The sequence below is a fragment of the Lithobates pipiens genome, unplaced genomic scaffold, assembly GCF_037356315.1.
Source record: "Lithobates pipiens isolate NorthernLeopardFrog02 unplaced genomic scaffold, aLitPip1_a1.2 Scaffold_1, whole genome shotgun sequence".
NCBI classification, from domain to species: Eukaryota; Metazoa; Chordata; class Amphibia; order Anura; family Ranidae; genus Lithobates; species Lithobates pipiens.
In genome coordinates this window covers 88,779,538-88,851,626 of record NW_027507685.1, presented here as the reverse complement: position 1 = coordinate 88,851,626, position 72,089 = coordinate 88,779,538, and the positions used below count along the sequence as shown (strand labels likewise).

The window sequence follows — 72,089 nt, the reverse complement described above, 5'->3', positions numbered from 1 at the left end:
AATGTACAAAATATTAAGAGGAAAGGGAGACTCGGGGTTACCAGCATATCTAGGGAAATGGGAAGGGGAACTGGGGTCACTAAGAAATGAGGAGCACAGGATAAAAATACTTAAAATGACACATTCACTCCCAAGAGATTCCCGAACGAATGAAATGGCATATAAACTAATAGCGAGGTGGTATATGATGCCCCTAAGAATGCAGAGGCTCAGAGGGGAGGAGCAATCAACCTGCTGGAGGGAATGTAATGAACAAGGCTCTCTTAAACATATATGGTGGGATTGTCCGAAAATAACCCCTTACTGGGACAAAATAATCGAAATTGTATTTTTGGTGACGGGGAAGAGGATCAGTAAATGCCCATGGGCTTGTCTGTTTCATGATACAGACATGGGAATAAGGCAATATAAAGCTACGCTTGTCCCCCATCTATTGAATGCAGCCAAAGCCTTGATCCCATACCATTGGAGAGATCCACAGGTACTGACAATCCCTGAATGGGTGAGGAGGGTAGAGCAGATCAGGGTGATGGAAGAGTCGATCCACAAAATTCAGGATACAGAAAGGGAAATTCAAGGGAAATGGCAAAAATGGCTGACATTCCTGGAGAGAGGGGACTGGCGTGCTTGGTTGATATGAACGGGGGACAGAGAGGAAGGCGAGGGATGAAGGGGGAGATAGGGGGCATATCTCCCCCTTTTTTTTTTTGCCCCGGGGGAGGGGAAGAAGGTATAGAAAGGGTCGTTTTGTACTTTGTAAAAAAATTTGAGGTGTGAAGACTGTTTGATAAATTGTATTAACGTTTCTCTTTTATAAATGTACAAATGGATAGGTATAAATTGGTTAAAAATAAAAATAAAGAATATATAAAAAAAAAAGGTATCTGTTTTCGCAAGCCAAACAAGCCTGCGAGCAAATCTGTTACCGCATGAAGGTTTGCCCCCACCCGACTCTCTGGTGGGGGGTCGACTTCGGGAGTTTGCAGCCCGGTGGACCTCCCTACTTTCCAAACAGTGGGTCTGCAAACTGGTTTAATCAGGATACAAGATAGTTTCTTTCTTGTCCGCCAAAGATTTTTTTCATTCAAACTCAAAACTGGATTCAAACCAAAGTGCATACATAGAAATTATTCTCACCATACTGAATTGTTAATTAGCTGTCTGATGTATGCAGACACCCAATGAACCGTACAGAGCCACAGTGAAAAGCCTGCAAATAAACTAGATGGATGCAAGTATACTAGAAAATGTTCCGTGCCTACATTTACACTTATGTTTGATGAGAAGACCTGATCCAAAGGCCATGGGTATTGTACAAGAAAGGCTGCGCTAGGTTAAATAAGAAATACAAAATGCAAAAGCTGCTAGCACATGTATGCTGGAATAACAACATAAAAGAAAATAACATAACATAGGTTGGAGCCAAAAATCAGATTATAAAGTCCAATGTACATAATCATGATCAGTCCTTGTAAAAGCATCCCCAACTTCAAATTAAAATTGTAAAGCAGCGATTAATATGGTTAATAAGGCCATGGGTTTGAGGTCAGGTACTGATGTTTGATGAAAAGACCTGATCCAAAGGTGTTCAGTAGGGTTGAGGTCAGATAATGATGTTGGATGAAAAGACCTGACCCCAAAGTCAGAGTAGGGTTGAGGTCAGGTACTGATATTGAAAGAGAATACCTGATCCCAAAGGTGTTCAGTAGGATTGAGGTCAGGTACTGATAAAAAGACCTGATCCGAAGGTGATCAGTGGGGTTGAGGTCTGGTACTGATGTTTGATGAAAAGACCCGATCCAAAGGCCATGGGTTTTCAGTAGGATTGAGGTCAGGTACAGATGTTGGATGAAAAGACCTGGTCCCAAGGGTTTATAGTAGTGTTGAGGTCCGGTACTGATGTTGAAAGAGAAGACCTGATCCCAAAGGCGTTGAGTAGGGTAGAGGTCAGGTACTGATGTTGGTTGAGAAGACTGGATCCCAAAGGTGTTCAGTAGGGTTGAAGTCAGGTACTGATGTTGTGTGAGAAGACCTGGTCCCAAAAGGCATGTGGCTTTTTTACACAAATGTCTAAAATATCTTTGTGTGCTGTATTGTTAACAGTACCTTTCACTGGAAACATCTGAACTCAGTCGGTGGGTCCACCAACTTTGATAATATAGGGTCATACTTAATATAAAACATAATTCAGCCTTTTTATGAACATGACCATTCACCTTTTACATGCTCAGTAATGTGCCATTATAGCACTTCTAGGTATTCATTACATCTCACAGTGATCACAGGGCTCACCCCTGACAAAGACTTCATCTGGTTTTCCCTCCAGAAGGGAGGAGCCATTTATGTTCAGGCTTCATCATGAGTCCCCATCTACTTCCTGGACTGAGAAGCCAACACAATCATATAAATTCTGTTGCCTGTGCAGTTCTTACATGTGTTTATTAGACAGGTGCGCCATCAATAAATTTGTTTTGTTTCGTTCCATTTTGTAATTTCGTAATTCATGTCCGAAATTCAATTTGGATTCGTACGAAATACAAATTTTCGTTAGGTTTGTTAACTTTTCGTAACAATTACGAACGTTTGTTATGATGAATTTATCATTATCAGGGGCTCCCACCATCCCTGTGCTGTGCTGACTTCCTGGGTTTTTAACTTCATCATAACGAATGATCATAATTAACGAAAATTCTTATTTTTGTCCAATTCTGAATCTCCCATCGACTACCAGTACCAGTCTCCCACTCCCATATTAAAAAAGCTAATTTTCCCAGCCCTCACTCAGCAGCAGAAGAAAACCTTTGATTGGCCAACAAAACACCAGTCACGTTTCCGTTGTAACGGAATTTGGATCCAAAATTCGTAAAAGAAATTTCATATTTCGTACAAAATTTGGAAGCATAGCAATTCATATTTCAGATCCTCCCGAATGTAAAATTTACGGAAATTCGTACGAATTTTCGATTCGTACGAAACTAATCACACATGTCTAGTATTTATAAATGGCTGACAATGATCAGCCCCTGCCTCCCCACAACCCAATGCCCCTAGGCAGCTTTTTAAACCCTCAGGGGCCTCCAAAGTTTGCAATGGAGAGAAGCTAGGAGGTGTGTAATGTAAATGTCTGAAATAACAAGCCAACGTGTTTCAGAGTCTTAATCAAGTCTCAATGTCCTGAATGGAAGTTGATGGACTCTGTGTGCAAGGTCAGTGGACCACTAGTATGAATATCTTGTTTCTAAAGTTTCCCTCAGCAGGTGGTTTTAGCATCCTAGGTTCATCAACCTACTCCATTCATGATTTGAGCCCTGATGAAGGGGGGAACCTTCTAGCCTCCAAGACATGTTGGCTTGTTATCCTGGTCTTTTGAGCTACAATACAATATCTTTTGAACTTTTAGTAGGATGCACCTGCTTTTGTTATAAAAAGGCTACGGGCTGATGCAGGCCACCAGGCTCCACTTATAACTGGAAAAAAAGCATTTTGGGTGGACTGGCCCTGTAAAAAACAGAAAACAAAGGATATATGTGATGAATGCAGTTGCCTCATGCCGTTTAGGATTAAACACTTTGAGAAACACATTTTATCCCTGCTGATAGCATCATTTAATTAAGCTTGACTGCATCCACATATACATTAGAAGGAACAGAGAGAATAAATACATCTATTGGACAAGCCTTCTTTTGTTCTAGGGTCTGGCTTTCCATTTCCTATAAAAGATACAAAAACAACCAGATTTCTTATTTTTTATTATTTTACAAAAAAATTCAAGAGAGTATTAAGTGGGGATGAGATTGTGGTAAAGACCTTTCATGTGAGAGATATGGGGGCTGCCACCAACGATCTCATTGGTAACGTGCAAGCTGGTTATAATGATCCACTGGCTTCTAAACTTTACGGGAGTATTTATAAAAGATTTGCATTGAAACTGCATGTAAATTCATTCAGTGGGGCAAAAATGAATGTTCTTATGCTATAATTTCTGCAGCTCGAATGTGCGAATGCATAAAATACTGCATTATAGACATGTGCATTCGCTTTCGTCCGAATGCATTTTCGTCCGAATTTCAGGTATTTTCGTTTTCGTTTTGACAAACGATAACGAAAGTGCAGAATCCGAAAAACGAAAGATCCGACATAAATAAATGCTTTTTTTCGTTTTCGTTGTTACAACGGTTCGATATAGAATAGGAGATTCGAAATGACCGTTCAATATAGAATAGGAGATTCGACGTGACCGTGCGATATAGAATAGGAGATTCGACGTGACTCCATATGTCTATTGAACCTGTGGTCGAATGTGCCTAAGTTTTGTTTACCTCTATTAGTCCTATTATATAGAAAAGCTTCGACAGAGAGTAAATATTCCACATAGAGAGAAGCGATTCGACAGAGAGAAACGATTCTGGAATTGGGTGGGGGAAGTAAATTATAAACCTGTGGTCGAATGTGCCTAAATTTCGTTTACCTCTAAGTCCAAGATTATATAGAAAAGCTTCGACAGACTAAATATTCGACATAGAGAGAACAGAATCGACAGAGAGAAACGATACTGGAATTGGGTGGGGGAAGTAAAATTAAAAAAAATAATGATGATGATGAATGTTATTGGCTGATTGTAACCAGAGAGGAGGAGCAGTAAACTAACAGAACACGTGTACAGCCAACTTACATTCACTTACGATTTGCTAGCAGAGAGAGACAGACGCACTGAATTATTTCAGAAGACAGTCAATCTTAGCTAGTCCGTTTGTGTTCCTGATTCATTCAGCAATCAAGCATAAGCACAGCAGCAGAACAATAGTGAAGCAAGCTACAGTTGAACTTAGCTTTTTCCTAAAAATCTGATGCTATAGTGTTAGTGTGAGAAGCTTAGTGATTCTAGTGTTGCTGCTATAGCCTCAGAGGCTGCCTGTGTTGTGTGGGGATCTATTAGACTTGTTACCTGTCTGATCATCAGAATCGCTATCACCAGTCCACCAGTTTCTGTTTGAACGAGTACTAGTATATAATATATATACAGAAACAGCAATGTACCGTTCTACTGGAAACGCAAAGGCAGGTAGAGGTAGTGGTCGTGGATGCGGTCGCGGTGGACGCCTTGCTAAAAGAAGTGGCAAGGTCTCTGCTACTAGTGTCTCTGACACTTCTGCCACCACAAACATGCTGTCCACAACAGTGGGTGCCACCACCACCACCACCAGTTCTACTATGAGTTTTCCTGCCAGACCACCATCTGCTGCCGCTTCCTATGCCAGTGCAGTGCTTCCTTCTGCTTCTACAGGTGTCATGGCTTCTTATTTTTATGGGATAGGCAAGAAACCTAGTGTAAAACAAGTGGAGTTGCCTGTACACTCACAACCACCAATCACACAGCCAGTGCCACTGCCCAGCTCCCCGAAGAAGCAATTGAGGAAGACAACAGCAGAGACAGAGTGCAAGACTTTTATATCATTGGCCCAAGAGAATGATTCTGAATGTGATGCTCCTCTTTCCCCAACCACCGCAGACGTTTTATACACTCTTACCCCACAAGAGTTGCAGCATGATGTAGAGCATGTGCAAGAGGAATATTCTGTGAGGAGTAGGACAGGTAGCAGTCCACTTTTTTCATCTGCTGCTAACTCCCCTTCTCCCTCTGTTATTATAGAGGAAGAATCCTGTGATGATAACACCGACCTCCCCAGCACCCCTGCAATTAGCACTAGTTCACCAAGTGTAACTGTAGTGGCAACAGCTTCCACCACTGGTGTGCTACCTGCCGCAGCTATATCAGCCCATACTACTACTACTAGTGATCAGGGTAAAGGGGCTGCATCCCGCCGCAGCAATGTGTGGAAATACTTCCAAACAGTGGAAGGCGGGTTCTTTGCAAAGTGCAAGTTGTGTGGGTAGCAAGTCAGCAGGGGTAAAAAGTTGGGACATTTAACCAACGCTGGCATGAACCTTCATCTCAGAAATCACCACAGTTCTACTTTACTGCGGGCAGAGGCAGAAAAAGATGGTAGCGCAGGAAGCAGCATAATAGACTCTGACTGTACTGGTGGTACCTCCTCAGCCACACCACAGACTCAGAGCACAGCCCATAGAGAGGGTTAAATTAGGACAAACCGTCCACATGCAGTAGTTCCACTGCAGGCCCAATCAGGCTCCTCATCCTCCCAAGGACATTATCAGCCCACCCTAGACAGTTTTGTTGGCTTTAACTCCAAGGGCATGTCAAAACAGCAGGCCAACAAGATCACCCGCCTCATTGGCCAATTCATTGCTGTGGGAGGAGCCTCTTTTCGCATGATTGAAGGGGAGCCATTTAAACAGCTGATGCATGCCCTTGCTTCACGATACGTTATTCCTGCAGGAACAACTTTCAACAGAAAGATTGTTCCAGCACTATACCATTCGTGTGCTGCATTATTAAAGGAAAAAATGGCCAAAGCTGAGGGTCAGACAATACATTTGACCACTGATTTGTGGACAGCTCCCAGCGGTCAACATGCTTTCCTGTCTTTGACTGCACACTGGTGGCAGGCCACTGTGCCTGTTGGTGGTGGCACTACTGCAAGAGCTCAAACTTAATCAGGAAGCAGGTCTGCAGCTCAAGACTAGCAGGGTTATCAAGCTTTCCTGCTGCACACAGAAGTCCGCGATGATAGACACAGCTCTGCCAACATATTGCGGGCAATTAGAGCGATGTTGGCCAATTGGTTTGGAGAGCGGGCAGACACCAATGTTTCTGTTGGGTTCATAGTGACAGACGGAGGTTCAAACATGGTCAAAGCACTCCAAGATGGATCTTTTGTCGGTGTGCGCTGTTCTGCACACATACTGCATTTAGTGGTCAAGGGTGCAATCCCAGTGGAGAAAAACAACAAGATTGCTCACATCTTGGACCTTTGCAGGAAAATTTCAGGGCATTTCCACCGCAGTGTAGATGCTAGTCAACTGTTGAGGGAGGAGCAAGAACAATCAGGGCTCCCCATACATCGCCTGAAACAAGATGTCAGCACCCGGTGGAACTATACCCTGGAAATGCTGGAACGCATTTTGGAGCAAAAGACAGCCATCCACAATCTATCATCTCACCATAGCATTGGGATTGATTCCACACTGGGACGTGATGACTGGTGTATAATTGGCCAGCTTGTTTCTGTCTTAAAACCTTTTCGCAATGTGACGGAAAACTTGAGTCAGAGCAATGCCAGCCTAGGACAGGTCATACCCTTGTTTACCTATCTCATTGATAAGATGCGATCATTCCTAGAAAGCAGTGAGCCTGTTTGTGGCAGCCCACTTCATGCCGATGTAGCGTCTTTCATCAGAAAGCTACAAGACAATTTAAAAGATCGGCTAAATGACCGTGTCCACAAAAGCCCTGAACTCATGCTGGCTACCCTGTGTGATCCCAGGATCAAAGGTAAACTGGCACTCAGAGACAATAGCCTTTCCTACTGGAAAGAAAAACTCATTGAAAGAGTCCATAATTTGCAGCAACAAAGAGGTATGCTGAATGAGGCCGATTTGGAACATTCACCTGCAATGTCTGCTATTTCAAGGCCTGACACCATCACTCAAAAACAACTGAGTGGAGCATGTGCATGTTGGGTAGAGGCACTTGACAATCTGGTGGATGCAGGTCAAGCAGCAGGTAATCAAGAGGAGAGCAGTGCCTCTGAAATGGTCAGGGCCTACCTATATGAAGCCCCTTTGCTTCCTACAGAGGACCCTTTGACCTATTGGGATGGTAAGAAAAGTGTGTGGCCTGGTCTTTGCCTGGTTGCCCAGAAACTACTATCCTGTCCTCCAACCAGTGTGCAAAGTGAGAGAGTTTTCTCTATTACTGGGAACATCCTTAATCCACACTGTGCACAACTAACACCCCATTTGATGGAACAAATAACTTTCCTCAAATTTAACCTCCCCAAGCTGGGTTACCCTACCCTTAACTTGTGAGACCCGAATTATTGCCACCATGTGAAGAAGATACATGGGGCTCAGAGGAACCATCCAAATGTTGAGGAAAAGCATTTTTTTTATTTTCTTACCACTTGAAGTTGACATTCACAATAGCAGTTCTCTTCGGTGTGACCCCAAGATTTAAATAGAATTCGTTTTTGTCAAGCAATCCAATTACTCCCTTTATTCCTTCCATCATCCTTTTTTGTAATGAATGTGTAATTGTGTATGTGTAGAGTGACTAGAGTGTGTGTGATTGCATGAATGAATGTTGTGTGAATGGACAGTAGCAAGGGTTGAAGCCTTGACGTGGCGCTACTGCTCACGTGTTGCTGTCTTTGTACATACAAATAGCAACGTGTGCTAATTTAACCATTTTATGTATGATGGTCTGGAAATAAGAGACAATGATTATTATTGATGGAGCGACTGTCAACTCAAGGATCAGAATATGTTACCAACACAACATAGAACAAAGAAACATACAGCTGGAAACGTGATTCTATGCAAGATAGATTAGTTGGTCACTGCTGAGCTGCACCCAGATGCCCATGACCCCTCCTATTTGCCATCTCTGACCCTGGGGACACCAGGGCCCTCTCTGATCCTCTGCCTGTCAGGTCACCTGAGACCAGGTGACAGATGCACTCCATAGAAGTTAGAAGTGCACCGCTAGGTACAGGTAGCTGATCTTAGGACTGACTGCTGCAGATTGTACCCAGGGAGATTCAGGACACAGGTCTACAGGATCACTAACACAGATCCCAATGGGAGCTGGAGCATAGATTCCCCCTGGGCGCGGAGTCTAAGAGCCAGCAGGTGTTCACCAGAGCCTCCAGTGGTGAGGATGGACTTCGCTGCAGTCTGGCTCCAGGTCGCGGCCCCTAGGGTCTCACAGCTCACGCTCTCAGTAGACTACAAGAGAAGGAAGCAGCAGGCTTGGACAACAATGATAGTAAGGGGATAAGGCAGAGTTCAGGGCAACTAGCAGACTGGAACAACAGAGTACACGCCAAAGGTTCCGGGTCACAGGCAGACAGGGATGGTTGTGGACATGCCAAAAAGTGAAGGTCACAAGCAGACAGGAATCGCTGAGAACACACCAATGTCAGTAACAGAGACAAACGTAGAGCACACAGCAAGCAGGAACCCAACCACACCTTGGATAGTGGTTGCTAATAATCACTACTAGCTTGCGGTGCACAGGTTAATATAAGGTTCCCTGATAGGGCCTGGGGTGGAGCCATGCTTAGAGGAGAGGTTATAAAAACCACCAGGTGGAAGTGGCTGGCCTCTTAGACTGAACACATGAGGGGAGGTAAGCAGACAGAGGAAGATCACTGCTTAACAAATAACAATGACACCGCCTGTTTCATGACCATCTGCAATTGTCTGAAGTCACTGGTGTGAGTAATCTACCCTGCTGCCATGTTACTCAAGCCCTGGAAATGATGCCTGCCCTTTGAGCTGTTGCCCCTTGTGATTGAGCTAGCCTCAGCCTGTGAACCTCTGTCCAGTTAACTGTTGCCCTCATGATTGCAAGCCTTCAACCTATGCCCTGTAAACTGTTGAGGGCTGTATGGTTAATCCCTGCTGTAACTATCTGCTGTGTATTCTGGTGGAGGGAAAGCTGAAAGGCCCTGACTGGACACCAAAGGCGTAACTAGAAACCTCAGGGCCCCGGTGCAAGAAATCAGGAAGGCCCCCCCAAAAAGCATTATTTTGATACTATGTTTTTTTTTACAATGTATAACAAAAGTAAAACATTTCTGTTTCTGATTTAAAGTTACTATAACTGTCAAGAGGAAGCTTCTATGAACAACTTTATCCATGCCCAAAAAATGCAGCCTGCCCATGTCCCCCAATGCAGCGCGTGTCCCCCAATGCAGCGCGTGTCCCCCAATGCAGCGCGTGTCCCCCGTGCAGCGTGTGTCACCAGTGCAGCCTGTGTCACCAGTGCAGCCTGTGTCCACCAATGCAGCGTGTGACACCAATGCAGCGTGTGTCCACCAGTGCAGCGTGTGTCCCCCAATGCAGCCTGTGACACCAGTTCAGTGTGTGTCCCCCAGTGCAGCGTGTGGACACCAGTGCAGTGTGTGACCCCCCATGCAGCTTGTGTCACCAGTGCAGTGTGTCCACCAGTGCAGCGTGTGGACACCAGTGCAGTGTGTGATCCCCAATGCAGCCTGTGTCCCCAGTGCAGCGTGTGACACCAATGCAGCCTGTGTCCCCCAATGCAGCGTGTAACACCAGTGCAGCATGTGTCCACCAGTGCAGTGTGTGACCCCCCATGCAGCGTGTGTCCCCAGTGCAGCATGTGGACACCAGTGCAGCCTGTGTCCCCAGTGCAGCGTGTGACACCAATGCAGCCTGTGTCCCCCAGTGCAGCCTGTGACACCAATGCAGCCTGTGACACCAATGCAGCGTGTGACACCAGTGCAGCGTGTCCCCCAATGCAGCGTGTTTCCCCCAGTGCAGCGTGTGTCCCCCAGTGCAGCGTGTGTCCCCCAGTGCAGCGTGTGTCCCCCCATGCAGCCTGTGTCCCCAGTGCAGCGTGTATCCACCAGTGCAGTGTGTCCACCAGTGCAGTGTGTGTCCACCAGTGCAGTGTGTGAGCCCCAATGCAGCCTGTGTCCCCCAGTGCAGCCTGTGTCCCCCAGTGCAGCGTGTGGACACTGGACACCAGTGCAGCGTGTGGACACCAGTGCAGTGTGTGACCCCCCATGCAGCGTGTGATCCCCAGTGCAGCGTGTGGACCCCAGTGCAGCCTGTGTCCCCCAGTGCAGCCTGTGTCCCCCAGTGCAGCCTGTGTCCCCAATGCAGCGTGTGTCCCCAATGCAGCGTGTGTCCCCAATGCAGTGGTGGTACTGCAGGGGGGCAATGGTGGTACTGGAGGGGGTCTTCTTACTGATTCCATCCCCCCCCACCAATCTCATCCCTAAACACTGTGCAATCGCAGAGGGGAGAGCTCCTCCGTCTCCTTCAATGAATTGGTCTGCCCAGTCTTTTAAGTGTCTGCTCCACCTCCCTTACAATCTCTCTGCCTGTGGATAGGCGGGGGTGGAGCGCTTCTCTCTCATGGTCTCTCCCCTCACAGTCGATGAAAGCCCCCCTCCCCGCGGGATGAACCCAACAGACACAAACCCCGGACAGGCAGGTGGGCCCTTCACGCGTCGGGCGGGCGGACAGTGGGCCCCCTGAAGTGGTGAACTACAGGGCCCTATCTCCCGGTAGAGGAAGACACCTAAGGGGCTCAAAGGTCCCCCTCTGAACCCTGAAGCTATTGAGACAAGCTCGCCTACATTTTACCTTGTTGGAGAAGATACAGGAATTGGCTAACTGAATTTAAGAGAGTATGGTGCAAAATCACCTCCCGTTGATGCCTTATACCATAAATATCTGAAGCCCTTATGCTAACTGCAGGCTCCTATACATATAAAAGTGTGATGTCAATGTGAAAATCGCTCTATTTGCCTAGAGAAATACTTTCTTGTTGTTCTCCTTTTTCTTCCTGCATATTTCTCTTGGGGTGCCCCCATGAAGAAATGTAAAAAATTGATAAAGCTCCTGAGGAAGCGTTGACCAAAACACGAAACATGTAGAGCGCCAGAATATATTTAAGATCGGTTCTGTAATTAATACCCTGTCTAGTGTAATCCTTTCTTATATTGAATATTAATGTACAATTTTTCATTCTTCGGGTATATATAACTAATAGATACAGATATGGTTAGGTTATTGCCTAAAATGTACTAATGTAGACAGGATATAAAGCAGTACTTGATATGCTTTTACTCTTCTTTATTTTTTATAAATAAATATTTTTTTATATATTCCTTTTCTTTTCTTGTTTTTCCCTTTTGTGTACTTAAATATAATATTATGCCTAAAAAGTCCAACATAACCAACACTTTTTTGAGGTTTTTTTTGTGTGTGGGTTTTTCTCCCCTTTCCCTGTTTTTTTTCCCCTCATTTTGCTTTATTTCAAGCTATTTAAAGGACGTGGCAATTGGATTTTTTACCTTTGAGTGTATCCACAGAAACCACCCTGTGATAGATACACACTACTTTTATTGTTAACTACAGGGCCCAGTCACGCTTGCGACTGTTGCGACCCTGATAATTCCGCCACTGCTGGACACAATATACATGGGATTACCCTCTGCACAGTGAAATAGTGTAGAGAGAAATCTCTTAAATTTTCTAAGTTCAGCCTGATGGTTAAATGTAGGAAAAGCACAATTATAAGGCCTCTACTAAGTTTATAACTATAAATGGAGTAGGTAATTTAGATAAACATCACATACATATCATAATGAATCGAACAAGGAAAGCAAAACTCAAGAAAACAAGTAGTTCTAAACAACAATTTTTTTAATTTAGAAAACTAAAAACATACAAAAATATATAAAACTAAACTAAAAACTATTTACATATCCTCCCCCAACCTGGTGAGCAGACGCTGTAGGGACATATTGATCCCAGCCATCTGCTCACCAAGGTGCCGAAGGCTCCTTCGGCACCTCTCCAGAGCCACATACTGACGGCGATTGTGGAGGCCCAAGGAACGCCCTAGCCTCCTGGAATGTCTTTCTTGGACCTCCAAAATGCGCCGCAGGTAATCTAAATGTGGCTCTGGAGGGGGGGAGGGGTGGGGAAACCTCGGCTTGAGGCACTGAGGAGGAGGAGGAGGCAGCACCCATTGCTGTATCCAGGTGGGGGGAGGATAGCGGAGGATGGAAGGGCCCTGGAGAAGCTGCTGAGGAAGGACGGTCAGGCCAACCAGATGCGGGCAGGTTGGACTCCTCATCCACCGAGTGGAGTTCCAGGATAAAGACTTCACCTGTGAGGAAAAGCAAATACATTAGATAGATAATACAATACATACATTACACATGGCTTCTTCACTCTAACCATACATAAAGGCAATTATTTATCTCCCAGCCCTTGTAGACAATCATGTAACATCTTGAGATGTTTTCACTTCTACATATACCAGTTTTCCATTTTTGATATTCACTTCAGTGAGATGCACCTAATAAATTTGTGTGTAGAAGAGTGGTGTCTGTGTCAATTTGCTGCGTCATCCCAGATTTGCAGAGCTGTGCAGGAAGATGTAGTACTTTACTGTACTCTGACCGGGGCGGAGCTGTGTGTCCTCTCCAGCCAGAGTACAAAGGGATTCCCCTCTACACACCGAGCAGTGTAACTGTAAAGGGGAATCTCCCAAAGATTTTATCCGCTTGGTCGCATGGCCGGCTGGAGAAAATTTTTATGTGTAATGGAGGCCTAAGTGCTGACCAGTGACCATGACCACTGACCACCACGTAACTAATCTACCTCATCCAGACTAACTGACCGTTGCAAATATGGAAGATCAGTTGCTCTTGCAGAAAAACATATAAGCTATACCAGCTATATCAAGTTACATTACACTCACTCACCAATGAGAAGCCATTGCATTAGGGATGACCTACTAAAAAAAAAGTTGTTTCATAAAATATAGCAGGCTACTTTTTAAAGGTTATAAATTTCATGTGGCCACTGATTGAATAAGCCCCACTTCTGTTCTAGGCTAGGTAGATTATTACTCTGGGCTAGGATGTATAACAGAGATCAGATTACATGAATTACAATTACTGAACCTTCGATATCCCAGTGCTTCATCTGCTCCCCTCTGCTACTGCAGTGGTCTGGTCTCTCCCTGAGCCCTCAAGACCTATGCAGGTCTTAATAACTGAGGGTGCATGGAAAATGTGTCCGACTGGGGAATGGGGATCCAAGGATCAGTATGTCTAAAACTTCTAAAACAAAAACCACTAGACAAAAATGAGCATCAGTTAAAGAAAAACTCCAGGGTACATGTAAAATATGTCATTAAACAAAACAAACAGCCTGTTGCCAATGTGCAACACAATACACTCTGGAGTCTGAACTATAGCCTAAAGACTCCATTTTTAGAGACATTTGCCTGCACAAAGATCTACGAGGTCACAAGGTCATTTACAATTTTTTGCTTTAGATGATGACAAAGAGGAGGCACCAGACAATCAGACTAGTGATGGGAAGTCCGGATCTTTAAAGTGAATCGGTTCATTTCGAACTGCTCACTGAAATGAACCGATTCAATGAATGGATTCTTCGGTTCTTTGGTTCACTTGCTGAGTCTACTGACAAGCAAGTGAACCGAAGCTCTGATTCAACCATATTAAATGATTAGAATCAGAAGAGTGATTCACACAGAAGGTTGGCAGGTTCTGGGGACGGTTACTTTGATTTAGTTCATCGGCGCAGAGCACAAGCCTATTGTCAGATTAGCTCAGTGTCATGAATTTTGGTGATACGCAAACAACTGTGTTAGGCTGGGTTCACACTTGTGCGATGCGGGAACCCTGCGATTCCACTACGGGTTCCTGCATCGCACCAGACTCGCACAACAGTTCACAACGACATATGCGATCTGCTGGGGAGTGTCATACAATGTTAATGACACCCCCATTTCAGTTAGCATGTCGCACTGGAAAGTGTCAGTTTGGACATGAATCGGATCGCATGGGTGCCATGCAATCCGATTCTGGTGCGGTGTAGTGTCACAGTTTGCTGCCTATCACAGGATGGTGCGGAAGTGACGTTGTTGCGTACTGCGCATGCGCGATGCGTTCCAAACGCTCGCGCCGTGCGTTCCAACATAGTTTCGGCAATACAGTTCAGCGAAACCATCACATAATGTTACGGAAGTGATGTTACACACAACACAAACACGGGCCACGTTGTTGCGTACTGCGCATGCGCGATGCGTTCCAAACACTTGCGCCGTGCATTCCAACATAGTTTCGGCAATACAGTTCAGCGAAACCATCACATAATGTTACGGAAGTGAAGTTACACACAACACAAACACTGGGCCGTTCGTTACAACACTAATACTTCCCTTGTTACCTAGTAGGTTTTGCATTGCTGGGACTTGTAGTGCCTATCCTGAGCTACATGCTTCAATGTTCAGTGTCCTTATCCCTATCCCCATGCTTCAATGTTCAGTGTCCTCATCCCTATCCCCGAGCTTCAATGTTCAGTGTCCCCATCCCTATCCCCGAGCTTCAATGTTCAGTGTCCTCATCCTTATCCCCGAGCTTCAATGTTCAGTGTCCTCATCCCTATCCCCCTGCTTCAATGTTCAGTGTCCTCATCCTTATCCCCGAGCTTCAATGTTCAGTGTCCTCATCCCTATCCCCCTGCTTCAATGTTCAGTGTCCTCATCCCTATCCCCGAGCTTCAATGTTCAGTGTCCATCCTTATCCCTGTGCTTCAATGTTCAGTGTCCTCATCCCTATCCGCAAGCTTCAATGTTCAGTGTCCTCATCCTTATCCCCATGCTTCGATGTTCAGTGTCCTCATCGAAGCAGGGGGATAAGGATGAGGACACTGAACATTGAAGCTCGCGGATAGGGATGAGGACACTGAACATTGAAGCAGGGGGATAGGGATGAGGACACTGAACATTGAAGCTAGGGGATAAGGATGAGGACCCTGAACATTGAAGCAGGGGGATAAGGATGAGGACACTGAACATTGAAGCTCGCGGATAGGGATGAGGACACTGAACATTGAAGCAGGGGGATAGGGATGAGGACACTGAACATTGATGTTCAGTGTCCTCATCCTTATCCCCCTGCTTCAATGTTCAGGGTCCTCATCCTTATCCCCGAGCTTCAATGTTCAGTGTCCTCATCCCTATCCCCCTGCTTCAATGTTCAGTGTCCTCATCCCTATCCGCGAGCTTCAATGTTCAGTGTCCTCATCCTTATCCCCCTGCTTCGATGAGGACACTGAACATCGAAGCATGGGGATAAGGATGAGGACACTAAACATTGAAGCTTGCGGATAGGGATGAGGACACTGAACATTGAAGCACAGGGATAAGGATGGACACTGAACATTGAAGCTCGGGGATAGGGATGAGGACACTGAACATTGAAGCAGGGGGATAGGGATGAGGACACTGAACATTGAAGCTCGGGGATAAGGATGAGGACACTGAACATTGAAGCAGGGGGATAGGGATGAGGACACTGAACATTGAAGCTCGGGGATAAGGATGAGGACACTGAACATTGAAGCTCGGGGATAGGGATGAGGACACTGAACATTGAAGCTCGGGGATAGGGATGAGGACACTGAACATTGAAGCATGGGGATAGGGATGAGGACACTGAACATTGAAGCATGTAGCTCAAGATAGGCACTACAAGTCCCAGCAATGCAAAACCTACTAGGTAACAAGGGAAGTATTAGTGTTGTAACGAACGGCCCAGTGTTTGTGTTGTGTGTAACTTCACTTCCATAACATTATGTGATGGTTTCGCTGAACTGTATTGCCGAAACTATGTTGGAACGCACGGCGCAAGTGTTTGGAACGCATCGCGCATGCGCAGTACGCAACAACGTGGCCCGTGTTTGTGTTGTGTGTAACATCACTTCCGTAACATTATGTGATGGTTTCGCTGAACTGTATTGCCGAAACTATGTTGGAACGCACGGCGCGAGCGTTTGGAACGCATCGCGCATGCGCAGTACGCAACAACGTCACTTCCGCACCATCCTGTGATAGGCAGCAAACTGTGACACTACAGCGGAACCAAAAAAGGTTCCAGTGCGAGTTTAGTCCGAATGCGATACGATTTCAGTCATACTATCTGTATGGCTGAAATCTCATTGCACGGACATCGCCTGCGCTTTGCACTGCAGTGCAAATCGCATGCGATTTTGCACTATGCAGCAGTGTGAACTGGCCCTGAGCCTAGGTTTCCACAAATTTGATGGTTAGCAATGTTAACTGTGAAGTTGACCCAGAATGCAGTTCACATGCACACTGTAATATGAGTGAAATATTATGAAATAATTACGATATTTCAAAGTCTTAAATATATGTTGAAATCAATCAATTCTTGTGTGACAAATTTCCTTAATTGGTTCTGAGTCAGCGTAATTCAAAAATGTGTATTTATTTGTACACATTTAAATACAAAAGGATGCTTACAAAAATAGTACAATAATATCTTACTTAGTATCTTTCTTTCTTATTCAATATATCATTTGTATCTTTAAAAATTGTCTAAGGTTATTGCTGTGTGGCCTATCTAAAATGGCGGAATAACCCTTTGTATGCTGAATGCAGCTGAAATGTTTCTGAGGTCTTTCCTCTAGGCTGCTGCCTCTCCAAGAGACCATCTCCTGAAACTTCCTACTATGTTAACAGGCTCAAATCTCCCGCCCGAAAGATAACTCCTCCTTTCCAAAGGTGGGAGGGCTGAGAGTGGTTGTTACAACAGAGCTGACATGTGTTACCACTTAAAGCGCAGCTCCACAGTCTACCATGACCGGATATAAGGGGGAAGGGAGAATTTTAAGTCTCTATGCAAACCTTCATTTACACTTAAGAAAAGCTTATATAAAATATACAATATTCCTCAAAATCCTGACAGATTTTAAATATTTACTTCTTCAATTATCGCAAGTCATAACATAGAAATTATTGTCTCAAAGTTCTCTTTCATACAGTATGAAAAATATATTCTGAATAAAGTATAATAAAGCCAATTAAAATTTAGATATTAAGAATATAACATTCCCCTCTGAAATATGAATACTAATCATATTTTTCAGATTAAAATTCATTCATCACCATTCATGTCACATTCAAACAAACTTTGATTCAATAACTCCAAATGTTTTGTCATGCAAAACTGAATTCATACCTTCAAAACCCATTTTCCTCTTCAATTTACTTTGTAACAAGTCATCTCCTTTCTTAATATCACTTCTAATTTGATAATATAATTTTTTCATTCTAAACATTAAACATAACTGGAATATAAGGAATAACATGATAATAATAAAAATAATTACAATAGGATGTGATAAAATATTTCCTGCTGCTGAAGTTATCGAAGTTTTTCCCCACATGGATACACTATTACTAAATCTTTTCCACCAATTACTTCCTGAAAATTCTGACCATTGATGTGATATTTCTTGCAAATTACCTTGTTCATGTTTAAACAATACTTCTGCATTCTGCAATTCCTTAGCCAAAGCTATTAATAAACCTTGATCCTTTTGAATTATATTTGCCCATTTTTCCCATGGAAATTCATCTATTTGAGAAATATTATACTGTGTAGGAAGAGCGCTAATATTTTTCATAAACATATTTGTTAAATTTGTTCTCAATCCATTAATACTTATTGCAACAATATCTCCTTCTATACAATACAACCCTTGATTTAGGTTTTCTGTATTTGTACAAGAAGAGAAAAAAGTTTTAACCCTTTCTGTATCTGACATAATTTGAAAACAAACCTTCTTTTTATCTACACGAGTAACTAATTCAGAATTAATTTTATTTTCAATTCTTGCTGAACATAATGTATGATTATGATAACAAGAATGAAATATGCTTTTATCTTGATTAGATAAACATATAATTTTAGACTGGAATTGTAAACATGATGACAAATCTAATTGTTCTAATTCAGAATTTTCATTGTTAAATACAAAATCTGTATACTGTAATTTATAGTATAATAATTGTGTATTACTGACAGGTAATCCCAAAACAGTGATTGGAACCAAAATTTGTTCTTTTCCGGCTATTGGAATCATAGAAGAACTATAACATATGTCCTGCTTGCATCCTATCCATTTATTTACCCATAAATCTGTATGATTTATCGCATATAAATATTCTTTGGGCAAATACTGTAAAATGCCAAGAGGAGTTATTCCACTCTGAAATGCTTGCGCAATTATTTTAAAATTAGTGGAATATTCCGTTTGAATCTCTAAACATGCTCTGGCTATATGAGAATGTTGTTCACTTCTCATCAAATCAAGAGTAATATTTTGAAGATGTAAAATAGATGGACCCATTATATTAGCAGTTTTAATTACCATATTTTCTAAAATCTGATTTAAATGTCTTTGTATTTTAATACCATTACTTCCCACTAAACCAGCGGTTTCTAGATCAGACTTTAAAGTATTAATATCCATACTATTTGTTATACTCCCGATTGTGCCAATCCCTCCTAAAATACCTTCAACAATACCACGCTTATTCCTGTTATAATTTCTATTATTAATTCCAAACCATCTCTCAATACCCAATTCCATATTAACCAGATGTCCTTGACATTGTGGAAACCTTGTAGAAATTTTCCATTCTGAAACATTAAAGTTCCACAAAACAATGACAAACTTTCCCTCTCTCAAAAGAGTTCTGGATTGGAAATGGTTAATCTGAAAAGGGCTTGCAGAGAAACTTTTCTTATTAACACATGGAGTTTTCCTTGGAGACATAACAACAACACTTGCCTTTGCACATTTCACCGGATAATTTTCTATTGATATGCAACATTCATATATACCAGTATCATTCAAAGATACTCTCATTTGTTGATAAACAAATGTATCATTAATCCAATTCACACTACCAAAAATTCCTTTATGAATTATGACAGTAGAACTATAAAGAAAACTACCCAAAAACTCACCATTCCTTTTCCAAGTCAACAATGAATTTTGAGGTAAAGATATTTTTGTATCACATATCAAATGCAAATTATCTTTATCTTCCATAATTTTCAAAGATTGTGGGAAAATATTAATTTCTGGAACAATCTTATCAACTATAAAGATATCGATTTTGACCCTTATTTCAGTAAATTTTCTTATAACTTTAAAATCCCATGTTCTTACAATGTCTCCTTTTTCATCTCCAATGATGTCTAAATATTTTGGATTTAATATCTTTACAAAACTTTGAAAAAGATAATAAAATTGATCAAAGGAATAAAGTATTTTCCCAGATCTTGTCATAATATTAGTAACATCTCCAGACCAAATTGTTGACTAATTACCCTTTAAAAATATAGACCAGAAACTCCTCAACAATATGTTACACTCAAAAGTTCCAGTTTTGTTATTTAGTCTATAAGATCCCTGCATTTTAACAAACTTAGTTTTGGATTCTATTTTAACTTTGATGTCAATATCATTGCTGTGAATGAAATACAATTGTAAACAACAACGATATCCATCACCAATACATAAAAATCCATACAAATCTTCTGCTGTATTAATATCAACATCTCTAAAATTATGATTTTTATCATATGCACTAATATCAATAACTCTATCATTTTTGTCCTTTGTAATGATATCAATGTTCTTATTTTTCAGTTCATCTGCATTGATATCAATGTCTACATCTCTCTTATTTCTGAATAACATATGATCTTTGTTGTGTAATTCTTCATTCCTGTTAGTCTTTATATAACTTGAGCAGTTCTTGATATATCTTATCACAAATAAAATTGTCACTAGGGAAAAGATGCATCCTGTAGTGATGATACACTTCCTCTCTTTAAAACTTTTCATTTGTTGTGCTGACATCTTTTTCTTTTGGAATACGCACTTTCTTCAGGTTCGATTTTTATTTTTAATTCCTGAAAAAATAAAGGCAGCATCATTATCTTGGAATATAAAATTAGTTATACCCACATTTTTCTTTCTGCATACTTGTTTCACTGAACTAAGAAAGTATTTGTACCCCTTGAACATCCCAAAATGTCCATGGACTTTCCCAATTACTTTTCCATGTTTCAACTCCTGAAACTCTGACGTGTCACCATCTCTGGGTGTGGCCTCACATGTAACAATTCTTTAATCATTTTTTATCTTTTCTGTCTTAGACTTGTGTCAACAATATCTAATTTTATCTTAAATAAACCTTTCTGTTCCTGGTCTACTTAATAGACCGCTTATCTTATACAAAAGATAATTTTTGGTTTAACAACAAAATAACAAAATGTTACAAAAAACAATATCAATTGTAAAATATCAAAAAATAGATTATTCTTACAATGAAGATTAAATCCGATATGTGCGTGGATTTAATAACAATCCTTCATGATATATATAAATATATGTCTTATGTGTACTGGAATGAAACTTCCACTGGAATGTGTGTACTCCATTATTGTCTGTGTCCACTCCTTCTAAAACAAAAAACCACAGCCCCCACCTTTTTTTACTTCTAAAGGTTTTTCTGAGCACGACAGTTCTACAGAATGAGTATTTTCCCTCCCACCTTTCTAAAACAATGGGTGTCTCATTCTAAATTCCTAAGGGTTGCTATGAATAACCCTTTGTATAAAACCATTTTAAACATACACAAACCTTTTTACCTTATCAATATATATACAAATTATTTCTTAATCAAGAAACATTGTAATATAAAAACTTATATTTTTAACTAACAAAGACACTTTTTATCATGAATTAACTTTCTTTTTCAAACTTAGAAATATGAGGAGGAACCATTTTGTATACCTTCTTACTCCACGAGGCAACACAAACTCCATTTTATTTTCTCAACTGAAAATTTTTAGAGAAACCATTTTGTATCTCTTCTTCAATCAATTTTGACTCCACGATGCAACATAAACTCCATTTTACTTTCTCTTTTAAACTCAAAAGGAGAATACTTTGTAGCATCAGAAATTGTGCTTCTTACATCCATTAAGAATAACTGGAACAACATCAACCCAAATATTTCCTTTGTCCAACAACCTTTATCAATCCTAGATTTAATTATCCGATACATCCTCACAATAATACCTACAAACTGTGAATGTTATCATACATGAAATCTCTATTCTATTCCCTGATATTACACATTCTCTGTCACAACTGAAGTTTGCTGATATATCCCAAACTAGAAAAACATGATTATTCAACCTCTAAACAATAGTTAAAGCATCATCATTAGTGAATCCCACCTGTAGGTGCTGTGAACTATAAATACACAATAATCCTTTTTCGTCATGACACAAACTTATGGTCTAATGACCCAAATAATAACTTCGTGGCAACCTATGAGAATAAAAAAGATTGTTATAACCTTTTTTTCCTCTGAAATTAAAGGAATATGTGTGTCCACTTTCTTCACAACATTAATTGATACCATATCAGGTTGGACTACTAACTCTCTATGCAAAAGCTGCTTCCTTTGTCAATAAATCTGCTGTTCTGTTACCTACAGATAACTCACTATCTTTTTTATGTGCTGGAATTTTTACAATAACATATGCAAAAGAATTACTCTCTGCAAGGTCAAAACCTACTTCTAATGTCTCTTTCTGCACAAGAGTCTTTTTGGATGAATCCACAAAACCTCTACATAGATAACGTACAACATATGAACTATCCCTATAAATCACTAGTGAACCTTACTTCTCTTCCTTGTCAATACTATCTCAATATCTTTAAACAAACCTGTATCCATTTTGGTCTGACTCCAAAGACTTTTATGTGCTCTAACTGATTGTTCCAATTCGAGATTGGTTCCTGTGTGTGGCCAATTAAAATCTGAAGACATGTCAGCGACTGCTGTACAAATACTTCCAACGTTACTGTACTTTGAGGAATCTATTAACATAGATTTGGGCCTAGATGAATCTTTCCATATAGTAGAATTACTTAAATCAATAATCCAATCTAATTTACTAATCACATCCATGCCTAAAATATTCTCTGTATTTTGGCAACACCATGTCTATTTTTGTTGTCTATTCATTCAATTGCTAATTGAGTACCATGCTGACTGAATACAAAACTTTTCAATGTTCAGCTTGAACAAAACAAAAAATAAAACTCAATACTCATGACAATGACACATTGATAAAAAAATAATAATCCAATAGATTATCCTTGAAAATATTAAAATTATATCTAAGTCCTCAATAATATTCCAAACGTCAAAACCAAATCTTTTTAAACTCATATCAATCCTTATTCATAGCCATTAAACGTCAACCAGAAAATTCTTACCATATCTGCAGTTTAATTTAACCACTTTCAGACCGGACCATTTTGCTGGTAAATGACCAGAGGTCTTTTTACACTTTGGCACTGCGCTGCTTTAACTGGTAATTGCGCGGTCATGCAATGTTGTACCCAAACAAAATTTGCGTCCTTTTCTTCCCACAAATAGAGCTTTCTTTTGATGGTATTTGATTGCCTCTGCGATTTTTATTTTTTGCGATATAAACGTAAAAAGACCGCAAATTTTGAAAAAAAATGATATTTTCTACTTTTTGTTATTAGAAAAATCCAATAAACTCAATTTTAGTCATACATTTAGGCCAAAATGTATTCAGCCACATGTCTTTGGTAAAAAAAAAGTCAATAATTGTATATTTATTGGTTTGCGCAAAAGTTGTCACATCTAAAAACTAAGGTACGTTTTCTGGAATTTACGCAGCTTTTAGTTTACGACTGCCTATCTCATTTCTTGAGGTGCTAAAATGGCAGGGCAGTACAAAACCCCCCCAAATGACCCCATTTTGGAAAGTAGACCCCCTAAGGAAATTGATAAGAGGCATGTTGAGCCCATTGAATATTTTATTTTTTTGCCTCAAGCGATTGAATAATGACAAAAAAAAAATTTTTTTTTTTTTTTACACAAAGTTGTCACTAAATGATATATTGCTCACACATGCTATGGGCGTATGTGAAATGACACCCCAAAATAAATTCTGCTGCTTCTCCTGAGTACGGGGATACCACATATGTGGGACTTTTTGGGAGCCTAGCCGCGTACGGGGCCCCGAAAACCAAGCACCGCCTTCAGGCTTTCTAAGGGCGTAAATTTTTGAGTTCACTTCTCACTACCTATTACAGTTTTGAAGGCCATAAAATGCCAAGATGGCACAAAACCCCCACAAATGACCCCATTTTAGAAAGTAGACACCCCAAGCTATTTGCTGAGAGGCATGTTGAGTTCATGGAATATTTTATATTTTGCCACAAGTTGCGGGAAAATTACAAACTTTTTTTTTTTTTTTTTTTTTTTCACAAAGTTGTCACTAAATGATATATTGCTCACACATGCCATGGGCATATGTGAAATGACACCCCAAAATAAATTCTGCTGCTTCTCCTGAGTACGGGGATACCACATATGTGGGACTTTTTGGGAGCCTAGCCGCGTACGGGGCCCCGAAAACCAAGCACCGCCTTCAGGCTTTCTAAGGGCGTAAATTTTTGAGTTCACTTCTCACTACCTATTACAGTTTTGAAGGCCATAAAATGCCAAGATGGCACAAAACCCCCACAAATGACCCCATTTTAGAAAGTAGACACCCCAAGCTATTTGCTGAGAGGCATGTTGAGTTCGTGGAATATTTTATATTTTGCCACAAGTTGCGGGAAAATTACAAACTTTTTTTTTTTTTTTTTTTTTCACAAAGTTGTCACTAAATGATATATTGCTCACGCATGCCATGGGCATATGTGAAATGACACCCCAAAATAAATTCTGCTGCTTCTCCTGAGTACGGGGATACCACATATGTGGGACTTTTTGGGAGCCTAGCCGCGTACGGGGCCCCGAAAACCAAGCACCGCCTTCAGGCTTTCTAAGGGCGTTACAGTTTTGAAGGCCATAAAATGCCAAGATGGCACAAACCCCCCCAATGACCCCATTTTGGAAAGTAGACACCCCTAAATTTAGGGGTACACTAGTGAGACTAGGTAATAAATGGCGGGTGCCCTGAAACTATAAAAAAATAACTAACCAACCAGCGTCACCTGTAACAGTTATATGGTGATCACTGGTGAAAGGGTTAACTAGGGGGCAATCAGGGGGCTTTATGCGGTAGTATATGGGGGTCCCTGGCGCTATAAAAAGCTGCGGCGAACCTAAATACCTACCTGCCTAACTAGCGTCACCTGTGACACTAATACAGCGATCAGAAAAACGATCGCTTATTAGGCTGGGTTCACACTGGAGCGATGCGGGAACGCCACGAATGCGCGGCGGGTTCCCGCATCGCATGCCTCCCGGCGGCAGTTCACACTGCCCTATGCGAACTGCTGGGAGTGTCAGTGAAATGTTACTGACACCCCCAGATCAGTTCGCATATCGCAGTGCGATCTGCAAACTCGGATCGCATGGTGTGAACACCCATGCGATCCGATTCTGCTGCGGGCCAAAAAAAGGGTCCCGTGCGAATTTGCGGCGGGTGCGGCGGGTGTGGCGGGTGCGGCGAATGGCTGAACTCGAATCACACAGAGATCGGATGTGATTTGCACTGCAGTGCGGTGCGAATCACATCCGTTCTCAAACCGCTGCAATGTGAACCCAGCCTTAGTGACACTGGCGACGGGGGGTGATCACGGGGTTAAACCTTTATTGGGGGGGTTAGGGGGGTACCTTAGAACTAAAGGGGGCTAACCCTAACTGCCCTAACAGTTATTAGTCACAAATGACACCCGCCGGGTGATCAGGGGGTTAAACCTTTATTAGGTAATAAATGGCGGGTGCACTGAAACTATAAAAAAATAACTAACCAACCAGCGTCACCTGTAACAGTTATATGGTGATCACAGGTGAAAGGGTTAACTAGGGGGCAATCAGGGGGCTTTATGCGGTAGTATATGGGGGTCCCTGGCGCTATAAAAAGCTGCGGCGAACCTAAATACCTACCTGCCTAACTAGCGTCACCTGTGACACTAATACGGCGATCAGAAAAATGATCGCTTATTAGGCTGGGTTCACACTGGAGCGATGCGGAAACGCCGCGAATCCGCGGCGGGTTCCCGCATCGCATGCCTCCCGGCGGCAGTTCACACTGCCCTATGCGAACTGCTGGGAGTGTCAGTGAAATGTTACTGACACCCCCAGATCAGTTCGCATATCGCAGTGCGATCTGCAAACTCGGATCGCATGGTGTGAACACCCATGCGATCCGATTCTGCTGCGGGCCAAAAAAAGGGTCCCGTGCGAATTTGCGGCGGGTGCGGCGGGTGCGGCGAATGGCTGAACTCGAATCGCACAGAGATCGGATGTGATTTGCACTGCAGTGCGGTGCGAATCACATTCGTTCTCATAAACCGCTGCAATGTGAACCCAGCCATGGTGACACTGGCGACGGGGGGTGATCACGGGGTTAAACCTTTATTGGGGGGGTTAGGGGGGTACATTAGAACTAAAGGGGGCTAACTCTAACTGCCCTAACAGTTATTACAGTCACAAATGACACCAATGCAAAAAAAAAAAAAAAAAAAATGACATTGGTGTCACTGTGACTGGGGGGCAGGGGTAATTGGGGGGGTGATCGGGGGGTAAAGGGGGGGTGTGAGTGTGCCTGGCATGTTCTACTGTGTGTGTAGAGTGTTGGTGCAACTCACCGATCCGCTCTCCTCCGTCTCGGAACGAAAAATACCGACACGGAGGAGAGAATACATCACTTCCTCTCCTGTGTTTACATTACAGGAGAGGAAGTGATGTCACCGGGGATTTCCATTCGTCGAGAGCGATCGCGAGGGGGTGGCCATGAATGAATGGCCGCCCCCTCATCCCGGATCGATCTCGAAGGAATGCCGACCGCCGCAGGCACCGGGGGGGGGCCCGATCGGGCCCCCCACCCGCGGGCAGGCAGGGACTTATATATACGCCCATATGCCTGCCCGTGCCATTCTGCCGACGTATATCGTCGTGCGGCGGTCGGCAAGTGGTTAAGGACTGCTGACTGTTTTCAGAGTATTATATGCTACATAATTAAACCTTTCCTGTCTTAATGAACTATTTTCAGTTTGCAATCTTTGTCTTTGGGTCTTAGAAGAAAAATGAATTTGCTTATTATGACCTCTATACCTCAGATTACTGTGCCAACGTACATAATAAACTTCTTGACGCCTGGGCAAAATTTTCGGATAATACAACCTCTTTTGTGTATTATTATTATTCAACTTTTTATAGACTTTCCTCTGAGCATATGGCGATGAAAATCTACATTTCTGTTTAATATCAGTATTATTTAAGTCAACTGACTTCCCACTCTCATTGTCTGAGGAAATATTAACATTTGACTCTTTACAGGATATGACGTTCACATCTGCCTTAGTCACATGTTCACCATCCTCCATCTTTGAACACTGAACATGTGCAGGAATCTCAGCTTGCAATAATTGGGTCTTAAGCAAATTTAAAACATTTCCATGCACACAGCTTTCCAAAAAACCTATTTGATTTTCATTTTCTTTAAGAGATTGCAATAATGCATCAATTCTATGTTCCAATTCAATTTTTTCAGTCAATAATTGTTCAGTATATTTCTTCTCCTGCTCTGCTGCAATTTCTATTTCATTCTCTAAATTTTCAATATATGTACAAAAAGTCTCACAACTTGAACAACTAGATTCAAAAAGTACATTTTCAGTTACACTTTGACTTTGTTTTCCTGGCATATCAAACACCATATCATTATAACTTTTAACAAGTTTCATTATATTACGTACTTTTTTCTTTGTTTTAACTAATGAGAATCTATCCTTCTCAATGTCAGCATTTGCCTGAAAGCATTGATCATACATTAATTTCCATAAAACAGCATCAGAGACCTGTTTCGATAAACCTTTAAATTCTAATGTACTTTCATCAGCTAAAACAGCTACAAATTCCATAATTACGTTTCTACTCACCAAATAAAAAACCCGTCAGTTTTTTCCTGGAAATTCTCCGGTCTTTCACAATCAATCGATCGATTTTTCTTCTAGGTTCTTTTTCAATCTTTGCGAAGTTTAATCTCTGTTCATCAATTCATTCCCCTCTGATCACAAGGAGTGAAGTTGAAAAAAAACTTCCGACTTATGATTGACTGGCTGCAGGTCGCCAATTGTAATATGAGTGAAATATTATGAAATAATTACGATATTTCAAAGTCTTAAATATATGTTGAAATCAATCAATTCTTGTGTGACAAATTTCCTTAATTGGTTCTGAGTCAGCGTAATTCAAAAATGTGTATTTATTTGTACACATTTAAATACAAAAGGATGCTTACAAAAATAGTACAATAATATCTTACTTAGTATCTTTCTTTCTTATTCAATATATCATTTGTATCTTTAAAAATTGTCTAAGGTTATTGCTGTGTGGCCTATCTAAAATGGCGGAATAACCCTTTGTATGCTGAATGCAGCTGAAATGTTTCTGAGGTCTTTCCTCTAGGCTCCACAGTCTACCATGACCGGATATAAGGGGGAAGGGAGAATTTTAAGTCTCTATGCAAACCTTCATTTACACTTAAGAAAAGCTTATATAAAATATACAATATTCCTCAAAATCCTGACAGATTTTAAATATTTACTTCTTCAATTATCGCAAGTCATAACATAGAAATTATTGTCTCAAAGTTCTCTTTCATACAGTATGAAAAATATTATATTCTGAATAAAGTATAATAAAGCCAATTAAAATTTAGATATTAAGAATATAACACACACAAACCCCGCTTTTCATTTAGGCCATTTTAATGTGACTTGAGGTCCATATACCTCCAGAATACACAGACATTGCTTCAAGTCACGGCAGAATCGTGCAACTTTCAGGCTTTTCAGGCCAACACAGCCTGAAAGTTGCACAATTCTGCCGCAATTTTGATGCGACTTTAAAGCAATGCCTGTGTATTCCAGAGGTCTATGGATCTCAAGTTGCATCAAAGTGGGACCAAAGTAGTGCAGGGACTACTTTGAAGTCGCACAGATACGAATAATACTCATTGGAAATCATAGAGTACAAAGTCACAGGACAAGTTGCACAAGTGGAAATGGAGCCTAAATGAAAAGTGGGTTTTTGTGCATGTGAACTGCATTCTGATGGGCCAACTTTCCAGTTAACATTGCTAGCCATCAGATTTGCCCGTAGCCTTTACAGCGCATGCGCAGGGATGATGATCAGATTTTACTACCACTACCATGAGCTATTTTCACACTTGTACGACTTGAAAGTCAAGTGCTTTTGCCATGATTTTTGCCATGACTTGAAGCAATGTTTGTGTAATCTTGATGTCTCTGCCACAAGTGGCATCAAAGTCAGACAAAAGTAGTACAAAAACTACTTTGAAGTCGCACAGATATGAACTGAACTCGTTGGAAATCATGGTGTGTGGCTTGTCATGTGACTTTGCAGTCTCAAGTCGCAGGACTAGTCGCACAAGTGTGAAAGGGCCTGAGGCTGTCCGTACCACCTGATCACTGCTGCTACCTCATTGGTTTAGTGTATTGTTTTACTGGTGGTGACTCGTGATTCTTTCAGTGTACTGGGTTCTAAAAACTGATATGATTCTTTAACTCGGTAACAACTTGTATGATTCTTTATTTAAAGCGGGAGTCCACCGGGACTCCACGTTTTTTTTTTTTTTTAAAAGCCAGTAGCTACAAATACTGCAGCTGCTGACTTTTAAAATAGTGACACCTGTCCAGCGCGCCCGCGATGTCGGCACCCGAAGCCGATCTCTAGGTCGCCTGTCGGGTCCTGCCGCCGCCATCTTGGGTATGGGAATCAGGAAATGGAGCCTTTCGGCTTAATTTCACGGTTCCCCTACTGTGCATGCGCGAATCGCGCTGCGCAATAAGGACGCTCCCCCGCTGCCTCTGGGATCTGTGTGTTTCCCAGCAGGCAGCGGGGCACTTGCGGGAAGGGGCGGGCACTTGCGGAAAGGGGCGTAAGTTACGCCCCTTTCCGCAGAGAGCTATCCCGGAAGTGGGTGTAGTTACCTGGATTATCCAGGTAACTGCACCCCCTCCCCCCTGAAAGGTGCCGATTGTGGCACCGGAGGGGGGGATGGTTCCGATGAGCGGAAGGTCCACTTTAGGGTGGACCTCCGCTTTAACTCTGTGTACTGTGAACTCCTGACTCTTGTTTTAAGTTTGTATCCAGTTCCTGAGTGTCACTGTGCTTTGAGTCAGCTGATCTCACTCAAGGATCATATTACCAGGCCTGCTCTGCTATGTACTGAGTGCACTGCAGAGTGAAGTGTTTCAAACGAATCACTTCACTCAGATGAATCGATTCATCCAGTTCACTGAAAAGAATCGATTCAAAAGAAGATTCATTCATGAACTGGACATCACTAAATCAGACATCATGAGGAAAGTGTTAATGCATGCATTAGGGGCAGGGCTGGTGCAAGGATTTTTAACACCCTAGGCGAAACCTCATTTTGCCGCCCCTTTGGCCCCACCCCTGACTCAACCCCTTTTGCCCTGCCCATGTATACCCCACCTTTTTATAGATTGCTAACATTTTTGGGGTGGAGTCAGTCACTGAGCCTGGAGGTGGTGGGTGGGGGCATCGGTAAGGCACCCAGGATTGATGTGTGCTCTAGGCCAGCACCTACCTTGTCTATAGATAGCACTGGCCCTGTACAGGGGATATGTACACAGATAATTTAAGGCACTGATAATCAGTGCAGGCCCTTCAGTACCACCTATCAGTGCCCATGACGGGGGCCCCCTGGATAGGCCTCAGCCTGTGGAAGATTCTGGGCCTGGCCCAAGGAAGGATGAATCTCTGTCTGCCTTTAGACGGAGGATTGTGGAAACACTGAAGCGGATTGAGAAGGAAGAGGAGAAGTTGGGAGCTTTGAAAGCTGAATTTAAAAAGAAAAAGCAGATTTGTGCTAAAGTCTTCAGTAAGAAGAGACCGGCTCTGAGGCCTGAATTGAAGGACCTGGAACAAGCTCTGCGGAAGCAGAAGGAATTGGTGAGTTCTCTGAAGGAGAATAGTGGAGCTTTTAAAGAGAAATATAAAAATGAGGAGCGATTTAATCAAATGAGGAAAGGAGCCTCTTCCTGCATGGAGAGTGAGGAGATGCAAGCAGAGAGTGAGAAAGTGGGCCCGGAGGATGAGCCCAGCTGTTCAATATCTCAGACACCTGCTGAGCCCTCAATGGCGGAGGCCTCTGTCCCCTTCCCTCCCCAGCAATGTGGAACATCTGAGCAAGAGGATGAAGGTTCTAACATGTTGGATTTGATCAACAAACTGGAGTCCAGTCCTAATGCAGCTCCCCAGGAAGGTGAGGAGAAGATGGAAACCGTTCCCAGTCCTGTGGAAGAAAGACCTGTGGGGAGAGCAGGTGCAGGTACAGTGTGTGTGCAGGATGGTGGGATCTTTAATGACAATGGGCCTGCTGAGGGTTGTAGTACTACAGACAGTCAGCCCAGACCCATAGACAATGTACTGCAAGCAATAACATCTGCTAATAACTGTCAGCTTCAGTCTGCAGAGAGGTCCATGGACAATACAGAGACTTTGCCTGGACCAGGCACAGCGGCTGTTCCTGTGAATGGTGGAGGAGATGCTGGGTGTAGTAGTACTACAGCTCTCCGGGAGTCTGCAGCAGCCAAGACTGTGATGGCTCCCAGGATTGAAGCTGAGTGTTCGGGGGAGGGGGTGGGTCCTGCTAATCAGAAGACTGCTGTCCCAGCTGATTCAGACTCTCTGGCAGCAGGTTTGAATGTATCTGAGGACAAGACTGCAAAAGCTGGTGCTGGAAGAAAAACTTATGCTGGTGTTGCTGCCACAGGTTCTGGGAAGGGGGAACAAGCAGGGAAGGAGCATGGGGACGTTCTATCTTCCTCCCTGTTTAAAAGGAGGAATGTTGTACAGTTGAAATGGGAAGGCGATGGAAACCCCCCACATAGGAGGACAGTGGTGGATAAAATCCTGCAGATGGGGTTTAGGCCTGCGGATATCTTCGCCCTGATCAGTCCGGCAGGTTCCTATGAATATGATTTGTCCTTTATCCGTCCCGAGTCTTTTGGACATATTTTGGGAGAAGTTTGAACACGTGTGTAGGGGCCTGCCGGACTGGAAAGGGCTCATCCCCTGTTATATTCTTAATATCTAAATTTTAATTGGCTTTATTATACTTTATTTAGAATAATAATATTTCCATACTGTGTGAAAGGAAGCTTTGAGTCAATTAATTCTGTGTTATGGCTTGCATAGCTGGAAAAGTAAATATTTAAAACCTGTCAGGATTTTGATGAATATTGTATATCTTATATATACTTTTAAGGGCTATGTAAGTGATATTTGTTTATGTTAAACTTATCTAGTTCATTATATATATGTTTTTAGAAGGTCTTTCCTATGTAATAAGAGACGATATTTGTATTAGACAAAAATCCTCTCTCATATCCATTTCCTGCCAGTTCATTAGAAGCTAGAATTGCGTTTTAAGTGGTAACACATGTTAGCTCTGTTATAACAACCACTCTTAGCCCCCACCTTTGGAAAGGAGGATCTGTCTTTTTGGCGCGAAATTAGAAGCCTGGTTAATATAATGGTAAACCTGGGAGGAAGACGGCCTGTTGTTTCCTGCTCTCGCCACGAGGCAGATGTGCTCTTGAAAGACCAAAGCAGGCAAGCTAATACATCTCTTATACACAGCAGACAAAGGGTTATTCCACACATGCAATAACTTTATACAAATGATTATCATTGTACTATTTTTGTAAGCATCCTTTTGTATTTAAATGTGTACAAATAAATACACATTTTTTTGAATTACGCTGACTCAGATCTAATTAAGGAAATTCGTCGCACAAGATTGATCGATCTCAACATATACTTAAGACTTTGAAATATCATTATTATTATTTCATTTACTTCATTGGCGAATTCCAGCCAGTCAATCATAAGTCGGAAGTTTTTTTTTTCAACTTCCATCCTTTGATCAGAGGGGAAGGAAGAGATGAACAGAGATTAAACTTCGCAAAGATTGAAAAAGAACCTAGAAGGAAAATCGATCGATTGATTGTGAAAGACCGGAGAATTTCCAGGAAAAAAACTGACGAGTTTTTATTTGGTGAGTAAAAACGTAATATGGAATTTGTAGATGTTTTAGCTGATGAAAGTACATTAGAATTTAAAGGTTTATCGAAACAGGTCTCTGATGCTGTTTTATGGAAATTAATGTATGATCAATGCTTTCAGGCAAATGCTGACATTGAGAAGGATAGATTCTCATTAGTTAAAACAAAGAAAAAAGTACGTAATATAATGAAACTTGTTAAAAGTTATAATACTATGGTGTTTGATATGCCAGGAAAACAAAGTCAAAGGGTAACTGAAAATGTATTTTTTGAACCTAGATGTTCAAGTTGTGAAACTTTTTGTACATATATTGAACATTTAGAAAATGCAATAGAAATTGCAGCAAAGCAGGAGAAGAAATATACTGAACAATTATTGACTGAAAAAATTGAATTGGAACATAGACTTGATGCATTATTGCAATCTCTGAAAGAAAATGAAAATCAAATAGGTTTTTTGGAAAGCTGTGTGCATGGGAATGTTTTAAATTTGCTTAAGACCCGATTATTACAAGCTGAGATTCCTGCACATGCTCAGTGCTCAAAAATGAAGGATGGTGAACATGTGACAAAGGCAGACGTCAACGTCATATCCTGTAATGAGTCAAATGTTAATATTTCCTCAGACAATGAGAGTGGGAAGTCAATTGACTTAAATAATACTGATAGTAAGCAGAAATGTAGATTTTCATCGCCATATGCTCAGAGGAAAGTCTATAAAAAGTTGAATAATAATAATACACAAAAGAGGTTGTATTATCCGAAAATTTTGCCCAGGCGTCAAGAGGTTTATTCTGTACGTTGGCACAGTAATCTGAGGTATAGAGGTCATAATAAGCAAATTCATTTTTCTTCTAAGACCCAAAGACAAAGATTGCAAACTGAAAATAGTCCATTAAGACAGGAAAGGTTTAATTATGTAGCATATAATACTCTGAAAACAGTCAGCAGTCCTTAAATTAACTGCGGATATGGTAAGAATTTTCTGGTTGATGCTTAATGGCTATGAATAAGGATTGATATGAGTTTAAAAAGATCTGGTTTTGACGTTTGGAATATTATTGAGGACTTTGATATAATTTTAATATTTTCAAGGATAATCTATTGGATTATTATTTTTTTATCAATGTGTCATTGTCATGAGTATTAAGTTTTTATTTTTGTTTTGTTCAAGCTGAACATTGAAAGGTTTGTATTCAGTCAGCATGGTACTCAATTAGCAATTGAATGAATAGACAACAAAGAGAGACAGAGAAAAGTGATGAGTTTGTATTTGTTGATGAAAACTGCATTGAGTATTGACAAGGAAGAAAAGAAAGGTTCACTAGTGATTTATAGTGATAGTTCATATGTTGTACGTTATCTATGTAGAGGTTTTGTGGATTCATCCAATAAGACTATTGTGCAGAAAGAGACATTAGAAGTAGTTTTTGACTTTGCAGAGAGTAATTCTTTTGCATATGATATTGTAAAAATTCCAGCACATAAAAAAGATAGTGAGTTATCTGTAGGTAATAGAACAGCAGATTCTTTGGTAAAGGAAACAGCTTTGCATGGGAAGTTAGTAAATTCAACCTGAAATGGTATCAATTAATGTTGTGAAGAAAGTGGACACACATATTCCTTTAATTTCAGAGGAAAAAAAGGTCACGATATTTTTTATTTCTCATAGGTTGCCACAAAGTTATTATTTGGGTCATTAGACCATAAGATTGTGTCATGACGAAAAAGGATTATTGTGTATTTATAGTTCACATCACCTACAGGTGGGATTCACTAATGATGATGCTTTTACTATTGTTTAGATGTTGAATAATCATGTTTTTCTAGTTTGGGATATATCAGCAAACTTCAGTTGTGACAGAGGATGTGTAATATCAGGGAATAGAACAGAGATTTCATGCATGATAACATTCGCAGTTTTTAGTTATTATTGTGAGGATGTATCGGATAATTAAATCTAGAATTGATAAATGTTGTTGGACAAAGGAAATATTTGGGTTGATGTTGTTCCAGTTATTTTTAATGGATGTAAGAAGCACAATTTCTGATGCTACAAAGTATTCTCCTTTTGAGTCTAATGGAGAAAGGAAAATGGCGTTTGTATTGCCTCGTGGAGTCAAAATTGGTTGAAGAAGAGATACAAAATGGTTTCTCTATAAATTTTCAGTTGAGAAAATAAAATGGAGTTTGTGTTGCCTCGTGGAGTCAAAATTGGTTGAAGAAGGTATACAAAATGGTTCCTCCTCATATTTCTAAGTTTGAAAAAGAAAGTTAATTCATGATAAAAAGTGTCTTTGTTAGTTAAAAATATAAGTTTTTATATTACAATGTTTCTTGATTAAGAGATTAAGAAATAATTTATATATATATTGATAAGGTAAAAAGGTTTGTGTATGTTTAAAATGGTTTTATACAAAGGGTTATTCATAGCAACCCTTAGGAATTTAGAATGAGACACCCATTGTTTTAGAAAGGTGGGAGGGAAAATACTAATTCTGTAGAACTGTCATGCTCAGAAAAACCTTTAGAAGTAAAAAGGTGGGGGCTAGTTTTTTTGTTTTAGGAGTGGACACAGACAATAATGGAGTACACACATTCCAGTGAAAGTTTCATTCCAGTACACATAAGACATATATTTATATATATCATGAAGGATTGTTATTAAATCCACACACTTATCGGATTTAATCTTCATTGTAAGAATAATCTATTTATTGATATTTTACAATTGATATTGTTTTTTGTAACATTTTGTTATTTTGTTGTTAAACCAAAATTATCTTTTGTATAAGATAAGCGGTCTATTAAGTAGACCAGGAACAGAAAGGTTTATTTAAGATAAAATTAGATATTGTTGACACAAGTCTAAGACAGAAAAGATAAAAAATGATTAAAGAATTGTTACATGTGAGGCCACACCCAGAGATGGTGACACGTCACAGAGTTTCAGGAGTTGAAACATGGAAAAGTAATTGGGAAAGTCCATGGACATTTTGGGATGTTCAAGGGGTACAAATACTTTCTCAGTTCAGTGAAACAAGTATGTAGAAAGAAAAATGTGGGTATAACAAATTTTATATTCCAAGATAATGATGCTGCCTTTATTTTTTCAGGAATTAAAAATAAAAATCGAACCTGAAGAAAGTGCGTATTCCAAAAGAAAAAAGATGTCAGCACAACAAATGAAAAGTTTTAAAGAGATAAAGTGTATCATCACTACAGGATGCATCTTTTCCCTAGTGACAATTTTATTTGTGATAAGATATATCAAGAACTGCTCAAGTTATATAAAGACTAACAGGAATGAAGAATTACACAACAAAGATTATATGTTATTCAGAAATAAGAGAGATGTAGACATTGATATCAATGCAGATGAACTGAAAAATAAGAACATTGATATCATTACAAAGGACAAAAATGATAGAGTTATTGATATTAGTGCATATGATAAAAATCATAATTTTAGAGATGTTGATATTAATACAGCAGAAGATTTGTATGGATTTTTATGTATTGGAGATGGATATCTTTGTTGTTTACAATTGTATTTCATTCACAGCAATGATATTGACATCAAAGATCAAATAGAATCCAAAACAAAGTTTGTTAAAATGCAGGGATCTTATAGACTAAATAACAAAACCGGAACTTTTGAGTGTAACATATTGTTGAGGAGTTTCTGGTCTATATTTTTAAAGGGTAATGAGTCAACAATTTGGTCTGGAGATGTTACTAATATTATGACAAGATCTGGGAAAATACTTTATTCCTTTGATCAATTTTATTATCTTTTTCAAAGTTTTGTAAAGATATTAAATCCAAAATATTTAAACATCATTGGAGATGAAAAAGGAGATGTTGTAAGAACATGGGATTTTAAAGTTACAAGAAAATTTACTGAAATAAGGGTCAAAATTGATATTTTTATAGTTGACAGGATTGTTCCAGAAATTAATATTTTCCCACAATCTTTGAAAATTATGGAAGATAAAGATAATTTGCATTTGATATGTGATACAAAAATATCTTTACCTCAAAATTCATTGTTGACTTGGAAAAGGAATGATGAGTTTTTGGGTAGTTTTTTTATAGTTCTACTATCATAATTCATAAAGGAATTTTTGGTAGTGTGAATTGGATCAATGATACATTTGTTTATCAACAAATGAGAGTATCTTTGAATGATACTGGCATATATGAATGTTGCATATCAATAGAAAATTATCCGGTGAAATGTGCAAAGGCAAGTGTTATTGTTATGTCTCCAAGGAAAACTCCATGTGTCAATAAGAAAAGTTTCTCTGCAAGCCCTTTTCAGATTAACCATTTCCAATCCAGAACTCTTTTGAGAGAGGGAAGGTTTGTCATTGTTTTGTGGAACTTTAATGTTTCAGAATGGAAAATTTCTACAAGGTTTCCACAATGTCAAGGACATCTGGTTAATATGGAATTGGGTATTGAGAGATGGTTTGGAATTAATAATAGAAATTATAACAGAAATAAGCGTGGTATTGTTGAAGGTATTTTAGGAGGGATTGGCACAATCGGGAGTATAACAAATAGTATGGATATTAATACTTTAAAGTCTGATCTAGAAACCGCTGGTTTAGTGGGAAGTAACGGTATTAAAATACAAAGACATTTAAATCAGATTTTAGAAAATATGGTAATTAAAACTGCTAATATAATGGGTCCATCTATTTTACATCTTCAAAATATTACTCTTGATTTGATGAGAAGTGAACAACATTCTCATATAGCCAGAGCATGCTTAGAGATTCAAACGGAATATTCCACTAATTTTAAAATAATTGCGCAAGCATTTCAGAGTGGAATAACTCCTCTTGGCATTTTACAGTATTTGCCCAAAGAATATTTATATGCGATAAATCATACAGATTTATGGGTAAATAAATGGATAGGATGCAAGCAGGACATATGTTATAGTTCTTCTATGATTCCAATAGCCGGAAAAGAACAAATTTTGGTACCAATCACTGTTTTGGGATTACCTGTCAGTAATACACAATTATTATACTATAAATTACAGTATACAGATTTTGTATTTAACAATGAAAATTCTGAATTAGAACAATTAGATTTGTCATCATGTTTACAATTCCAGTCTAAAATTATATGTTTACCTAATCAAGATAAAAGCATAATTCATTCTTGTTATCATAATCATACATTATGTTCAGCAAGAATTGAAAATAAAATTAATTCTGAATTAGTTACTCGTGTAGATAAAAAGAAGGTTTGTTTTCAGATTATGTCAGATACAGAAAGTGTTAAAACTTTTTTCTCTTCTTGTACAAATACAGAAAACCTAAATCAAGGGTTGTATTGTATAGAAGGAGACATTGTTGCAATAAGTATTAATGGATTGAGAACAAATTTAACAAATATGTTTATGAAAAATATTAGCGCTCTTCCTACACAGTATAATATTTCTCAAATAGATGAATTTCCATGGGAAAAATGGGCAAATATAATTCAAAAGGATCAAGGTTTATTAATAGCTTTGGCTAAGGAATTGCAGAATGCAGAAGTATTGTTTAAACATGAACAAGGTAATTTGCAAGAAATATCACATCAATGGTCAGAATTTTCAGGAAGTAATTGGTGGAAAAGATTTAGTAATAGTGTATCCATGTGGGGAAAAACTTCGATAACTTCAGCAGCAGGAAATATTTTATCACATCCTATTGTAATTATTTTTATTATTATCATGTTATTCCTTATATTCCAGTTATGTTTAATGTTTAGAATGAAAAAATTATATTATCGAGTTAGAAGTGATATTAAGAAAGGAGATGATTTGTTACAAAGTAAATTGAAGAGGAAAATGGGTTTTGAAGGTATGAATCCAATTGTGTAGGACAAAACATTTGGAGTTATTGAATCAAAGTCTGTTTGAATGTGACATGAATGATGATGGATGAATTTTTAATCTGAAAAATATGATTAGTATTCATATTTCAGAGGGGAATGTTATATTCTTAATATCTAAATTTTAATTGGCTTTATTATACTTTATTTAGAATAATAATATTTCCATACTGTGTGAAAGGAAGCTTTGAGTCAATTAATTCTGTGTTATGGCTTGCATAGCTGGAAAAGTAAATATTTAAAACCTGTCAGGATTTTGATGAATATTGTATATCTTATATATACTTTTAAGGGCTATGTACCGTATATACTCGAGTATAGGCCGACCCGAATATAAGCCGAGGCCCCCAATTTACCCCCAAAAAACTGGAAAAAATTATTGACTCGTGTATAAGCCGAGGGTGAGACATGCCTGTCCATCCCTGTGTGTCCGTCCATCCCTGTGGGTCCATCCATCCCTGTGTGTGTGTCCATCCATCCGTGTGTGTGTGTGTGTGTGTGTGTGTGTGTCCATGCATCCGTGTGTGTGTGTGTGTGTGTGTGTGTGTGTCCATGCATCCGTGTGTGTGTGTGTGTGTGTGTGTGTCCATGCATCCGTGTGTGTGTGTGTGTGTGTGTGTGTGTGTGTCCGTGCAGCCTACCTGTGTCCAGCCTGCCTGTGTCCCGTCCAGCCTGCGTCCCGTCCAGCCTGCGTCCCGTCCAGCCTGCGTCCCGTCCCGGCCCGGCCCGTCCCGGCCCGGCCCGTCCCGTCCCGAGCCGAGCCTCCGTCCTTCAGCTCTTCGTCGGCGGCCATTCTAGGATTCAAAAGCCGCGCCTCCGTCGGTGATAGGCGGAACACTCAATTTCCCACTGACTGCTGGGAAATTGAGTGTTCCGCCTATCGGATGTCCGTGATAGGCGGAACACTCAATTTCCCAGCAGCCTGTGTTCCGCCTATCACGGACATCGTCTCATCCTCGTCCGTAGTACGAGGATGAGACGATGTCCGTGATAGGCGGAACACAGGCTGCTGGGAAATTCAGTGTTCCGCCTATCACAGGCGAAGGCGGAGGCGGAGGCGCGGCGTTTGAATGTTAGAATGGCCGCTGTCTGTCTGCTCGATACGCTGATCGAGCAGGCAGACAGCGATGACTCGAGTATAAGCCGAGGGGGGCACTTTCAGCCTCAAAAAAGAGGCTGAAAATCTCGGCTTATACTCGAGTATATACGGTAAGTGATATTTGTTTATGTTAAACTTATCTAGTTCATTATATATATGTTTTTAGAAGGTCTTTCCTATGTAATAAGAGACGATATTTGTATTAGACAGAAATCCTCTCTCATATCCATTTCCTGCCAGTTCATTAGAAGCTAGAATTGCGTTTTAAGTGGTAACACATGTTAGCTCTGTTATAACAACCACTCTTAGCCCCACCTTTGGAAAGGAGGATCTGTCTTTTTGGCGCGAAATTAGAAGCCTGGTTAATATAATGGTAAACCTGGGAGGAAGACGGCCTGTTGTTTCCTGCTCTCGCCACGAGGCAGATGTGCTCTTGAAAGACCAAAGCAGGCAAGCTAATACATCTCTTATACACAGCAGACAAAGGGTTATTCCACACATGCAATAACTTTATACAAATGATTATCATTGTACTATTTTTGTAAGCATCCTTTTGTATTTAAATGTGTACAAATAAATACACATTTTTTTGAATTACGCTGACTCAGATCTAATTAAGGAAATTCGTCGCACAAGATTGATCGATCTCAACATATACTTAAGACTTTGAAATATCGTTATTATTTCATTTATTTCATCCCCAAACTTATATCCCGCCAGCCCCTCATTAAAATGGTGACAATACTTGTGCGCAATGAATCCATACCACAAGGGGATCTAACTGTATGGTTGAGGAGGTATGGGGACGTCCTGAGCCCCCTAAGAAAGATTTTGGTCGATCGGGGAATATGGACAGGGGGATGGTCTGTGCAGCTAAAATTAAAAGTCATTGATAATGTTGTCCAGCATCTGCCATCCTCAGCTTTCCTGGGGAGGGACAGGCTGACCATCTTCTACCCGGGCCAGCCAAAGCTCTGCAACAAATGTGGAGATAAAGGGCATCTTGCATCCTCCTGTCCAGTGATGAAGTGCTCTCTGTGTCAGGGTATAGGACATTTGGCAAAGGATTGTAATATTATCAGGTGTAATCTGTGCAATGCAGTCCTTACAGTCAGTGTCCTGAGGCAATGCACAACAAGCCTGAGCTCATGAGAGAGTTCTTCCGTCTGGACATGGAGGATGCACAGAGCTCAGCAGCTGGAGGGCCTGTGATTCCATCTGAGTCTGTGCCAATACCCAATGTGTCTCCCCAGTCTGTGCCAATACCCAATGTGTCTCCCCAGTCAGTGCCAATACCCAATGTGTCTGTGTCTCCCCAGTCTATGCCAGTACCCGATGTGTCTGTGTCCTCCAAGTCTGTATGTAAAGTTTCAGTTGCCAAGAATGTGGCCAATCCTTCATATCCTTCTGTGTCTTCTAAAATTGCAGAGGCAGCAAGAGGTGCTGAGGCTGGTGCATCAGGTGTGGTGCCAGTCCCCCTCCCCCGACGCTGCAGGGTTTCTATTGCACATCGTGGGGTGCAGAGGAGTGGGGAGGCTGGCCTGGTGGTAGATAAGGGAAGGGATAGTGGGGGGGAGGGGGTTGAAGGGGAGGATAGGTGTGGGGAGGCTGGTTGTGGTTTATCCAAAGATGATATGGAGTGGTTGGAGGATAGGAGGAGGAGGGGCAAAAGAAGGAAAAAAAGGGGTTCAGTTCCCTTCAATCCTGTAGTTTTGCCTTTGGAAAATAAGTTTAAGGTCCTGTCGGACGATGATGATGATGATGATGATGATTGGGACTCGTTCAGTTCTGCGTCCTCCATGGATGATGAGTGCCAGGGCGCAACAAAGCGTGCTGGTTCTCCAGGCAGAGGGAGTAGTCAGGCTAAGAAACGTCTGCCTCAATTACCCTAATGGCAGTTCCCACTCCGATAAAAGTGGCAACCATTAATGTTGCCAGCTTGAGATCAGTAAGCGCTCGTCATATGGCCTTATTTTTGCTCAGCGAGTTTGATGCTGACATTTTGTTTTTACAAGAGACCCATCTGAATAGTCTGGCCGATATACATCTGGCAAAGAAGGAGTGGAGACGTGGTCCCTCATTTTGGTCTCTTGCGGCCGAGCCTTACAGCGGGGTTGCAGTCCTTTTTTCTGGTATGGTAACATGCCGGCGGGTAATTGAGGTAGAGATTGGGAGATGCATGGTCTTGGACGTCTCTGTGAGGGGGCAGGACTTGCGCCTGATTAACATCTATGGTCCCCAGACAAAGTGGGACAGGAAATGCCTCTTTACAGAGATTAAGCCTTTTCTTTTTACGGCCCAGCAGGTTATCTTTGGAGGTGATTTTAACACCATTACTAGGTCTAAAGACAGGAGAGGTTTCAGAGATAAGCTGGGCTATGACACCCTTTTTCTCAATGCGATAGTTAGGGAAGCAGGTCTGGTAGATGCGCAGATTAAGCGTTGCCCAGACAGCACGGGGTTCACTTTTCAGAGAGGTAGTAGTCAGAGTAGGATAGATAGTTTTTTTTTAAAGGGAGACTCTGCTTTTTCGGCACCTGTGTGTCGGGCAATGGAGTTCTCTGACCACTGTATTTTATCTGTGACTCTGAATGCCTCAGACATGCCACCTAGGGGGAGGGGTATCTGGAGATTGAATTTGGCCCTCCTGGAAGACGAGAGAGTAAGACAATCCTTTGAGGATTTTTTTCAAGCACAGGTAACGATCCTAGACTTTTGCAACAGCAAGTCAGAATGGTGGGAGCTTGTAAAACAGCGGACTGTTAGGCTTTTCAAGGCCATAGGAAGAAAGAAGCAGCAAGATAAGTATATCACCTACCAGCGTTTGCGGAGGAAACTTGACCGCCTTGTTTCGAATGGAGGAGATTGTGGGGCGATCTCTGAGGTGAAGCTCCTCCTTAGGAGACATGAATATGACCGGCACGCCTCTTTGGTTCAGGAGAGGGATTACGGGAAATACCATTCGCCTGACGCTTACCAGAACTGTAAACAGAGCGTAGCAGTTAAGACGGTCCATGGCCTGAAGGACAGTACGGGCTCTCTGACGAAGTCTAGGTCAGGGATCCTGGAGGTTGTCAGGTCATACTATGCTGATCTCCTGGGAGGAAGGAACCTTGATCGGACAAGGATGTTGGGTTTTTTGGACTCTACACCAGGACTGGAAAGTAATGTTCCTTTGATGAATTTGACAGATGAAATCACTGTAGATGAGGTAGTCCAGGCTATTGATAAACTGGCCATCAAGAAAACGCCAGGGCCAGATGGGTTGACAGCTGAGTTTTATAAATGTTTTAAGACGATCCTGGCTCCCTACCTTGCGGAGGTTTTTAATAGCTGTTTGTATGAGGGTTCTCTCCCTCCCTCCATGAGGCAATCTGCAGTGATCCTTCTGTCAAAGGGTAAAGATCCTTCGATGATTGAGAATTGGCGCCCCATTAGCCTTCTTAATGTCGATAGAAAGATACTGGCAAAGATTTTTTTCTGGCGATTATCACCAGTGGCAGGCAGTTTGTTATCCCACCACCAGCACTGCTCGGTCCAAGGTAGAAGCACTTTATCAGCAGTATTAGCCGTCCGGGAGGCCTTGGAGCGTTGTAGGGCTGCTGGTTGGGGTAAATTTTTGCTGACATTAGATCAGGCTAAGGCCTTTGATCGGGTTAATCATGAGTACTTATGGCTCCTTCTTGGCAGATATGGCCTGGGGGGGGATTTCATTGATTGGCTCAAGATTTTGTACAAAGGGGCTGAAAGCTTTCCTCTGGTTAATGGTTGGGTCGGGCAACCCTTTGTGGTCGGCTCGGGTGTGCATCAGGGGTGCCCATTGAGTCCTCTGTTATATGCATTTGCAATCGACCCCTTCATTAGAAGGCTGGAGAATGGGCCATTGTGTGGGGTACCTATGGGCATCGCTGGTGAGCCTCCTTTGAAAGTTGTGGCCTATGCTGATGACGTTTCTGTTTTTGTCTCTGGGACTGGGGAGGCGCAGGAGGTGGTCTCAGTGATAACGCAGTATACAGAGGCATCAGGTTCAAAGGTCAACCAGGACAAGTGTGAAGCTTTCTGGATGGGCGTGGAAGGTGAGAGCTTTGTTCTCCCGGATGACTTCCCGGAGCCCCAACAAAAAATTAGAGTTCTAGGCATTGAATTTGGCCCAGGTGACTATGGTCATGCAAATTGGGTGAACAGGCTGGAGAATGCCGATGCCAAGGTGGCAAGCTGGAAAGGTTGGCAGCTTTCCTTGAGGGAAAAGGTTGATCTGATCAAGACTTACCTGATTCTGATTTTTCTATATGTCAGTTTTGTTTGCGTTTTGCCAGCTTCTCTCTATACCAGGGTCTATACTTGTTTCTTCCAGCTGTTATGGGGGAACAGAATAAACCTTGTCAAAAGGAATGTGACTTACCTTTCTAGGCGGGAGGGTGGTCTAGGGATGATCAACCCTGTAGTCTTTTTCTCTCTGATGTTTGTAAAGTACAATCTTGGTAACATGTTGGCAGAGAGACCGCCTGGGTGGGTTGGTATTTTTCAGTCCTGGTTTAGGCCCTTTCTGCGAGACTGGAAAAATGGTGGGCCAGTGAAAAGCCTGAGGGTCAAGCATGATAAGCTCCCGGCTTATGTTGCCCCGTGTTTGAAAATGCTTTGGCAGTGGCAAGTAACGGCAGGAGAAGTCAGATCTCTTCCAAGGAAACTTCTTGAGAAGCGGATCATGAGCTCTGTTTTTTGCGAGCCACTGGCCTTGAGGGATTGCCCAAGCCTAGTTTTGGGGGTGGGTTTGCGGTTGATTAATTTGGAGAGAATCCCAATGAAGTTTAGGGATCAGGCTTGGCTTGCCTTTCATGGAAAACTATATGTGAAGGGCAACTTGAAGTTTCTTTCCATGAGTGATCGGGGCTGCCCGAGAGTGGAGTGTGGAGGAGTGGTGGAGTCCATGGATCACTTTCTACTTCAGTGCCCTTTTAATATAGAGGTGTACAAGAGGGTGGGGAGGGCTCTGAGTATACCCTTCCTCCCCCATATGAGTTATGCAGAGTGGGTGTATGGGGCTTTCCAGACTCGTCGGGATTATGTTTTGGAAACACTTTTTTTAGTTAGTTTAGTAGTTCGTTATTTCACGTGGAGTGCACGGTGTCAGGTATCCTTACGGAGTAAAATCCTCCCTGTGGAAGTGATGCAGAACATTCTGGGTGAGGTTGGGAAGATTCGGGGTCTTGAGAAAGACAGGTGGCAGCAGGAGGCCTGGATAAAGGCGTGGAGGAATATCAGGGCTCTGTAGCTGCTGCTTGTTGATCTCGGGGTGTGCGGCTTTCTTTGTATTCTTCTTTCACTCCCTTAGATTTTCAGATCCAATATAATTTTGATAAAAGGCTACATGCATGGTGACGGTGATGTTCCTTAGTCTGGCTCTCCCATAGGGATTATGTAATGCACAATTTAGTTTTGCACTGTTTATTTTGTTCTTGTTCTTTCTGGTCTGTATAATTATATTCAATTATTTTGTAAATATGTTTTATTTATTATGGTTTTATTGTATATAAGTTGTTGTTTGTAAGATTTTCAATAAACAAAATTAACCCCTCATAATGGACACAGCAGTTGTACAGACCCGGGAACTCAGCACAGGGATGGTGGGAACCCCTCATAATGGGCACAGCGGGTGTACAGACCCGGGAACTCAGCACAGGGATGGTGGGAATCCCTCATAATGGGCACAGCGGGTGTACAGACCCAGGAACTCAGCACAGGGATGGTGGGAACCCCTCATAATTGGCACAGCGGGTGTACAGACCCGGGAACTTAGCACAGGGATGGTGGGAACCCCTCATAATTGGCACAGCGGGTGTACAGACCCGGGAACTCAGCACAGGGATGGTGGGAACCCCTCAGAATTGGCACAGCGGGTTTACAGACCTGGGAACTCAGCACAGGGATGGTGGGAACCCCTCATAATGGGCACAGCGGGTGTACAGACCCGGGAACTCAGCACAGGGATGGTGAGAACCCCTCATAATGGACACAGCAGTTGTAAAGACGCCAGAAATCAGCACAGGGATGGTGGGAACCCCTCATAATGGGCACAGCGGGTGTACAGACCCAGGAACTCAGCACAGGGATGGTGGGATCCCTCAAAATGGGCACAGCAGGTGTAAAGACCCCAGAAATAAGCACAGGGATGGTGGGAACCCCTCATAATGGGCACAGCAGGTGTGCAGACCTCGGGGGGGGGGGCAGCATTTATTAGAAATTATTGGCTACTATATTTTTTTCCTGCAGCTGCTGACTGCTGGTGGAAGGGAGAGGAGAAAAAGACAATTTCAGATGCTGCAAGTGAAGGAAAATACAGCCCAGTTCTAGTAAATGCTGCACTAGTATCAGCAGCAGTAACCTGGAGAATCCCTATGGACTAGTAGTGGGTAGCAGCCTGCTCACCAGCAGAAGAAAGAAACAAACAGAGCCAACACACTGACTGCCCTGCACAGCACTGATATCAGTAGTAGCATTGTGTGTGTAGCTGGACACTGATCACTCACCCACATCCTCTGCTTCCAACCGTGGTGATCAGGGGAGGGGGGACATTCCAGGGAGCTCAGGGGATATCAGGAAGAGCTGAACTGAACGCTGATATCATATCATCCTGTCCTTAAAGTTGCAGACAGCGAAGGAACTATTTACTGTGCCATGTAATGGGCGGGTTGAGTGTGTACAGAGCAGTCAGTGGGGTGGATGTAATGCAAATGTAAAGGCTCGGAGATGAGTGATGTGTATAGGGCGGCATCTACAAACGCCAATCTGTATTTTCCTCCACTGGTGTTTCCTTATACACGGGATCTGCACCTCTCCCCAGCTAGGACTTTGTGTGTGTCAGTGCCCAAGACGAGTGTCAGGAGCTGGGCGGAAGACACTTACAGGCTGCTTTGTGTATTGTTCCTAGGAGGGGAGTGCAGATCTCTCCTATACACCTGTACTGCAGAGCAGCTCCACCAAAATTCTTCTGCTTTCTCGAGTTACTGAGCTGCGCCCCCCCTCCTCACGCTTGTCTGTCCTGTTATACTGACGCCCAGCTCTACACACAAGACTGCTATCTCCACACCAGAGAGCTATGTATACACAGCAGCCAGAGTTGCGCCCTAGGTGGCAGTGCGCCCTAGGCGGCTGCCTAATCCGCCTAGTGGTAGCACCGGCCCTGATTAGGGGCATGCCAGAGATTGAACATGTCCAGGGACAATAGCTGCAGATTCTTGTCTGACACCCCCTCCAGCCTGCTTTTTTATTCACGCTGATTGACGATTATGATTAACAGTGATTGGCTAAGGCCCCTTTCATACATGCGGACGATATGTCCGTATTTCATCCATCCATTTGCGGATGAAATACGGGCATACATTCATCCCTATGGGATAGCGGGTGTCTGCAGATGAACATCCGCAGACACCCGATTTCGTCCGCCTCCGCTACTGTCCGATTCTGCAGACTGAGGAAAATCCTATTTTTCTATCCGTCTGCAGAGCGGATCGGATGAACACGGACAGACGGTCCGTGCGCATCCGATCCCCATAGAGGAGAGCGGAGAGCTGACAGGGCGGTCCCCGCACAGTGTGCAGAGACCGCCCTGTCCGCAGCCAGCTCAGCGGGGACAATGGAGCGATCCCCGCTGAGCGAGCGGATCATCACGTGGCGGATCATTACTGATCCGTCCCGTGTGAAAGGGGCCTAAGACTGGGAATCTGAACTGCAGCAACAAGGTGGCGTGATCAGGGAAGTGACATTGAGGAAGTGACAAGCACAGGTCACGTTAACCGGAGGACTGGCATCGGCGGCGGAGGGGGACTAATGTAGTTAAGAATTCCAGCTAAACCAAATCCTTGCAGAATAAAGCAGAACCATTTCTAGACAAGGTATGCCACCAGCATTTCATATTTAAAATACTATTTCCCTGGAAAATACTAAAAAAGTTGTACTTACTCCCTGCATCTGCCGCGTCTGGCTGGTCACCTTCCGGCGCATCCCCAGCAGCCTCTCCAGGGCAGGTCTCCTCCACCTCCTGCTCAGCCTCAGCAGCTGTTGATCAATTTAATATAGAAAAGACGATTACAATCTGCAGTGTACAACAATCTCACACACATTAGTACAAAAACATTGAAACATGTATGATCACTCAGCAGCAGATACCAGCAAGATTATACTAACTTACATGTGGGTGTTGCCACCTCAGCCTCCTCCTCCTCCTCAGTCTCCCCTTCTGACTGGATGATGAGACCTATTTAATAATAAAGGAGAAATGATGAACGTTACAATGTTCAAGCTTTGAAAGTGGACTTTAGGGAGCGTCTAAAACAGCAAGCGCTCACTATTACATGACTCCTACAACTCAGATCTAGTTTACAGATCTCCAACTCACGACAATTTTTTATGGTAAACCACAAAGGCTTTTGTTAATATTGTTTGATATTTATTGAATAGTCCTGGCAGGTAAAGGTTGGTTGATATATAATTTACCTGTTTGTTGATGTGTGTTATAATATGAATACCTATGGCATTGTTCGCATGGATCTGAGATTCACGACTGTACTATGAAAGTGATCTAAATATGTATAGAAGTGAACCCTTGTTATTGATGGAAAAAAGATAACTTTAATAAAAATTATTGGAACACAATGTTCAAGCTTTAAAGATATTATTACTATAAATAAATACTGTATAAAGATAAAATTAAATAATTATCCATTAGCATGGCAATCCAAAAATAAATTACAAAAACAGTAAAAAAAATAAAAAAAAAGGAGGCACTTACCTGTCCTGGTTCCAGCGGCGAGTGCTAGGTGCACGACACTGATCAGGCGCCTCAGTTCAGAGCGGCGACGTTCTGTCAGATTACGTAAGTTACACAAGCGCTTGCGTTACCTGACGGAACGTCATAGAGGCTCTACCTGTCACTGCTTGAGTGAGAAGCAATGACATTGGAATCGACAATGGAAGGCTGGACAAATGGAAAAGGATCCACTGTATTAGTGTCACTACTACAGTACTTACTGGATGTTGATGCAGAGGACGACGACTCCTCCTCCGGCCTCCGCTTCCGGCGGCGCTCCTGGATACGATCTTTAAATAAAATCAAACACAACATTGTTAAATGTCCGATGCTTGACAAACAAAAAACCGTCCTGCACAATGTAATGCTGATACCAACCTTGATGAGCCAGGAGCTGGTTGATCTCCTCCTCCCCTATGCCCTCTAAAAGCTCCGCCTCATGGGGGAGGAGAGGCACCCGCTTCCCTCTGCGACCCGACTGCCTGCGTTTGCGTGCAATGGAGCTGCAAAACAAAAAGAGAAGAGAAACGGGTTCCATAATTAAACTACAATTGTATGGTATGCTAGGCAGAACTTATATTTAGCCAATTTTAATATATTAAACATTAGTAATAAATAAACAATAAACCAATATGTGTGGAGTTAAACGGCCGCGGCCTTTTTATTATAGGTTTAAATATAAATCAATATATATCTATTTTATTCAGCATAAAATTGTCAAAAAACACAAATTAATATTTTAACAACATTAACATAGCTTAGCTATTAAAGCTCAAGCCATTTAAGCACACAGAATAAACAGTCCCTTTTCAAAGAAAAGGACAAATAACCTCATAATACAGGCCGCGACATGGGAAGGGGGGGCGGGAACGTCTTCTTCTCTTCTTGTCCCGGTAACTGCCACTTGTAACGCACTTTTCTCTACCCTTATAGGCAGCAACTCGTGCCAGGACCGTTGCTGCCTGATACCACCAATCATAGGCAAGCATTTCAACTGTTCAATGACAATTGGTCTGCCAGCATCCCATACATGGTGGGTGGGGACAATTCTTGCCCCTCCCACCATTTTCATGGTATGCTAGGCAGAACTTATATTTAGCCAATTTTAATATATTAAACATTAGTAATAAATAAACAATAAACCAATATGTGTGGAGTTAAACGGCCGCGGCCTTTTTATTATAGGTTTAAATATAAATCAATATATATCTATTTTATTCAGCATAAAATTGTCAAAAAACACAAATTAATATTTTAACAACATTAACATAGCTTAGCTATTAAAGCTCAAGCCATTTAAGCACACAGAATAAACAGTCCCATAAGCCGAGCTTATGAAACATAAGCAAGGCACCCCACCCGGCCCACAGCCAACTCCACACTAGATTGGACATTCATATTAAGAATATCCAAAGCAATACCCGACAGGTGAATGCCGTCAGAGCGGTAAAAGCCCAGCACACCACCCTCCAGCTCCACGTGTCGGTAAGCAAAACCATTAATAACAGTCTTTAAATTAGCAAGAGATCGATTCATTTTCTTTCTCATTTTCTCAAAATGCCTACAAGGAGGCGAAAAACATTGTAAGCGAGGAATGACCTCGGAAAAAAAACAAAAACGCAACCAGGCATAATATTATGAAAGCAAAGTAAATCAGCCTTCATATTAGCTAGTAAATCCAAAGTTCTAATACAACCAAGGTCATTCCCAGCCAAATGGAACACCACAATATGCGGAATAGGCCATCTGGAATGCAAGAAAGAAAATACCCCTTTCAAATGATGCCATCTCATACCCTTTTGTCCATACCAATGTAACAAAAATTTTGACGAAGAGAAATCCAAATTAACACCATAGCATCTGGAAGCCGCTCTTTCATGGGCCCAATAGACAAAGGAATGGCCGATGATCCACACGATGCATTGAGAATCTGAAATTTAAACAGAATTATTAAGACGAACATAATTACGAAAACATTGAGATCGCCATCTACCAATACATTTAATATCACCGGCAGAAAGACCTAATTTAGCCGCAGCAGTAGCTGCGCCAATACGAAAGGAATGGGAAGAAAAGGCCAGATGATCCAATTTCAGATAAACCAAACATCGTTTGAAAACAGCATTAAATTGAAAATTAGTCAATGGGGAACCATCGGAATGGATCAAAAACTGCTTGTTAAAAGAGGGCCTCAAGGTCAAATAAGAAAATGTTAGAGAAACTGCACAAATCTCTACATTCACATGACAGCGAATAGTGATCCAATGACCACGACCCAATTGATCAGATTTACTCTTGGTCAAAAATAAACGGAGAACCCCAGCATCAAGGTGAACCGAAGACATTGCCATGCCTAAACTAGAAGACTTATTCAGAGGAAGAAGCTCAGATATTCTCAAAGCTCCATAAAAACACAAACAAAAAGACACTTTAAACAATAAAGCTTTGAAAGAAGAAGAACATACTATGTCAGTGGCAGCGCAAAGCTTACCCAAAACATCAACAGATATAGGCAATCTTCTATCAGGAACCTTAAATCGTTTACGATACCCTTTAAGAGCCAATTGAACAGAAAAATATGAAGTGCATGAAGAACCACCATTTAATTTACGAAAAAAGGAGACACCAGCTAGAGTCTTAACAATATAAGAATATGAGTAATTTTTTAACATTAAAGAATTAACAAAAGCTAAAACTAAACCCTCTGAAATATAAGCACAATCAAGACCATAAAGGGACAAAAAAGAACACCAAAACCCCCACGCGGCTTCGTAACATGCCCACGTGGAAGGGGCCAAAGATTGTTTAATAGCAGATTGTACTTGCATCAGACCAACGTCCACAAAGGAGGAGGACAAGGTTCCCCAATCGCCTCTGCATCCGGAACCAACTCTCGAAATTTGCCGATCTGTAGGCGAGATAAAGCATCAGCCACAACATTGTGAACACCACGCACATATTTTGCTTTCAACCAAATATTTAATCATAGACATTGCAAAACTAAACAACGTAAAAGAGAAATAACAGGTAAAGATTTAGATACTAAACAATTAATAGCAAAAACAACCCCTTTATTATCAGAATGCAAAATTATGCGTTTGTCCCGAAAATGAGCAACGACAACAGGAAAAAGCTCAAGAAGAACGATATTCTAAAGAAAACCTTGCTCAGACCAAGAAGGGTGCCACTTTTCAGCCGACCACTTACCACACCAAAAGGCACCATATCCAACACCACCCGATGCATCAGTATAAAGATTGAGTGCAGAAGCCTCACAAAATGACGATTGCCAAAGGGAAAATCCAGTAAAAGAAACCAGGAACTCTTGCCAAACTAACAAATCCTCCCAAATATCATGAGTTATTCGAATATAGTGTTTTGGCGAGGAAACACCAGAAATAGCCCGATAAAGTCGTCTAGAGAAAACCCTCCTTACAGGAATAACCCTAGCAGAAAAGGCCAACAAACCTAATAAAGATTGAATAGTCTTTAACTGTACTTTCCGCTTAGACAAAATAAAATCTAACAAAAATCTAGTTTTAAGAATTTTGTCCAGAGGAAGTCGGAACTCCATACGTACCGTATCTATTTGAACACCCAAAAATTCCAAACACGTACAAGGCAGCACCGATTTTTCATCAGCCAAGGGTACTCCAAAAAGGTCACAAATAAATCAGAATTGATTAAAAAGATTCAGGCAATCAGAACTATTCGCACTCCCTAGAAACAAAAAATCATCAAGGTAATGCAAGAAATTGCTAGAATGAGAGCTGAAACGAAGTACCCAGTCTAAAAAAGAAGAAAAAAGTTCAAAATAAAAACAAGAAATTGAACAGCCCATAGGTAAACATTTATCAAAAAAGAACAAATCATCAAACACAAAACTAAGAGAATTAAAGGCAGCAGGACGAATAGGCAGAAGCCTAAAAGCTGACTTTATAACAAAGCTGATTGACCAACACCCCTGATCAAGATCAAAGCATCATCAAAAGAAGAATAAGATACCGCACACAATTCAGGGTCAATATCATCATTTAATGACATACCCTCAGGGTAAGATAAATGATGAATAAGTCAAAAAGTACCTTTCTCTTTTTTTTTATGAATAATTCCCAACTGAGAAATTCTAAAATTAATAAACGGAGGCGTTGAAAATGGACCAGAAACCCTCCCGGCCGCAATTTCTTTATAAATCTTGTTCCGAACAATCTCTGCATAAGTAGAAACAGATGCTAAATTCCTATGAATAGTACAACCTTCCCCAGAAAAAAACAGGCAAAAGGAAGCCCAAACTAAAACCATCAAGCAAAATGTCCGCCTTCTTGCGATCTGGATACCGAAGCAGCCACGGGAGCATTCTTTCCAAAATCACCGGCATTACCGCTTTTAAGAAAGGAATCCTTCACATAGGAAGGTGCATTATGAACTTGTTTCTTGAAACAACGGACCGCAGGGTGTAAACCAGCACAATGAGCACATTCATGCTTGTATTTACAATTTTGGAGCCATTTACAATGACCTTCATTAAAATTAAAACATAAACCTTTACGAAAAGGTCCAATTACAGGTAGCAAAGGTTTAGCCGCAGGTTTTTGGGGTAACAAAAGATTAAGCCAAAGACCCACATCCTTCATACCCCATTTCAAAGAGGTATGAATAGAAAGTTTTTGTCTAAATGCTTCGTCATAAAAAAAACAAAACCTGGAAAATTTTTATAGGCCTCCAAAATAATGTCAACATGCTGGAACATACCGCAGCACAAATCTGAACGTCTTTCACCCCTTACACTTGCATATATACAAAAAGCTTGCAATCAATTTTGAAAATTGCGAGGGCTCGACCGATGTCTCTCAACATCCAATTTGTCAAATTCTCTTTTATCAGAACGATGATCTTTAAAGGACGGCAAAAGCGTCATTAAATCAATATATTCACATCTCCATATTTTTTCTTTAAGAGCCATAGGTAAATGAAAACCCAACGGTGACAGCTCACAAGAAAGCACCTCTTTTAAATACGGATCAGGAACCGAACATACAGGAACATTGGAAGGAGACACAGACAAATCAACAGACGACAAATTGACATTATGTAATACAGTAGCATCTTTAACCGCATGCACATTATCTTTCCACACTGAAGCCAAATGAGACTAATCGTCAGACGCAGAAGAAGCCGGGTCATTTAAAAATTTGTTAAATAAAGCTGACATATTAAAAACAAATTCATGTAGAACAGAGGCATCCAAAGACTCACCTCTCGATACAGTAGCAGGGGTATGATCTATAGCAGTGCCAGCAGCACGGACAACATCCAAAGGGACAGCCTGTTCAGCAGCTGTAGCAGAGTGATGTGGAATAGTAACCATAGCAACATCCTTAACAACATCAACTGCAGTAGCCATAATAGGATTATGTGCCATCACAGAGTTGCTAGTCCCTGAAACACCTTTGTCCAGCATATTGCTATTTAAATGTTTCATTTTTTTCTTCTTTTTCAAAGAAACAGCATCTGTACCTGTTTCCGAACGATTCTGTATGTCAGAAGAGTCAAATCTTCGCGGCAGTCTTCTTGTTCTCTTTTTTCTAATAGCCGGATCCACTGCGCATGCGCCGTCTTCCGAGATCGGAGAATACGCCGATTCAGCGCGGAAATCTCCGAATGACGAACCTTGCATCACGGGGTCAATAGGAGGAGCCCATCGGGAGGAAAAGGAAGTCACAGGCGGCGGAACATCCGGAGGCACTACGGAAGGAGCTGCAGTGAACACTGGAGGACCGTCAGAAACGATGGTCAGGTTAGGAAGATAGCAGAAAACCGGGCAATCGCTTCTAGATACAGCCAAACAAGACCGTAACCATTGCTCGCCATCCTCAGTGCCAGCCCGCTCAAGCACTTGCCGCAGCAACGACTCCATAACGCTAGCACCGGAGAGCAACGTCTTCTTCTCTTCTTGTCCCGGTAACTGCCACTTGTAACGCACTTTTCTCTACCCTTATAGGCAGCAACTCGTGCCAGGACCGTTGCTGCCTGATACCACCAATCATAGGCAAGCATTTCAACTGTTCAATGACAATTGGTCTGCCAGCATCCCATACATGGTGGGTGGGGACAATTCTTGCCCCTCCCACCATTTTCAATCCGAAAATGACATCAACACATGAAACAATTGTAGAATGAACCAGTAGTATGAAATGCAAATGGCATTTTTGGATTAGGCACTTTTTTTCATTTAGCCCAAGATTTTCACATTTTTTATTAACCAAATTCATTTTAAGAAAAAGGTATGCTTTTTTGATCCATAATAAAATATAAAAGACAGGATTGGGATTGTGCTGAGTAAATAAATATTCATATAGATGTCCACTGTCCAGTCCACCTTTCTAATTAGGCGCTTGTGTGAACTGTGTATGGTGTAAATTTCCTTTCTTGTGTCTTTTGCATTAACCACTTGTGGATTTGGACCCCTCCACATATGGTGGCGGGTCCGCAAGCTGGTTAAGTCCAGCCACCATAACAAAATTTTTTGTTTATTTTTTTATACTTATACTTTATATCTAATGCCACCAATAAAAGCTCTATATGTGGCGGGAAAAGGGCATACATTTAATTTGGGTAGTACATCGCAGGAGCGTCCAATTGTCAGTTAACCACTTCCTGACCGGTGCACGACAATGTACGTCAGCAGAATGCCACGGGCAGGCATATTGGCGTACAGGTATGGGCATTTCTATATGCCACCCTGCCATCGCGTGCGTGCCACCAGTCGGGACCCCCATGAGTCCGGTCGGGGGTCCCGCGGGCTCCATCGCTGTGGGGATACCCGCGATCGTCTCGCTGGGCGGATGAACGGGGAGATGCCATTGTAAACGGCATCTCCCCATTCTGCCTAGCAACAAGTGACTGATCTCTGCTACATGTGATTGGAGCAGAGATCAGTGTTCAGTCACTAACACACAGCCACGCCACGCAAAGTTAGTAACACGCCCCTAGGACAGACTTAACCCCTACACTGCCACCCCCTGGTTAACCCCTTCACTGCCAGTGTCATTTACACAGGAATCACTGCATTTATATAGCAGTGATTGCTGTATAAATGACAATGGTCCCAAAAATGTCCGATGTGGCCGCCAGTCGCAGTCACAATAAAAATCGCTGATCGCCTCCATTACTTGTAAAAAAATAATAAAAAAAATGCCATAAAACTACCCCCTATTTTGTACACGTTATAACTTTTGCGCAAACCAATCAATAATCCCTAATTGGGATATTTTTTTTTTTTTTTAACCAAAAATATGTAGAAGAATACGTATCGGCCTAAACTGAGGAAAAACATTTTTTTAAATAATTTTTTTTTTTTAGCAAAAAGACAAAAAAAAGAAAAAAAGAGAGCTTTATTTGAGGGAAAAAAAAGGCCAATTTTATTTGGGAGCCACGTCGCACGACCGCGCAATTTTCAGTTAAAGCGACACAGTGCAGAATCGCAAAAATTGCCACTGTAATTTGGCAGCCAAATCCTCTGGGGCTGAAGTGGTTAAAATGTAAATACATTTTTTAAAAATAAATCAGAAACGTTACTTACCGTTTTAGGTCGCTGAATTTTTTACGACAGGCAGTCGGGTCACGCTGGTGGTGGTGCATCTCCTCCACCTTCCGGGCAATCTCCTCCCACTTCTGCCTCTTCCACTCAGGCGTGGTCTCTCTAGAGCGGGGGCCACACAGCTGCATCCAGCAAGGAAGGGTTTCTCTTATAAGGACCTGGGACTCTATATGAGTCCAGGTTATGTTCCTCTTCCTGCTGGATGCAGCCTGTTTCCCCCTCTTGCCCTGTGATTTCCTTCTTGGGACTGGCATTGGCACATCTGCTGCCACAGTAGATGGCTCTGCTTCCTTCTCCGATGCCTCCGAGCGCATGATATTGGTCGCCGCCATTTTCGATCTCCACTGACTGGACGCTGGGGCGGAGACGCACGGAAAGGAACGACGCAGATTCGACATGAACGACGCAGTTTCGACACAGCAACTTAAAACATACACGTATAATAATATTCAACGGGATCGTTGCACGTTTATAATAATATTCAACGGGATCGTCGCAACTATACGACACTGCAATCGTACATTTCAGCAATCGAATGCTCCGCCTATAGGCTATATAGTTTAGCAGCTCCATCGAATCTTCTTTATCCATTGGACAGATACCATAAGCCTTCCAAGACAGATTCGACCGTAATTCATGTGGATTTTCGGACGAATGCAATTTTTGAACGAAAAACTAAATAAATAAAAACGAATTTCAGGAGTAACTAAATAAATAAAATTTTCGGACAAAAACGAAATAACGAAACGAAATATTCTACTCTGCTCATGTCTACTGCATTATGGCCATTGTATTGGATAGTATGCTCCTCTTCTCAATGTACAGTGAGGGAAAAAAGTATTTGATCCCCTGCTGATTTTGTACGTTTGCCCAAAGACAAAGATATAATCAGTCTAAATTTTGATGGTTGGTTTATTTGAACAGTGAGAGACAGAATAACAAAAAAAAATAAACAAAATCCAAAGTTATCAATTGATTTGCATTTTAATGAGTGAAATAAGTATTTGACCCCTTCACAAAACATGACTTAGTACTTGGTGGCAAAACCCTTCTTGGCAATCACAGAAATCAGATGTTTCTTGTAGTTGGCCCTACCAGGATTGCACACATCTCAGGAGGGATTTTGTTCCATTGATCTTTGCAGATCCTCTCCAAGTCATTAAGGTTTTGAGGCTGACAATTGATAACTCCAACCTTCAGCTCCGTCCCTGGTTTCCTATGGTACAAGTTCACATCTATGCATTTTACAGACGGTGCTTTTTTAAAAATGGTTGGGGACTTTTTTCCTGCAATTTGGGGGTAATGGACTTCAATGGAACCGAACCAGAAATGCAAGTGCTGTGTTTCTGATGCAATTTTTGATGTGTTTTGTGTTTTTTTTTGTTTTTTTACACGGTATATAGCTGGTTGCTAAACAGGGGGCTGGGTCCTTAACAACCAATGAGTCATCAGTTGGTTCCCAGCTGACAGCTGAATGTGGGAAAAAATTTGCCGGCAAAAGAAAATCAACGTGCCCCCCTCCCCCAAGTCTATACCAGGTCCTTTGGGGATTGAGAGTATGGATTCAGAGGGAACCCCCCCCCCACCAGGTTAAAGAAAAAAAGGAGTGCCCCCCCCCCATAATCCATATAAGACCCTTATCTGAGCATGCCTGGCAGGTCAGGAAAGGGAGGGGGCGACCGAGCGCCCCCTCTCCTGAACCATGCCAGGCCACATGCCCTAATAAGGGGGGGGGGTGGGTGCTTGGGAGGGGTGCTCTGCCCCCCCCAAGTACCTTGCCCCAATGTTGATGGGGACAAGGGCCTCTTCCCCACAACCCTGGCCGGTGATTGTCTGAGTCTACAGATCCGCCCCACTTGAATGGGCATCGTACCCCTACCCATTCACCTCCAAAAAACAGTGAAATGTAAAAAAAAACTGTTTTTTGACAAGTCCTTTATTAATAAAATAGCTCTGAGCTGTCTCTCCTGCCGCCATCTCTCCTGCCACCGCCTTCTCCTGCCGCCGTCTTCTCCTGCCGCCGTCTTCTCCTGCCGCCTTCTTCTCCTGCTGCCGTCTTCTCCTGCTGCAATCTTCTCCTGCTCAAAACCCACTAAAAAAAGAAAAAAGACGCTTTTTTTTTGTGGCCGTCTTCCTCCATTGTGTTTTTCGCCCGCTGTGTGGCATCTCCTATATAGATATGGGGCGTGGCCATCTGATGACATCACCCAGAGAGTCCGCCCCTTGTAACATCACAAGAGGCTAGCTCTCCGGAAGGGCCTGGTATAGACCGGGGGGGGTACGCCGTTTTTCAGAATTTTTTTTTTTTGCCGGCAATTTTATTAATTTTTTTTTCTTTTTACATTCAGCTGATGGCTTATCAGTTGTTAAGGATGCGACGGCTGGCTTCCCGGCCCCCTCCTTACATACAAAATGCAAAACATACAAAAATGCAAAAAGAGGGTTTTAAAACGCAAAACGCACTGCAAAATGTGCCTGAAAAATGCAACAAGTGCAGCCACATAGATGTGACCCTAGACATAAGCATAATCCCAAGCCTGCAGATCTGGCCCGTGTTTTTGGAGCTGTCCATTGAAGCACTTGCTCCCGTTCCCTGTGTTTGATGGAATTTGCAGATGATTTCAACAGTTAAATCCTGGCTTATGGTCACGGGACCATGAGCTGATTCTGCAGAACTCCTTGACCATCTAATCTGTTATTCGGTTTTGTGACCTTTTATTAGTATAAATGTTATAATGCAGTAGGTCCACTTAAACTTCTGTCTGTTTTTACTTTTGCCCTTTTACGTTGACAACCCCACCAAAGGAGGCGTCTCAAGACCCAGTGCTGTTGTATATTAACCCTGTTGTGCCCGGACTATTAGGGCTCATGCATGCTGGATGTATTTGCTTTTACAGTGTAAAAAACTGCCGTATTTCAGTGCCTGGGGGTCACAGGTGGTGCATACAGCTTGCTGCGAGCACATCTAAACCGTACTCGCATTCAGGGCCGTATGCATACAGGAACACATTCCCCAAGCTTCACATTCAGGGCAGACCATTGATTTTGATAGGTTTCTGGCAGTGGACCATACGCAGCACCGGCGGTGACTCCCAGGCACCGAAATATGTCTGGTTTTAACACTGTATGGGCAAATGTCTTTGTGTGTATGAGTCCCCTACGGACCAATATATGATCCAGAGGTATCAGTCAGTTCTGTGCTCTTAGGACTACATACTCTGACCAATATATGCACTCTGTATGCTATGTTGTATGTTACAGACGCTGTCCAATGAATGCAGTCTGTATGCTATGTTGTATGTTACATGCTCTAACCAATTAACACATTCTGTACGCTATGTTGCATGTCACATACTCTGGCCAATAAATGCACTCCAAACGATATGTATTGTGATTTAAAAAACAACTTCCCCGGGACCCATTTGTTCAGCAGGGTTTCTGGGGAAATTCACCTTCTCCAGACCTCCTCTGTCTCTCTGTTGGAGCAAAAAGGAAAAGATTGTGTTGTTGGGGGACTCTGTGATGAGGGGACTGTGTGACTAGGGGGTTCTGTGATTTGGGTGATGAGGGGACCTCTGATGTGATGGGGGAAGCTCTGATGTGATGGGGGAATCTCTGATGTGATACATAGTTAGTCAGGTTGAAAAAAGACACAAGTCCATCTAATTCAACCACAAAAAAATAATAATAATATCATACAATCCCATATACCCAATTCTATACCCACAGTTGATCCAGAGGAAGGCAAAAAAAAAAAACCAGCAGAGCATGATCCAATTTGCTAAAGCAGGGGAAAAAATTCCTTCCTGATCCCCCGAGAGGCAATCAGATTTTCCCCGGATCAACTTTACCTATAAATTTTAGTACCCACTTCTATTATGTACACTTAGGAAATAATCCAGGCCTTTCTTAAAGCAATCCACTGAGCAGGCCAGAACCACCTCTGCAGGGAGTCTATTCCACATTTTCACAGCTCTTACTGTGAAGAAACCTTTCCATATTTGGAGATGAAATCTCTTTTCTTCTAGACGTAAAGAGTGCCCCTTGTCCTCTTTGTTGACTGTAAAGTGAATAACTCAACACCAAGTTCACTATATGGACCCCTTATATATTTGTACATGTTGATCATATCCCCCCTTAATCTCCTCTTATCAAGAGTGATGGGGAAAACTCTGATGTCATGAAGGGACCTCTGATGTGATTTGGGACCTCTGATGTGATGTGAGAACCTCTGATGTAATGGGGGAATCCTTGATATGATGGGAAGGTCTCTGATGTGCTGGGGGACCTTGGGGATCTCTGATGTGATGGGGGAACCTCTCGTATGAGGGAGGAGCTCTGATGTGAACCTCTAATATTATGGAGATCCTCTGATGTGATGGCGGATCTCTGATATGAGGGGGGACCTCTGATGTGAGGGAGAACCTCTGATGTGATCTGGGAACTTCAGATGCGATGGGGGGTGTGATGGGAGTCACTTTGGGTGGGGGGCTTGTGGAACCCAGTGTACCTTGGAGAGCACTGGAAGCTCCTTATCCAGCTTCCCTGGCTCCTCCTATGTTCAAGTTACCTTGTGTCTATTAAGGGCACAGGGTGACCGAGACCTCCAGTTGGGTCTGCCTAACCCAACTCACCATACAACCACACCGGACTCAGCATTTCCTTTTGACACTGTTGTCCTGGATTCTGTCTGTGTGGTTTGTGCTGAAAAAGTGAAGGGGCTCTTTTCACTTGGGACATTAATGTTTGTGAGCAATATCCTTCACCTTTAAGACTGCTAAACTCTTGTAAGAGTATTTCACAGACCATTGTTAGATAGTTCTAGGGGGGAGTGGGGGTTGTTATGTGTTTAAGTGCCTGTATCCTATTGTTCTGGTTTGTGTCTGCCTTAGGAGCAACCTGTTATGGGATGTACAGTGGGGCAAAAAAGTATTTAGTCAGCCACCAATTGTACAAGTTCTCCCACTTAAAAAGATGATAGAGGCCTGTAATAGTCATCATAGGTATACCTCAACTATGAGAGACAAAATGTGGAAACAAATCCAGACAATCAAATTGTCTAATTTTTTAAAGAAATTATTTGCAAATTATGGTGGAAAATAAGTATTTGGTCACCTACAAACAAGCAAGATTTCTGGCTCTCACAGACCTGTATCTTCTTCTTTAAGAAGCTCATCTGTCCTCCACTCATTACTTATATTAATAGCACCTGTTTGAACTTGGTATCAGTATAAAAGACGCCTGTCCAAAACCTCAAACAGTCACTCTCCAAACTCCACTATGGTGAAGACCAAAGAGCTGTTGAAGGACACCAGAAACAAAATTGTAGACCTTCACCAGGCTGGGAAGACTGAATCTGCAATAGGCAAGCAGCTTGGTGTGAAGAAATCAACTGTGGGAGCAATAATTAGAAAATGGAAGACATACAAGACCACTGCTAATCTCCCTCGATCTGGGGCTCAACGTAAGGTCTCACCCCTTGGGGACAAAATGATCACAAGAGCGGTGAGCAAAAATCCCAGAACCACACGGGGGGACCTAGTGAATGACCTGCAGAGAGCTGGGACCAATGTAAGAAAGGTTACCATCAGTAACACACTATGCTGCCAGGGACTCCGATCCTGCAGTGCCAGACGTGTCCCCCTGCTTAAGCCAGTACATGTCTGGGTTCATCTGAGGTTTGCTAGAGAGCATTTGGATGATCCAGAAGAGGTTTGGGAGAATGTCATATGGTCAGATGAAACCAAAGTGGAACTGTTTGGTAGAAACACAACTCGTCGTGTTTAGAGGAGAGAGAATGCTGAGTTGCAACCATAGAACACCATATCTACTGTGAAGCATGGGGGTGGCAACATCATGCTTTGGGGCTGTTTCTCTGTAAAGGGAACAGGACGACTGATCCGTGTACATGAAAGAATGAATGGGGCTATGTATTGTGAGATTTTGAGTGCAAACCTCCTCCCATTAGCAAGGACATTGAAGATGAAACGTGACTGGGTCTTTCAGTATGACAATGATCCCAAACACACCGCCCAGGCAACGAAGGAGTGGCTTCGTAAGAAACATTTCAAAGTCCTGGAGTGGCCTAGCCAGTCTCCAGATCTCAACCCCATAGAAAGCCTTTGGAGGGAGTTGAAAGTCTGTGTTTCCCAGCGACAGCCCCAAAACATCACTGCTCTAGAGAAGATCTGCATGGAGGAATGGGCCAACATACTAGCAACAGTGTGTGACAACCTTTTGAAGACTAAGGCTCCATGCACACTGGAGCTAAAAAAAAGCTGTTTCCGGGCGACAGATAACTGGCAGAAAATGCTGGTTGAAACGTGATTTTGGCAGCATTTTGCATTGCCGTTAATGCACGTTAAGCAGCGCTAGCTTTTAGCAGCATTTCTCTGCCTCTATTCAAAATCAATGGTTCCCTATGGGAGCCCATTGATTTGAATAGAAGTCGCACCAGAAGTCGGATCATCATGATCCGACATGTGGTGCGACTTGTGTGCTGAGGATGAAGAACCCCCGCCAAAATAAAATAAAAATGGCCCCTATCCCAAACCCAATATCCGGAAGGACAGAATGAGTACAGTAGTGAGCACTTTGGAGAACACATTTGGTGTCCGAAGAGCTAAAGATCAACTCCGCAAACGCTGGTATAAAATGCAGGGAGCCAGATCAATACAGGAGAATAAAAAGGCGCTCAAAAAAAGTGAGTACTTTTCGCTTATCTTGACATTCGTACCTACCCGTGGTAAATCTGGTGTATTAAACTGTCGTCTGCTTGATCGTTCGTATGACTGTACGTAAATGGCGCGTATCAGTATATGGTATTGGTTTAGGTTTTTGAGTTCTTATTTCTTTTATTGTTGTTAATGATACCTTGAATTGTGACATTCAATTTAGGATCTCCTTGTGTACATATCTTTATAGCTACAACTGTTTCATCACTTTATTCAGTGTAATGTATTGTAATTAAGATATATAAGTTCCACATCTCAACTGGGGATAATTTCGTGTAGTTTAGGACATCATAGAACATTTTTTGAGATCATCACACACAGGGACTCAAGGGGATGATTCTGGTGTGTCCATCTATGAAACTTGGCTAAATGATGTAAAGTATCACAGTTTGTTTAAAGGCTAGGTTCACACTGCTGCTATGTATGAGATCGGATGTGGTTCGCACCGCACTGTAGTGCAAATCACATGTGATCTCTATGCGATTTCAGCCATACAGGTAGTATGGCAGAATTTGCATGGCATCCAGCACAAACTTGTACAGGACCCTTTTTTTAAGCCACAGCAGAATCGGATCGCATGGGTGTTCACACCATGCGATCCGATTCCTGTCTGAGTTTGCAGATCGCACTGCACTATGCAAACTGATCTGAGGGTGTCATTAAAGGTTTCACTGACACTCCCAGCAGTTTGCATAGGGTCATGTGAACTGCCTCTGGGAGGCATGCGATGTGGGAACCCACAGTAGATTTGCAGCTTTCACGCATCACAGCAGTGTGAACCCAGCCTAAAAGGGATTTTTTTTTTTTTTTTTTTTTTTTGCCACCTCAGTGAATTTATTCGGGAGACTCAATTCACCTTTGAGCTCATATTTCTCTCCTCCCAGTTTGCACATCATTGTGGCTTATTTATTCAAATATTTTCTTCTCTTTTTTCATTTCTTTCCTCTTTTCTTTTCTTTACTATTTAAAAAATTTATGTATATCCGAAAATAGGTAAACAATCGAGATAACAAAACCCCACTGCCTACAACTCATTTTAGCCCAACCACCATAGTTATTTACCTTATTTTACACCTAGGTGTGTATATTCTCCCCTCCCCCCCTCCGCTCAGTCCCACCCCCACCCCCCAGCGCATGAAAGCACACACTAAATAAGAGACTACATGACAAAAGTCGCTAAAAGAGATATCACCAAGAAACACACATTCTATCTCAACTACTTATAAGGGAATCCCCAATTTCAACATTCCGAAGCTCCATATACTTTCAAACTTCTTACTATTACCCTGCTTAACAAAAAAAAACCTTTCGTTGCTAATTATTTTCTTTATATTGGCCATCCATATTTCAGGTAGTGGGCTAGAATGTGACTGCCAATTTTGAGCAATCAGCTTCCTTGCCTGGAAAAGGCATCTAGTCACTGGTATAAATATATTTTTAGGGATTTTATATCCCTCTGGTATAGCCAACAAGCAAGTCCTCACTGTTGCATCCAATGTCAAACCGAAGACTTCATTCACATGCTCTATCACCCGTGTCCAGTATCTAAAAAGTTTCGGACACCTCCAAAACATATGAATGAAGTCTCCAGCTCGGCCACATCTAGGACACTGATCATTATCTCTCCACCCTATTCTAAACATTTTCCTAGGTGTATAATATACCCGGTGAAAGAAGAAGAGTTGGGAGGCTTTCTGTGACGGAGAGATGGAGACCTTAGTTCCCTGTTCCATTATCCAATCCCAATCGGGTATGGACAGTGGGCCTACGTCCCTCTCCCATTTCCTTTTACTTTTAATCGTACCTCTTCGATCTAATACTTTATCCCCCAGCCTAGTATATAGGAATGAGATCAAGCCCTTAAGCGTGTCCCGAGACATAATTTGGGACAGCACCGGGATCTGATTCAGCTGCACCTCCTGTGATCTAAATTGGGCCTGAATTGCATGTCTGACCTGGAGGTATTTATAAAATGAGCGGTTTGATAGAGAAAATTCTGACTTTAAGTCGACAAATGACCTGATATCTGAACCCTGGAACATTTGCGCTAATTTATATATCCCTTGATTTACCCACTCCTTACATCTTTCGACTTTAAATAGCTCCTCCAGATTCCTATTATCCCATAGGGGGGCCATCACAGATATCTTCTGATATCCCAATAGGTCCTTGGCTGTTTTCCAAAGTTTAGTAACCTGAATAATCTTTGGACAGTATATATTAAACGAATTTGCCTCCAGCGCCTCCAAAAGCGTGTTATGTGGACATCCTAGCATTAATAACTTATGGCAGGGATTGGTTTCATTTATTGCTAATGCTCCAGCTAGATGTTGTAGCTGGGCCGCCAAATAGTAAAGTCTAGGATGTGGTATCGCCAACCCCCCCTCTTCCGGCGGTAGCTGCAAGGTCCGCAAGCTAATCCTCGGGGGACCCCTTTTTCATATAAAGAGTCTGAATAAGGATTCTATTTTCTTAAACCACCCTTTCCCAATCCATAATGGTGAATTGTGGATAAAATACAGAATTTGGGGGAGCCATACCATCTTAACCAGGTTGCAGCGACCCGCCAATGAGAGGGGGAGGCGGCTCCAGATATCAGCCTTTTGTTTTAGCTTCACTAAAAGAGGGGATAGGTTATCTTCCAGATAAGAATTTACATCTCTAGTAATCCACACCCCCAGATATTTAAACTTCTCTACCTGCTTCAGATTCACGATATCCTGAGGAGCGCCAGTAGACCCCCTTACCAATGGCAGCAAGGCGGACTTATCCCAATTAATGGTTAATCCTGATATAAGACCAAATTCTCCAATCATCTTCATTGCCACTTTCAATGAATTTTGAACATCCCCTAAGAACAGCAAGACGTCGTCGGCAAACAATGCGATTTTTTCCTCCGACTGTCCTCTCCTAAATCCCTGTATATTAGGGCAGGCCCTAATGGCAATAGCCAGCGGCTCCATTGCCAAAACAAATAATAAAGGGGAAAGGGGGCACCCCTGTCTCATGCCTCGTTCCAACAGGAACGTCTCAGAGAGCTCATTATTAATTTTAATTTTCGCTCTTGGATCAGTGTAGAGTAGTTTTACCCATTTGATGAAATTTGGGCCAAACCCAAATCTAGTAAGCGCTTTAAATAAATATACCCATTCGAGGGTGTCAAATGCTTTGGCTGCATCCAGAGTCAGAACTGCTCTGGCGCCTCCATTATCTACCGGAATCTGGGTGTTCAAGAAGAGTCTACGGATGTTAACACTGGTGGATCTATTCGGAATGAAGCCCGACTGATCAGGGTGAACGAGTTTATGGACACTTCTTTTTAAACGTGTTGCGAGCACTTTTGCTAAAATTTTTACATCCGACCCCAAAAGCGAGATCGGACGATATGAGGCCGGGTCCATAGGGTCCTTATCCTCTTTAGGAATAACCACTATAGTGGCTTCCAGCATCGAGGAAGGCAAAGTTCCATACTCCAAGGCCTGCCTCAATGTCTCCAGCAATTGTGGGAGCAGGACCTCTCCATACCTCTTGTAGACCCCGATTGGTAGTCCATCGGGCCCTGGTGCTTTTAAGTTAGGCATCTCTGCCACCGCTTTTTGGCGTTACTCAATAGTAATTGGGGCCTCCAGTATTGCTAAATCTTCTTCTGTTACTGTTGGCATATCTAAAATCCCCAGAAAAGCAGCCATGTCTCCCCCTTCGCTCCCCCCTTGGGATTTATATAATGAGCTATAATAGTGATAGAATGTATTATTAATAGTGGATGATTCAGAAGTGGTCTCTCCCCCTGGCGTCCTAATTGATAATATCGCTGGGGGGGCCGTATTTGCTTTAACCAGCAAAGACAATATTCGTCCCACTTTCTCTCCCTCCCCAAAATTTACTTGTTTCTGCAATATGCGCCTATTATCCATCTTACGCCTGGTAATTGTCCTATACTCTTGCTGATTATCAAGCCAAGCCTTCTGCGTAATAGGATTCGGATTAATAATATATTGTCTTTCTGACAATGACACCGCCTTAATGGCTTCCTCTTCCTGTTTTTTCGTCTCGGCCCTATTTCTAGCAATTTGTTGAATAAAGAGACCCCTCAAAAAGGCCTTTAAAGAGTCCCACACAACACCCGCTGATGCTGTACCCATATTAACGTAGATAAACTCCTTTAATTCAGTTGTCACCCGGTCAGTATCCTTTATTAATTCCAACCATGAAGGGTCAATTTTCCATTGGCCAGAGTATTGTTTCTTACCTACACAGAGTGTCAATATTAGGGGGGAGTGGTCCGAGACTCCTCTCGGGGGATATTCCACCTCATCCACTCGTGGCAACGCACTACTATTCACCAAAGCCATATCAAGTCTCGATAGTGTAGAGAAAGATGCTGAGTAGCAAGAATACTGTCGCTCCCCCGGATACCGAATGCGCCATGCGTCGCATAGACCAATTTCTTGTAAGAAGCGGGCTAGCCTCATTTCATCTCTCCCTGTTGGTATATTTACAGTTGGGAACCTGTCCAAAGCTTTATCCAAGACTTCATTAAAGTCTCCTATTGCTATCACAGGGATGCCGGGTTTATCTATTACAAAAGATAGTAACTCATATAGAATCTCCAGTTTAAATGGAGGGGGGACATACATATTGGCCACCACGTAGGGATTATTTTCAATTTGACAATATAGGAAAATGTATCTACCCTTTACATCTATGAGACTGTTATAGCAGGAGAACCGGACAGCCTTATCAACAAGAATGCTAACCCCTCTTGCATAGGTTGAGAATACGGAATGGAACTGGGTCTGGAATTTCCGACTTTGTAAACACCGTGTCGTCTCACCCGTTAGATGCGTCTCCTGGAGACACAATAATCCGGGTCCTTTGCCCTCTAGGGCTGACAAAACCACTTTTCTTTTAGTCAGATCTCCCAGGCCCCGCACATTCCACGATATTATCTTAATCCTTTTCGCCTGCATCGCTACTTAATGACCCATACATTGGGCAGTTTTAACCAAAAAAGTAAAAAAAAGAAGTGAAAAAATATACAAAATAGTAATACCAAAAAATCTTTTCCCTTTTTCCCCTTAACTTTACATACGTGTATCCTATATACTATATAATATTTTCTCACATCCCCTTCTAAATAGTGCATCTCTAAATTTGTGTATCCTTGTATTATTTTTGTTATTCTTCCCTTACCCCACCTTCCCATCCCATCTCTCCCACCTCCCCACTTACCAAACTCCCTCCCCCGCCCCCCTCGCCCCATAGGGCTACCCCCTAGGGGTATATTTGTGGCCTTCTCACAGCACTCCCACCACTCGCCCATACCAATCTTACTGGGTGCTTTCACCCAAAATCTACACCCACTCATGGGAACCCTTTGTCCCCCACTACAAATACCTACTTGTACTCCACACACCCTTATTGCTCAACCCCTACCCCCCACCTACATTGTGCACTACACCAGCTACAAAAATTTGCAACAAGCATACCCCCTGTTCCTGCCCACCCCCCCCCCCCCCTAAAATGTGTACCCCCGAATCCCTTGAAATCCACCTAACTGCCCTATAGTATGTATTTATAGGTCCTTTTTAGTTTCATCTAGCCATTGGGATGCTTCCTCTGGCGTATTGAAAAAAAACGTCTTTCCTGATGCAATCACCCTTAGGCGAGCTGGATAGAGGAGTGCATACTCTAACCTATATTTAACCATTTCTCGTTTGACTGGCATAAATTCGGCTCTTCTTCTAAAAGGGAATTTAAATGATGTATTCAACTAGGATTTTGTAACAACTAGCTAATAATTGTACACCACTTCGAACCAATGTTTAATATTCAGATTTCTTGATTTAAATATCACTGGGCTTAAAAGTCTACCTTTTTTGGTTTGTTTCATTCTCATAGGGGAACAAAGACTCAGACATGAGTTGGAGCAGCCCAGGACCCCTCGACCTCACCAGCCTGATTGGGCAGTTAGCCCAAGCCCAGTGCCAGAGGACCCCAGCCCAGTGCCAGAGGTGGAGGTAGAAGAAGAGGTGGTGGAGGTACTCACCCCACAAAGTGAGTGTCTGACAACGCAGCTTAAGGTAAACCATTAATGCCTGCATATGTTAACACTATTTTTTTTTTTAAAAACCTTTTTTAGGTGATGATCTGGTTGTAGAAGGACAAGCCGCAGAGTCATTCACAACTGACAGCGCCCAGAGGCTGATTGGGCAGATCATGGTCTGGAATGGCGAGATCGATTGCATGCGGAACCAGATCCGCAACATGCACAGGCAGTTGGACACCATTCAGCAGCAAATGAAGAACATGATCGATGTTTTGGGGAGAATCTAAGCCCCTTTTCCCTAAAATGCAAGATCATGTTCTTCATTTGCTTGCAAAAATCATTTTATGTTTTTTGAAATTTTAATTATGTTTTTTAGAGTCCAAATTTAGAAGATGCACACAGTGTGTCAACATGTGCTATGTGCCATCAGAGGATCTCAATGTACGTATTTTGTGTTTGCAACCCCTTCCTCATTCTAGTATGTGAGAGGAAGGGATTGCACCCACAAAACGCATCCATTGATCACTCATAATGGGAGATAGCACATGTTGACATTACCAATTTTTGGTGCACATCTTCTAAATTTGGCTTTTACCCTTGTTTTATGTAAATAGTTCAACTTTTAACATCCAACAAATATGTATGTGTGTATATATCTAGATTTTTTATTCTTAAAAAAAAAAAAAAAATTATATATATATATATATATATATATATATATATATATTGTTTACTACAAAAAATCTATATTGTTTACCAAAAAATTAGCAAAATAAGATATTGTTTACTACAAAAAATCTATATTGTTTACCAAAAACACAAAAACAAAAAAAAAGGCACTTGTTTCAATGTGCACTATTACAACTTTTCTAAAAAGATATGTGTGTGTGTGTGTGTGTCTCCTCCTTTCAATACTCAATACCTTTTTTGGGAAGTAATTTTGTGTTTTCTGTGACAAAGGACCATATTTCCTATTGGGAAAAAAAAAAAACACTTTGCAATACAAATGCACTATGACAGGAATATGCAATTAGTGGAAATCCAGCTGTTAAATAACTAAAAGTCCCATGAAGCATAGCAAGACTGACAGCTACAAGCATGAGACCCAGAGGCATGATGGACTTGTAGTTTTGCACCAGCTGCAGGTCTGCCAATTGCATATCCCTGAATTAGGAGAATGTAGGAGACAACCACCTTGAAAAGCAAACAAGAACCAAACTTAAAAATTTGATCAGACAATAGATATTTGAAGAAAATGAAATCTTTATTGCCCAGCTGGCATTGGAATAGCCCCCCTACCATTAAAATAGGTGACATACTGGTCACGCACCTCACGTGCTGTTTGGGGGGCTAAGCCAGGATGGGCATGATCCAGCCCTGTGAGTTCTGGCATTAGTCCGGCCTCAGGCCCAATCGGCTGCAGGTAATGGGTTCCAGAATGTTTTCTTAAAAAGTTGTGTAAAATGCAGCAGCAGAGAATGACATAGTTCAGTTTGTACTCTGCCAAGTTTATTGCTGTCAAAAACAGACGGAACCGGCTGGCCATAATACCAAAGGCATTCTCCACAACCCTTCTTGCTCTGGCCAGCCGGTAATTAAAAACCCTCCTCTCCAGGGTGAGGGTCCTTTGGGGGAAGGGCTTCATCAAATGGTCACTCAGACCGAACGCTTCATCAGCGATAAAAACAAAAGGTAGACCCTCCACATTATCAGCATCTGGTGGCAAGTCCAGGCCACCAGTGATGAGACGGTGGCAGAACTCGGTCTGCCTAAACACTCCTCCGTCAGACATCCGGCCGTTCTTCCCCACATCCACATAGAGAAAGTCATATTGTGCTGACACCACCGCCATTAACACCACACTATGGAACCCCTTATAATTCCAGTAGTAGGACCCCGAATGGGGTGGGGGCACAATCCGCACATGTTTCCCGTCGATCGCCCCTCCACAGTTGGGAAAGTCCCAACGGGCAGCAAACTGGGAAGCCACAGTCTGCCATTCCTGTGGCGTGGAAGGAAACCGGGGAGTCAAACACAGGTAAAAAAAAAAATTAGTCATTAAATAAAAACAATTCATAACAAATAAAAAACTCAAAAACATTTTGGAACAGCAGTTAAACATAAATATTGAAAATGTTTTGCAGCAAAAAAAAAAAAATAGACGGCCCAATTCCCAGATTACTCAGCCCTCTGAAGGACCAGGGGACATAAGTTATGTGGGTGAGTGGGGTGGGGGCCTAATTAATGAGTATACAATCCCTGAAACCAATTTGAGTGGGGTGGGGGCCTAATTAATGAGTATACAATCCCTGAAACCAATTCCAAAAGGGTGGGGGGGGCAGTAAAACAGTACAATGGAGCTGACAATATGAATTAGAGAAAAACAGTCTCGGCTGTGGGTGTATAGGGGCCCAGGATTGCATGCTGGGGACGTTAGTGAAAGCAAATATGCACGTGGGACACAAAAAGGTAAAAGCTATAAAAAAAAAAAAAAAAGACACAAAAAAAAAATACATCAAAAAACAATTGCATGTATTCATATAAAGGGGACATTCACAGCATATTCCTGTCATGGATATTAAAAGTCATGATGAAATTAATACAAACATACAATGCATATAATGCAATATTAAAAGAACAAACTTACCTTCATATATTCCTTCTGCAGGACCCGAATAATGGCAGAACAGGTCTCTGGAATAATGATCCCCAGAGCCTGGGGGGAGATGCCTGTAGAGAACTTGAGGTCCTGAAGGCTTCTCCCTGTCGCCAAGTAGCGCAACGTGGCGACGAGCCTCTGCTCCGGAGTGATGGCTTGCCGCATGCAGGTATCCTGCCTGCTGATATAAGGGGTCAGTAAAGCCAGCAGACGGTGAAAAACGGGGTCCGTCATCCTGAGATAATTCCTGAAATCATCAGGATTATTCTCACGGATCTCACGGAGTAAAGGCATATGCGAGAATTGGTCGCGCTGGCGCAACCAATTCTTTGTCCATGAACTCCTCCTCGCCCTGTTCACAGACTGGGCTCGGGTCAAAGTATTAACCCCAACACCAAGCCCCCATATAGCACGAACTCGCGAACGAGTACGTCCACTCTCCATGGCTTTGAAACGGTCGGCTGGACAAACAAGCTTAACTGAACGCACTGAAGAACAGCCAGACCTATGAAGAACGATCTGAAACCCAGAAACGAGCGGACCAGAAGCGCCTAACAACAGG

The 72,089-nt window shown here is 42.0% G+C and overlaps 1 protein-coding gene and 1 long non-coding RNA gene across 2 annotated transcripts; both read right to left on the bottom strand.

Moving 5' to 3' along the window:
• Positions 1-12,372: 12,372 nt before the first annotated feature.
• On the bottom strand, positions 12,373-49,051 carry LOC143943922 (uncharacterized). Its single transcript, XM_077465138.1, has 5 exons — positions 48,864-49,051; positions 48,707-48,775; positions 47,868-47,933; positions 47,639-47,734; positions 12,373-12,796 (listed from the first exon to the last, which is right to left on the bottom strand). Exons 1-5 carry the CDS (start codon positions 49,021-49,023, stop codon positions 12,447-12,449), a joined length of 741 nt encoding a protein of 246 aa, XP_077321264.1. The 5' UTR covers positions 49,024-49,051; the 3' UTR covers positions 12,373-12,446.
• On the bottom strand, positions 16,937-28,298 carry LOC143943811 (uncharacterized). Its single transcript, XR_013264974.1, has 2 exons — positions 27,502-28,298; positions 16,937-20,459 (listed from the first exon to the last, which is right to left on the bottom strand). It is a non-coding gene; the product is annotated as an uncharacterized LOC143943811 (long non-coding RNA).
• Positions 49,052-72,089: the final 23,038 nt, after the last annotated feature.

Excerpts from the sequence above, each read along its gene's own strand:
- LOC143943922 (XM_077465138.1), bottom strand. The coding sequence starts at position 49,023 with ATGGAACCCGTTTCTCTTCTCTTTTTGTTTTGCAGCTCCATTGCACGC. Across the intron at positions 48,776-48,863 it reads CCAGCTCCTGGCTCATCAAG|ATCGTATCCAGGAGCGCCGC; the intron begins GTTGGTATCAGC and ends TTTTATTTAAAG. Across the intron at positions 12,797-47,638 it reads AGACGCGGCAGATGCAGGGA|GTGAAGTCTTTATCCTGGAA; the intron begins GTAAGTACAACT and ends TTTTCCTCACAG.